At 48.4% G+C, this 69,275-nt stretch overlaps 7 protein-coding genes across 8 annotated transcripts; 4 read left to right on the top strand and 3 right to left on the bottom strand.

The window, feature by feature from the left end:
- Positions 1-706: 706 nt before the first annotated feature.
- On the top strand, positions 707-2,220 carry LOC101771620 (proline-rich protein 4). Its single transcript, XM_004984965.4, has 2 exons — positions 707-939; positions 1,411-2,220. Exons 1-2 carry the CDS (start codon positions 768-770, stop codon positions 2,004-2,006), a joined length of 768 nt encoding a protein of 255 aa, XP_004985022.1. The 5' UTR covers positions 707-767; the 3' UTR covers positions 2,007-2,220.
- Positions 2,221-4,403: 2,183 nt separating this feature from the next.
- On the top strand, positions 4,404-5,644 carry LOC101772024 (proline-rich protein 4). The gene is made up of 2 exons (XM_004984966.4): positions 4,404-4,640; positions 4,739-5,644. Exons 1-2 carry the CDS (start codon positions 4,475-4,477, stop codon positions 5,323-5,325), a joined length of 753 nt encoding a protein of 250 aa, XP_004985023.1. The 5' UTR covers positions 4,404-4,474; the 3' UTR covers positions 5,326-5,644.
- A 5,821-nt stretch (positions 5,645-11,465) lies between these two features.
- Positions 11,466-15,648, bottom strand: LOC101772428 (probable 4-hydroxy-tetrahydrodipicolinate reductase 2, chloroplastic). The gene is made up of 8 exons (XM_004984967.4): positions 15,367-15,648; positions 13,994-14,231; positions 13,515-13,648; positions 13,326-13,400; positions 12,991-13,092; positions 12,092-12,201; positions 11,859-11,946; positions 11,466-11,774 (listed from the first exon to the last, which is right to left on the bottom strand). Exons 1-8 carry the CDS (start codon positions 15,529-15,531, stop codon positions 11,706-11,708), a joined length of 981 nt encoding a protein of 326 aa, XP_004985024.1. The 5' UTR covers positions 15,532-15,648; the 3' UTR covers positions 11,466-11,705.
- Positions 15,649-18,021: 2,373 nt separating this feature from the next.
- On the top strand, positions 18,022-19,034 carry LOC101772832 (chaperone protein dnaJ 11, chloroplastic). The gene has a single exon (XM_004984968.3). The coding sequence runs from the start codon at positions 18,152-18,154 to the stop codon at positions 18,635-18,637; it is 486 nt and encodes a 161-aa protein (XP_004985025.1). The 5' UTR covers positions 18,022-18,151; the 3' UTR covers positions 18,638-19,034.
- Positions 19,035-26,941: 7,907 nt separating this feature from the next.
- LOC101773243 lies at positions 26,942-29,512 on the top strand. Its single transcript, XM_004984969.2, has one exon. It carries the CDS (start codon positions 27,320-27,322, stop codon positions 29,255-29,257), a length of 1,938 nt encoding a protein of 645 aa, XP_004985026.1. The 5' UTR covers positions 26,942-27,319; the 3' UTR covers positions 29,258-29,512.
- Positions 29,513-34,889: 5,377 nt separating this feature from the next.
- On the bottom strand, positions 34,890-39,588 carry LOC101773653 (auxin transporter-like protein 2). Of its 2 annotated transcripts, none has more exons than XM_004984970.2 (7): positions 39,309-39,587; positions 38,994-39,182; positions 38,761-38,873; positions 38,421-38,604; positions 38,205-38,302; positions 36,730-37,195; positions 34,890-35,662 (listed from the first exon to the last, which is right to left on the bottom strand). In XM_004984970.2, the coding sequence occupies exons 1-7, from the start codon at positions 39,486-39,488 to the stop codon at positions 35,333-35,335; spliced, it is 1,560 nt and encodes a 519-aa protein (XP_004985027.1). In that variant the 5' UTR covers positions 39,489-39,587; the 3' UTR covers positions 34,890-35,332. The 2 variants fall into 2 exon arrangements, with proteins under 2 accessions (XP_004985027.1, XP_022685610.1); XM_022829875.1 differs by lacking the exon at positions 34,890-35,662 and adding an exon at positions 35,810-36,601 and having other exon boundaries at positions 39,309-39,588.
- Positions 39,589-54,184: 14,596 nt separating this feature from the next.
- On the bottom strand, positions 54,185-57,264 carry LOC101774059 (thaumatin-like protein 1b). Its single transcript, XM_004984972.3, has 3 exons — positions 56,773-57,264; positions 55,913-56,660; positions 54,185-54,866 (listed from the first exon to the last, which is right to left on the bottom strand). The coding sequence occupies exons 1-3, from the start codon at positions 56,831-56,833 to the stop codon at positions 54,695-54,697; spliced, it is 981 nt and encodes a 326-aa protein (XP_004985029.1). The 5' UTR covers positions 56,834-57,264; the 3' UTR covers positions 54,185-54,694.
- Between the last annotated feature and the right edge of the window lie 12,011 nt (positions 57,265-69,275).

Consider the following 69,275-nt stretch of genomic DNA (forward strand, 5'->3'; position numbering starts at 1 on the left):
GGTGGTGGCACGCACATGGTCGCTGCAACCCACCCTCTCCTGTTCCTCTCCCATCACGCACAATCCATGCGCCGGCCGTGCGAGGTTTATGAGCCACCGTACCGTGACAGATGAAGCACACCACATTGCTGAGGAACTGTACCGTTGGCGATCGGCTTCGAATTTCAAACGCCCAACAAGGCCCAGGAGGCATGAAGATTAGTAATTTCGAAGCTTGGCGTTCTGTATTGGGAAAAGAAAGAACGGTTTCCTGGAGCATTTTTCGTAACATGGTACCGTGTGCAGAATGTAGCAGTCTCCCGGTTTTCTTCTAGTATCCGATGGCAACTTCTCAAAACGAAAGAACCTGCAGAATCTTATTTGACGGCGGCACAAATTTCTTTTGCGGGGTAGGCCGGTAGCTACAGCAATGCAAAGCTCGGTGTAATTGCAATACAGGTTGGTGGTTAGAAAAAGGTAGAAATCACGGATGGAATGATGAAATCAGTACCGCGGCTCCATTGGAAATCTGCAGAAGTCCATTGAATTATTGCTGAAACTTTTTTGCCCCCTCGACCTGGTCGCATGGACACCGGCCAGTACCTGTCCCTCCCAGGCTTCAATCGCTGAGCCGGCCGGCCACTGTGTCACAAGGTCACTCACTCTCCTCTCCTCTCCTCCCCGCCCCTATAAATATGCATGCACCCAAGCACCATCTCGCCATCCAAACTCACAACCATTTCTTCCTCAGATATCCTCTCCTCCTGAAGAAGCAGCAGGGCTTCATCATGGTGGCTAGTCTTCCTCAAGCCGCGGCTCTTTTCGCTGCGCTCTTGGCCGTCAGCTTCGGCGCGGCGGCTTGGAAGGCCGAGGCTGCAGCGCCGCCGCCGGTCGTGGTTGGCTCGATCAAGTGCCTGGACTGCTTCCCCAACGACATCAATGCCGAAGATGCCTTCAAAGGTACATGCAAATGGTCTGCTTGCACACTTTACACTTCTCGATTAGTCCTGTGTCATCCATGAAAAAAAAGGCCTGACTATTGGTAGCTACTTTCTTTCTAAGACAAACGAAAATTCTGCACTATATCAAGAAAAAAAATCAACTGGTAGTTCTTCCTAAGTAACTCAAATGTTCTATTCTAATCTTAATATAAGGTGCAGCAGAAAACAAATATCTTGTGATCTTAAACAAACTAGAGAAGTTTAAATCGAAAAAATATTAGACACACTTCATTATTTGTTGCAAATGGTTTTGTTGCGAATTACACATTCTGCAATGTTTTGTGGATTTCTGTCCCTCTAACCAATTATAGCACATATAGTGGATTGGGCCACAATTCTGTCTGAATCAGGCCCAAGTAGGCCTGACTACGCTTTGCGGCCCATGGCATGGCCGCGAACACTAAAATTTTCTTCCTTTGGCGCGTTGCAGGCCTTCAGGTAGCGATCAAGTGCAAATCCGCCGCCGACGAGAACTACGACTACGAGACGAAGGCGGTCGGCCCCCTCGACGACGTCGGCGTCTTCCGCATCCCTCTCGCCGCCGAGCTCCTGCGCGACGACGGGAACCTGGACCGTGACTGCTACGCCCAGCTCCACAGCGCGCCTGACACGCCGTGCGTCGGCCAGGCGCCGCCCAGGATCGCGCCCACCCAAGACGGCACCGCCGCCGCCACCAGCGCCATCTACCTCGCCGCGGCGGCCGACACCGTGTTCTCCCCCGTCGCGTGCGCCTGCGGCAAGAAGAAGAAGAAGCACTTCATGTTCGGCCCGCCGCCGCCGCCGCCCAGGCCAACGCCAACGCCGACCCCGAACCCGCCGACGCCGACGTACGGCCCCCCGACACCGACGCCCACGCCCGTACCGGAGCCCAGGCCCCCGGCGCCGGAGGAGCCCGAACCGTTCTTCAAGAAGAAGCCGAAGATGAAGTTCATGCACAAGAAGAAGCCGTGCCCGCCGCTCGTCGACGACGACACCACCCGACCTGCGGCAGCCGGGCAGGAGAAGCTACCCAAGAAATTGAACTAGGGCGCGCGTGCTGGCAGGACTGCAGCAAAGGGCTAAGATGATGGCGTGTTTCAGACTCTCATTGATGTTCGTTTTTGTTTCGGTGATGTTGTTGTGTTGTCAGTGACTTATTGTTTTCGTTCGGTTCGTGCCGTATGCTGTGGCGCTATTGGTGTTTCAGTGCCAGTTGTTTGTTTGTGATTTGAGAAATAAAGATAGTGATTTCTAAATCAAAGCTTCTCCTTGGGGATCAATGGCGATGGTTTGTTGGATTTGTATAGTGAAGATGAAATTCTACCATGCTATAGTCTCATGAGATTCATCATCTTAGTTCTCTGGTCACCCTACAACTTTGTACTGCCACAACAGCTACGGAACGAGCTCCAACTCTGACATTGTTCTTCCCATTACCTTCTTCTCCAAATCGACAGCGCACGGTTAGTTGAACACTATATGCACCGGATCCAGATCGCCGGATCGCGCAGAGGTCGAAATAAAATGGGCGCAATCTCCGCCACCCGTTACCGCGGTCCTGCCTGCCGAATTGTCGAGTGCCACCTGGTGTCTTGTACGACTGTACGGGTGCATTCGACGGCACGCTGCAGCTGGGGAGCAACATGACATGGTTGTTCTGGCGATCATCAAGCCTCCTGTTGATTTTGTTAGCACCATGTAAGTTTGTAACAGCCACATAGAATCAGCTATCCCAAACAGCCTATCACTAATAGTTTTAGGTAAACCGGCGATAAAAAGCACCATTACTACCGTTTTGTATTGCGAACCGACGGTGATAGTTATCACCGCCGGCTCATAATACCAACCGGCGGTGATACGTGATTCGGACCTGAAATTTTTATAGATTCCGATTTTAAGAGAGCTAGCGTCCGGCACCCTTCTCCCGTCCGCTCTCCATCCCTTTTCCTCTCCCGTCTTCTCTCTCCACCTTATCAGCTCCCTCTCTTCCTCCGCATACTCCTCAGTCCTCTCTCCGTCCTTCCCTCTCCCTCCCTCCCCGATGACGGCGTCAGCCAGGTCAAGCCTCTCCCTCCACTCCCCCCTCTGCTACCCCTCCCTTCCCCCCTTCGCTCGCTCCTCAGCCGCTCGCCGCGGCATAGGAGCGGTGGTGGGGTGAGGTGTGGAGGCAGCCCTTGGGGGCGGGCCTGCAGCGGCTAGCGGGCGAGGCCACGGTGGCGAGCGGTGCGACGGCGGGTGAGGCCACGACGACGAGCAGGGCAGCTGCCGTGGTGGGCTAGGTGTGACGGCGTGGCATGGGATCCAGGCGGGCAGCGATGGGCTAGCGGCGACGGGGCAGCAATGGAGCAGCGGCAGCGGGGAAGCAAGGTGGGAGCAGCGGCGCCTGGTGAGCTTCTCTCTCCCCTCTTAGATCTGACAAAATCTCTTTCTCCCTCCCCCTCATATCTCGGATCTCTCTCTTCTATCTCAGTGGGCAGTGCCGGGGCTACGACGGCGGGGCAGCGGGTACCTCCATCGCTGCCGCCTTACATATTACGGATCCAAAACCGACGGTGAAGGGCACTTTAGAGCTGGCAGTGATAAAGCATTGTAGAGTAGTGTAGGTGGAGTTTTTTTTTTAACAAACCATACAAGATAGTGCAAGTTTCTATTGATATAGTAAAAAAAATACAAGATTATAGCCCTGGGAGGCCCTAGACAAGAAAAAGAAAAGAGAGGGAAAAAATAGCTCGACTCGTCCGATTGGATTGGGACATCAATGTGGTCGTACCACTCCACTCAAACAGCAGAGTAGAGCACACTACATCACTCAACTCACAATAACGCAGAACCGAAGCCTTTATCGTGGCATCCCCGATATTCTCACGCTCATGTAGTCACCGAACCTTCAGGCATGATTGTGCATCGATAAGGAACCGAGAGAAACAAATCAAACCGTACCGAGATGGCCACGGCAGCAGCTAGGTGGAGTTGGAACCGGAACAGATCGAGGCCACGAATTTCTACGACTTGATGAAGCACAGTGTGTGGCGAAACGGCAGAGACCTCCACTGAGTATGATTGTTAGTTTGTTATTAGTACTCACGTGAATCTCACCGAGTTCAATGTAAAAAACCAAAATGAAATCTAGAATCTACATGTATCTCTGCCTTTCGAGAATTTCGCATGGTTTTTGAGGAACGCCACAAAATGGTGAGCAGTGACGAGAAACAGTCCATGTGCATATGTGCTACTGTGCTTGAGCAATTAACAGTGCGTACGAGAAAAGCTGGAGGAGTAGACTTGAAGGAAACTCCTGATCACATTGCGCGCGGCCATATTAACTGGCGATCTACAAAAGCGGCGCCCAATTTAGATGCGCCATGGTTGCCTTCAATCGTTTCACTCAACCGCGGTCGATCGAGCTGCGTCGTCAGTCCTCGGCGCCTATATAAACACCTGTCGCTGCCACTCCTTGCTCCCCACCCATCCACATCTTCTCCTTCCTCAACCACTCCGAACAACAAGTGGTAGACATGGAGATCCAAGCACGGCAGCGACTGTTGGGCGTTTGCGCCATTGTGATGGCGATGGGTTTCGCCAATGCCGTGCAAGGAGAGACAGAGCTGCCGGTCGTTGTCGGCTTGGCCAAGTGCTCGGATTGCGCGAGAAAGAACATGAACGCCGAGGCAGCTTTCAAAGGTAGTTAGTGGACACAAGCACAAACCCTGCCATCATCAATCCGATAACAATAAACAGTTTGGCCGGCTGATCAGTGATCTGTCGTTTACCTGTCCCAGGTCTTCAGGTGGCCGTGAAGTGCAGGAACAGCAACGGTGAGTACGAGAGCACGGCCGTGGGGCCGGTGGACAAGTCCGGCGCCTTCAGCGTCCCACTGGCCGCCGACCTCGTCGGCGATGACGGCGAGCTGAAGCGGGAATGCTTCGCGCAGCTCCACAGCGCGTCGAGCGAGCCATGCCCCGGCCAGGAGCCCTCCAAGATCGTCGCGGCGCCGGCCGTCCAAGGCGGCGGCGACAAGACTTTCGTCGCGCTCGGCGGCGAGGTGCACCGCTCGTCGTCCGAGTGCGCTTCGGCGATCCTTTGCTACCCTTTCCTCCACAAGCACCACCATGTAGGGATCCACACGCCCGTGGTTGTCCCTCACGTCCCAGATCACGGCCACTCCCTGCCGCCTGTCACCAAGCCTCCGGTGGTCGTGCCTGAGCACAAGCCGCCGGTGCCCGTGCCGGAGCACAGCGCGCCTCCTTCGACGCCGGTGTACACGCCACCGTCGACGCCGGTGCCCGTGCCGGAGCACAAACCTCCGTCGACGCGAACCCCCATCTACCACCCGCCGGCGCAGCGCAAAACTGTCGCTGACCCGTAGCTCTCGGAGCTGCTCCCGTTCTTCAAGAAGTTCCCTTTCTTTCCTCCTGCAGCGCACTAGAAAGCTTGGTCAGTGGTTTCTTGGCTTTTGCAGGTTATGCAGAGTCCTCGGAATAAAGGTTGTGAGGTTGATTAGTTCAGCATGAGGTTGCGTTAATTTAGATTGTGTGTGCTATGTATTGGAGATAATTATTAGGTCTCTTGTGTAATTTTCTCTTAACTGTTTTCATTTATGTAGCTCTGGTAAGAAATTGGAAATTCGAACCATCATTGGCATGAAAGCATGCTAAGTGCTTTCATAGTTTATCTTACTTCCCTCATTGAAGCCTCCATGTTAATTTACAACCGATACGCTACTAAAATAGAAAAAGAAACATAGAACTCTGGGGAAAAAAGACAAAGCATCTAACCATCAATTTGGAGCTGAATCACTGACAACCATTGGATCTAAGTTACTTCTAAATCACCCATATAAACCATTACAGGGGGAAAAAAAACTTAAGTAACACCTCTAACTCAGTGTCCAAGTACCTAATTTTTACCACTAACAAAAAAATTGAAAGGAAGCTCCCTAAATATACACCTAAATTATCCACCTATAATATTTTGGAAAATAACTAATGTAATCTCTAAATCTCAAGATAAACTACACACCTCTGCTATTACTAGAAATAAAATAAAGTAAGCCATAAATCTGCTACAAATTACCCACCACTGAAATTATTAAACTAAGATCCCCAAATACGCTATATAAATACTTCTAAATTACACACTTGTGCCATTTAATTTCTGAAAATTGTAACTCAAAATTTGTTGCAAGATGTATGTCATAAAAAACTAGTCTGATCTCTCTCCCTACTCCAATCCTAGAGCCACCCTCTAGTCCCGGTCCCTCTCTTTTTCAACGAGCTACCAAAAGTGGGAGCAGGCACCCATACCTCTAGTAGATCAATACTCCCTCTGTTCCAAATTATAGATCGTTTTAACTTTTCTAGATGCATAGATATTATTATGCATCTAGACATATGGTATATCTAAGTGCATAACAAAGTCTATGAATCTAAAAAAGCTAAAATGACCTATAATTTGGAACGGAGGGAGTAGTTTTTTTTAGACCTTCATCCAAATAAGATAATTATCTATCCTCGCATTCATCATGATGGTGGTGATGGTAGATCTTCATGTGTTTATTCTCTGATCGTCTCACTTGGTCGTTTCTTTCATAGATTTTTATTGGTTTTGTTTTTCTTAATACAAACCGGGTATGATCCCTAGCATGTTTTTGTCAAGGGGAGGAAAAATCTTGTTTGCCTCAGTTCTAAGGCCTCCTCCAATAGTTAGAGTCAAGTTACCAGCTCATACGTTTAAAAGATAGTGTAAAAGATATATCCTCCAACTATTTGAGTCAAACACTATCTCTTATCCTTGTATAGCCCTACACGTCAGTCCCACATGATTTAGGGATGTATCTATGAGACTATCTATTGAATAAGAGATAGTTCTTCTTTCTCTCTTTCGTATAAGTAAAAATATAATATGGTATATTAATAACCTAGCTGAGTTGGCATCATTGGAGGAGACCTAACAGAACTCGGCTTGGAAGCCGGCCGTGGGTACCCAAGAGTCGATTGCCTCGTACCCCAGGCTCGCTAACCCGTGGAGTCCTTGTTTGTCGTAGTCTTGTGTCCTCTCGAATAAAAAAGAAAGGAAAACCCTAGAGGCAGAGGAAATATTAGGCGGATCCGCGGAAATCACCGGAACGAATTATGGCGGGTTCGTCCAAGAAGCCAGCCGCAGCGATCGTGGATCCTTCCTCTACGGCGGCGCTGGCGACCGTGAATCCTTCCTCTCCGGCTGCCGTGGCCTCCACGGTGATGGCGCTGTCCAAAGAGAAGAAAAGGATGACGAAAGGAAAAGAGACTACCGGGGCGCCGATCACCGCGGCTGTGGCGGATGAGAAGGAAACGACAACCGGTAGGGGCTAATTTGGAAACTCCAATCCCATCGAGGATCCTGTCGTTTCCCATGGGCTAGAAGCCCATGGGGAACTGACCACGAGCCAAATCGTCAGGTCATTTGGGAGCCCATGAGATAGGGGTGCCTAACCCGATCCTCGAATTTTCCCTATGCCGAGCCCTCCCCACCTGCGGGGTCCGGCTGCCCTCCCTACACCTCGCCGTCGCCACTCCTCGTCGCCTCCCGTCCTCGCCGTCACCTCCCCGTCCTCCCCGTCGCCTCCCCATCACCTCCCCGTCGCCTCTCCATCCCCGCACCGGCTCGATCTTAAGATCCGGTGACTGCTCCATGACTGCCCCGCTTGCCTCATCCCAAGATCCGGTGAGCCCTTCCTCTTCCCTCCTTTTCCTCCCCGATCGAGCTCTTGGTACTTGGATGTGAATAATATGTGCTCATCTCCCTGTCTCCCCATCGCCTCCCTGCTGCTTGTGCTAATCTATTCTCTAGTTTTGCAGAGACGGACCCCAGAAGCTTCAACAACACGGTCGCTGAGAAGCAGGTCAACTCCTTTTCCTCCGAGAAGCAGGATGTTAGCCCCCTGCAGTGTGGATGTATGGCAAGGATTAACTGGAGCCGTGCTTTATTTGTTTGATCCCAGTACAGAATTATGGAACAATTAGGCTACCACATGTCCTGACTTGTTTCATACACAAAGCATTAGCACCGATGCTATCAGTCATTGATTTTCTTAATCCTTGGCAATAACTATCGACATGCACGATCAATTCATTCGATACTGGTTAGGATTTGAAACAGCTTGTTACTGATACTGATTAACAACACTATGATCACATAAAACCATCAGTCCTGGACTGATGTCAAGAACTAGGAAGTATCTAGCTAGTCCAGCAATCCAGATATAAAAGACGAGACCTAGTTAACTAATCTAGTTAGCTTCATGATAGTGGAGCGGTGCACATTGATCCACAAGTTCAAGCACTGGGATACTGGGTACCAGATGATATATCAGAAGGTTATTCTCATTATGTTGAAAGAGATAACTAAGGTTAAGAGTGTACGTTTGGAGTAATATCATACTAAATCATAGTGTAAATCTTTGACATGAAAATGTGAAGTGCATTGTATATTTATTACTACAGAAACTGCACATTCATTTCTTAATTTGGTCTTGGTATAACCTACATACATGGTTTCCATGTCATGGAAATGTTGACCTTGTATCAGATCGTGTGAAACATGAGATGGATCGATGTTTGGCCAGTCTGATATAACATAACAGTTTTATGACCACGATTTGTGCTAGTTTGATGAGTAAATTACTGTTTCATGCTTTTTCCTAGACTCATAACTACTGTGAGTTCATCTGTGCCTCATGTCTGTCCACAAATGTCTATGGAAGTACCCCTTTGTGCATGCTCACCCTTGCCATGCTGGATCCTTTAGCCTGTCCACAGAAAGTGCTAAATAATGAATTGTTGTAGGTTTTTATGTGCCTTTGCAACATCCTTTAGCCTGCATGCATCTTGATATAGGTTAATAGATGTGAATATGGCTCTGGGATCATATATTTTCTTCTCATTTTCTCAATGTGGCAATGGTCCTTTAATTCAGAAGTAAAAGACATTATCAGTACCTTGATACCTTCTATGATAGCTGTCTGATTTTTTTTTCCTATGATCTGATTGCCATCTTTTTTATTCTGAACCAAAATGCTAGCTTATATCATATATTCTTGCAAGTATTCCAGTTTTCATAACTTGTGAGCTTTTTCTTTTTTTTTTCTAGACCATATGCATTTGACTGACATAGTTTACTTGCCTTACCATATACATACATATAGATAATGGAATCTTGGGAGGATGAAGCTAGGAGATTCATGCTAGAGGAGGAAGAAGAGGATAACGAGCTATTCCTAGTTATGGTCCCCGTGCTTCAGCAGTGTCTATATGAGGAGAAAAGGTCGGAGCACACCTCAACTCTGCCTAGTGCTGAAAAGGTCATACAAATCTTGGAAGGCCACGAGAATTGGTGCAAAGTGGAGTTCAGGATGGAGCCTGAGATATTTAGAGTTATAACAAATTATCTTAGAGTGAAGAACTTATTACGTGACACCCGTGATGTTAGAGTTGAGGAGCAGCTGGGAATGTTTATGTCCATGCTCTCTCATAATGCAAGCACCGATAGGTTAAAAAAGGAATTCCAACACAGTGGTGAGACAATTCATAGGAAAATAATAGAGTTCTTCGATATAATTCCAGCACTGACTCATAGATTCTTGAGTGAACCATACACATGTGAAAATTGCATCAGACCCTCGCTTTATGCCTTTCTTCCAGAACTGCATTGGGGCCATTGATGGCACTCATGTTTCTATCACCATTGCACAAGAAAGAGCCGCCAAGGAACCTTGTCACAGAACGTGATGTGTGCATGTGACTTTGATTTAAATTTTACTTTCATCTCATGTGGTTGGGAATGATCTGCATCTGATGCAGGGGTCCTACGATCTGCACGTGTGAAGGGTTTTCATGTGCCTGTGGGGAAGTTCTACCTCGTAGATGGTGGATACCCAAATACTTCCTTATTCATTGCTCTATACCGAGGAGTTAGGTATCACCTTAGTAAGTTTAGAAGATAAGGAAATCAGTATGCAAATTATAAAGAATTGTTCAACCATCGGCATGCTCAGCTACGCAATCATATTGAAAGGGCCTTTGGCGTGCTAAAAAAGCGGTTTCCAATCCTGAAAGTTGGGACATTTCATCCAATAGAGAATCAAATTAAAATTCCAGCGGCATCTGCAATATTTCACAATCTCATTAGAGGGCTAAATGGGGATGAAGGGTGGCTGGATCACCAACCAAATAATATCAACCCATCTGATTATATTGAGTTGCCAGAGGGGATAACAACTGCCCAAATGAACTGCAATCAAATGAAGGAAGCACCCTACGAGACCAAATTGCCCTTCAGACGTGGGCTACCTATAATAATTAGGTGAAGCATAAATGTAAGCACTAGTATGCATGGATTGTTTGTTCATGTATTATTTTTTTGCTTCATTGCTTATTTCTATATTGTTTTCATGATAGCATTTATCTAATCTTATTTATTTCTTACAGCCATGTCAACAGAAAGGGCTACGTGGAGCTATACGTATGAGAAGTAACTCGTGGATATTATGAAAAAGCTTGTCAACATCCAATGTTTAAGGGACAGAATGGGTGGACAGCAAAAGGTTGGAGGAATATCACAAACAAATTCAATGATACGTTTCTAACAGCACATAAGCTAAAAGGAAAATAAAAGAAGCGAGAAAAGTGGTGTTGGCTGGAACGACAATTTGGGTATTATCATTGCAGAACCAAAGGGTTGGGAAAAGTTGATCTCTCAATGGGATTGCAGAGTGTGACATCCTAACAGAGAAGGTACCCGGGACAACAGTTTCATCCCAACAACGTGCATTCGCTGATGAAACTGCCAAGAGTACGAGTTCTAATGTGTCCTCATCTTCTAGGGGAAACTTGGAGAGCTTAGGCTATCCGCACCGCGGCTCGCCAAAGTCATCTGAACGTGAAATCTGCCGGTCGAACTATTGCACCACAGCACGGTAAACGCTCCCTATCCCATAGGTTGCTACAGGAGACCTCCAGACGTAGCGATGCACGCTGGAACGCTATCCTCCGGTGGGACCCACGGTTGATGGCGGGGAGGAGCCGTGGCCGCCGGCAGGAAGGAGGAGGCCGGGCCACCGTGCACTGATCTGGGTGGACGCTATCCAGCGGTGAAGTCAAGCTCGAGGCCACGTGGCGCGCAGAGGAGAAGCTCGCCGCCGGCTGTCGGGAAGAAGCTTGCCGCCGGCCGCTGGAAAGGAGGAGGGAGGGACAGGGAGCCACCGGCTGCCGGGAGGCCGCGCCCCCGCACCAGGAGAGGAGGAGACCACCGCCATGGTGTCGAAGAGGAGGAGGCGGAGACTGTGGCCGGCGGGGGAGGAGGGCGCCGGCAGGAGGAGGCCGAGGTGGGGGAGGAGGGAGCGGCGGGAGGAGGGCCGCAGGCCACCACAGCACCGACGGGGAGAAAGGGAGGGGAAGGAGGAGCGGCGGCAGAGAAGAGAGGGGAGGGAGGAGGCAGCGATGGACGGGAGCCGGAGGAAGGCGATGAAAATTGGGATAGCAGTTGTCTGCGCGGCAGCGTTTTTTTTGACCCACCTCTACAACCGGAGCTGACAGGTGGGCCATGCCCCTTTAGAGATCGGGATGGGGGTCCGGCGGTGCGGATAGCCTTAGTACAGACTGTGTTTACCTAATTCTGAATCTGAACCTCTACTGATATGTAATAGTTCCCTACAGACTAAAAAAACAGTGTGGTGTTGCATTATATTTATGAACAGCTAATCACTCAACTTCATCGCATGTAACCTTCTCTTAGGACATCATACATATCATATATCCTCTTAGAATCTTTTGATTGTACCTACATTGAAAATACGAGTAAGAAATAAGGAGTATCTGTATCTGGGTGCCATTAAAGAATAGCCCAATTAACACATCAACCAACCTTCCTATGTAGAAAGATGGCAGCATCAATAGTCCCTTCTGCGTAGATTGAACGACCACAAACATTGTGCTGGAACTCAAATGAAACACTGAAAGGAGAGTACAGTATAACCAACAAAGATATAAATAACATGCTTTGCTCTGATGAATCACATTTAACAGACCAAAAAAGATCAGCAATTATTCGTGTGCTTTATTGTCAGTATGATCGATTTCCAGGACAATGTTTGTCACCTGTCATCAGGAGATGTGAGATGGTATAAATGGAACGCATGCCCTTCAATGTGCTCTTCAGGGACACCCACCATCTCAAGCTGCTGCTCAGGATCCCTAATCTTAACCATCTGCCAGCCCAGGAGGTAAGAGAATAACAGCATGTAACTGAAGCTTAAACCATAGCTTTCAGAAATTGGACAAGTACTGTAACTCACAACAATTAGCAACATCCATGGTGTTGTAACAAAACAGGGGGAAAATATCAGTAAACAAAATTAAACACTGTAAAATGGTGGAACTATTTTTGAATGGAAATTGTCATGAGCAGCCGCCCATTAGGGCCCGTGAGATGGAGCAGCCAGCCCCAGGTCATGCTTGCCCCAGGATTAGATTTCTTATTTAGAGATAAGATCAAATTGAGTTGGTTCCTTGATTCTAGAGATTGGTTTCTTAGATGTCGAGTCAACCCATCTATATAAGGATGGGAGTATGGGACTGTATCTCTTTCCATTAGCAAGAAATAGATCAAAAGTTCCTATCTCCCTCTATCCCTACCCTTGTGGCATAACTGCCAGACATAAGCATGGCCGTGCTTCTTGGGTTCAGGACCATCTAAACTATGCCCATGACAGAAATCCACATAAGTGTTCAATCAATTATGCACATACAATCATGTCAACAGAATCCTACCACGGATGCACTTATTATTTATAGTTACTATTTGAATATCTGGACTTTTAACTTGAATAGCCCAGAGTTCATGAGAGCACTAACAAAAATTACAAGTAAAACGTCTTGATCCATGGAAGTAGTGTGGTAGTTTGACTGCCTTGATGTGTTTTTCAGGGTACAAACAGCTGTTATCTCAATAAGATGAATAATTTATGTAAATTTTAAACCATAAATATAAAGCATACCCGGTTCATGTCATATGATATGCCCATTTCCTCAAAACAAGCAATCACATCTTTAGCTGTACCAGATGTGTCCAGCTTGCCAGCTTGGTGGGATTCTAAAACCTGGAAAGGAAATGCATGGCAGTCACAATTACAGATCTGATTGATGGTGCGACCAAAGATCATAATTTAGCCACTAGAAATGTCTTTGGCCTAAAGATCTAAAACAAATCTCAGAACAGACAGCTAATTGAAGAACCTGCAAAGAAGCTTAAATGATTGGTTTAGTAGAAGACTCAATATTTAAATATAATCAACCTTTAACTCCTAAGGAAACATTCAAGGCAGAACTGTACCTCTAAATGATATCCTGAAAAAGACCCTGGAAACTGCTCAGCCATGAATTTCATTATAGCAACAAATGCAACAACCTGATCATGAAAGAAAGAAAGTTACACAAGTCGTCCATGTTTTCAACATAAGTACAGTAAGGTCAAACTATAAGTGTTAAACTCAATTGAATAGATAACCTTTTTCTAGTATACCTGTTTGCCCATCTGTGGAGATATTAGTGCATAGTTTTTTGAATCTTGTACTGACTTGTAAAGTAACTGCTTGTTCCCTCCAGTTGTGCCCATCACAAATGGCAAACCAAGTTTGCAATAGAGGTCAGCGTTAGCTGCATAATGCAAGAGTATTTTATGTTTCGAAAGAGGTGAAGGCTTTCAGGTAGAACCCACTTTACTAGTTTAGATATTCTACGAGAAGTTTGTCGAGCATAAAAATGTATTGTTCTTTACTTGCTGTTATTCTGCCATGTAAGCATTAACGAAAACCTAACAAAAAATTGGTAGAAAAATTTCTAGTTATACATTTTGATGTGAACATAGCAGCAAAGAGATATTATATGAACACCATGATGTTTAGCAAGAAGACTTGAAGGAATTTCTTAAACTACAATCTCATGATCGCACTAAGAACTTTGTATAGCATATTGGAAAAATAAGAAGGATAAACTGTTTACAGTTCACAGAATCAGGTGCTGTGTAGTCCACAACAATGACATCTGGGAATTCGTCAATGACAGATGAAAGAACGTCATCTCTTGCAGAAGGACCATATATCCGAATGTCTGTTTGTCCAACTTCTATTGTTGTATCAACCTTCTCCCTACTACTGAATGAAACAGGGACTAGGTGAAGGCCCCTAAGAGCAGCAGCCTCAGCAACAGATAATCCCATCTTGCCGGTGCAGCCATTCACCTATATAATGGAAGAGGAAGTTTGAACAGCTATCCTAGTACACAAATGCATCCAATTGCACGAATAAAACATTGACATTGAGCATCCACTTAAAATTGTATTAGTTAATGTGAGAACTGAGAAGCATTGAAATTTTTTATAATAAAACTGTTATAATATGAAGCTAAAATATAGTGTTTCCCTTGTAAAGTATAAAGTTCTTTCATCTTTCACTAAAGAAAAGTGGATACAGACTACTGATGTAAAATACTAAACAAGTTGACCACCTCTTAACATCTGAATAATTACATATGGGCAGGGTTGATTCGCTATAATTGTGCCTTTTATTTCCAACTTTTTTTTTCTTTATGACCACATCAAATTCTTACACAGCTCTGATATTTCTTATAACCAGACAAGTTGCTATCAGCATAAGATAATTGTTTAGCAGGGTTTTAGTTGAGAGAAAGAAAATTCATGGACATTTGTGACTTTGCACTTCTCTTGTGAATTAGAGAGGGAAGCGCGGTAGCCAAAGAAGCTTCCTCAGCAAGAAACTCAACTTCGTATTTGACCACATCTTTTACCTCGATATGTATCAGCTAACCTGAAACCTAGCTTGTGTAGAGGGCAGCACATGTGCGTGTGCTGTGTGAGCCAGGTTATGCATATGGTGGTGTGCTTCCTCAGTTATGCTCTCTCCCTCGGAAGAGTAACAGAACATGTGAAAGAGAAGTGACTGAATGACAACCCATGATGAAATATTTTTACATTAATAATGAGATATTGTTGCTCCATTATATGTGTGGCTGACATTATTATCCTAGAAAATGAAGACCTCGAGTCGTGAGCACATTTGGTCAAGCATTAGGTTTTGCACAGATTTATCTTCCGAAGATCCTAGAGCGCAAAAGCCGCATCTGAATCCAAACCTAAATGATTACAACCCTCTGATTCTCTCAGAAGGCAGTCTAACCTACTGGCGGGGCGTAAGACAATATCCCAACCTGGCAGTGGCATTACATCGAACACGTAGGAAGTAGGACACTAGGACGTAGGTGAGAACCATTATGCGAGATGGCAGAGGCAATGAGATCCGGCGCAGCATTTCATCGAACAGGCTAGCGGGACATCAGAGACGCCCCGAGATGCGTACCAGAATCGGGAAGGAGACGCTCCCTGGCGGCGCGGCTGTCTCTGGAGCGGACGCCGTCGACTCAGCGTTAGCACAGCGCGGCGCGGCGGCTACACCGAGGTGGTTCCGTCCCGGCCAGATCAAGGGCCGCGAGAGGGTGGGGTGGGGTGGACGTACCGAGAGCATTTCGAACTCCGGCGGGCGGCGGCGGATGGTTTCGAGCACGGCGTACCGGATAGGCCGGACGGAACAACTAACGGATGGTTTATCTCGCTCGAGTGCAGCCGGAACCCGTCTCGGTAAGATGGACTCGATCGGATTCTGGCTTGGGCTGGCTTGAGATTGGAGTAGACTATGGGCCTGTTTGGTTAGCCTTGCTTATAAATAAGCAACTTATATTTAAGCAAATAAGTTGCTTATGACCTAAACACCCTTGCTTATAGACTTGCTTATAAGTTGCTTTTGCATAAGCAAATAAGCAAGTTTGGAGCTGCTTATTTTGCTTATGGGGTACTCTTTACCCCCCTACCCTTCCCACTTTTCTCTCTCTCCTCCCACTTTTCTCCTTTCCCCAGATCCCCTTCTCTCTCTCTCCTTCTCTCCCCCGGCCGGCGCTCCCACCCTGCCCGCCGGTCCCTCCCCGCCGCCGCCCGCCGCCGCCGCTCGCGGCCGCCGCCGCTCCAGCCCGCCGCCGCCCCTCCCGCCCGCCGCCGCCGCTCCAGCCCGCCGCCGCCCCTCCCGCCCGCCGCCACCGCCCGCCGCCCGCCTCGCGGGCCTCACCGTCCTCGACGGCAAGGGCGGCCTCACGCTCCGCACCGTGGCCCTCGACAAGCTCGACGGCGAGGCCTACGTCAACATCCGCAAGGGCAAGGTCATCCCGGGGTACGAGCTCTCCCTCACCCTCTCCTGGGAGGCCGAGGCCGCCTCCGAGTCCGGTGCCGCCAAGGTCGCCGGCGCCGCCGAGGTCCCCTACCTCGCCGACGAGAACGCCGACGAGGACCCCTTCCTCGCCCGCGGAAGCCCCTCGTCCTCGAGAAGATCCGCGAGTTCGTCGCCGCCATGGCCAAGGGCGGCCCGGCCAAGGACGAGCTCGAGTCCAAGATCTTGATGGATGAGAACAGATGGAAGGGGTTCACACAGAGCAATGCAGTAGGCAAATGTGAGGGTAGAGGGAAATAGGATGGCAGGGGCAAATGTATCAATAGCACTCTCATTTATTGCAAATAAGCAACCCAAACCAAACACCTTGACTTATAAATAAGCAACTACAATAAGCAACTTAAGCAACTTATTTATAAGCAATGCTAACCAAACAGGCCCTATCCTGTGATGGGCCGATGGGCGTACGGTTCAGATCGACTCTTTCTGTGATGGGGCATGTTAGCACACTGTTGGAGATGTTATTTTTAAGCAAATGTTGGAGATGTTTTGTCAAAAGCGTCCTGGTTTTCCAGGTGTATGGGCATTTTATGCCAACTTGATGATTTTTGGTATAATATGACTACACTTTATAAATTTCAAATTTGACACATAACCCTATATGTGTAGAGAGCAAAAGTGTTTCCCCGTTCCCTTACCGTGCGGATGAGACATACAAATAACATTCCATTCCAAATTATAATTCAATTTATTTTGTTCTAAGTCAAACTCCGGCGTCTGTTCGTATCTATGCTTTTGTTTTGCCCCTAACGATTGTAGTTATCTTCTCCATTAATAGAAATAGGCACCGTGCGGGTTCGTTCGAAAAAATTATATTAATACCTAACTTTGGCCAAGCTTTAAGAAAAACATATTAATATCTAATACTAAGTAGATGCATTGTTATGACATAGTTTTGTGGTGGATTTAATTGATCTAATTGGTCGTTGTGAATATTGGTGTTTTTCCCTATAAACTTTATTAAAGTTAAATAAGTTTCACTTAGATAAAAATAAAATGAATTATAATTTATAAAGGCAGAGTAATTGTTACAGAATTGTTCATATAAGAGTCGCAATTTGTACTTCTATGATATTTGGAGAGAGTATACTACCGGATATAAGATTGGAACAAAGATACTAACTATTACATGATTTGATTAAAGGATTTGTACCTCCAGACTATTAGCTTGTAGATTGCAAATTGGCTATCATTCATACTACCATATAGTTTTGTGTATGTTAGATGTTCAAGTTATAATCTACCAGTTGGTGATGTAACCATAACGTCTCATACCGGTATGAATGCAGAGTCAACGCAGCTTTTCTATCCTTCTAGGGGCAAGCTGGCCGTTGTGTGGTACAGAGAGTACTATACTAATCAACCATCGCGTGACGACGCTCCGAAGAAGACTGCCGAATGAACGGCTGATGATGCTAGCTAAAAATATTAAAATGCCATTCCTGTGATCCTGTCCCTCCCCCTCCCATTATTCCAGCGCCGAGAGGGATGGACCATGGTGCACCCCTCCTGATTCACGAATCACGATCCCTACCCCATACGGCCATACCCATCCTGCCATCCATCGTCAGTGGAGTACACGGACGGTTGAGATTCCGGCCCGTCCCTCGATCTCGGCTTCCGACAAAGTCAACGGGCTGGCGCAGCAGCCAATACGGGCAGCCCACAGAGAACGTTGACCAGCGGCGCCCACAGGCCACGGCGGAAAGCGACGCGAGCCAAATAAAAGGGCGGGAGGGGCCAGCAGCGAGCCAACCCGCCTCTCAGAATCTTCTTCCCAGCGCGCATCCGGCATCCCACAAGGCTCGGCCAATCCCGATCCTTCCTCCCTTCCTCCCCGTCCCGCCACTCCACCACGAGCGCCAGCATGATCTCCCCGCGCCCCGCGCTGTCCCCGAGCTTCCTCGCCTTCCGCCCGGGCTCCCCGGCCGCGTCGCCGCCGCCCTCCCCGCGCCTCCACGCGCCGCCGCCCTCCTCCGCGTCCTTCTCCGCCTCCGCCTCCGCCGCCGTCACCGCGCCAGACCACGCGGCTGCCAGCTCCTCCTTCTACGACGTCCTCGGCCTCCGCCCGGGCGCCAGCCCGCGCGAGATCAAGGCCGCGTACCGCCGCCTGGCGCTCGCCGTCCACCCGGACGCCGCCCCGCACCCCGCCTCCTCCTCCGCCGCCGAGGACTTCATCCGCGTCCACGCCGCCTACTCCACGCTCTCCGACCCCGACAAGCGCGCCGACTACGACCTCCGCCTCCTCCTCTCCGCCGGGCGCCGCCGCGCGCAGTCGGTGACGCTCGGCCGCTCGCCCACGTTCCCGGCGCGCCGCTCCCGCCGCACCTGGGAGACTGACCAGTGCTGGTGAGTGGCGACAACGTAAAGATCTCTCCCGCGCATGCGGCCGGAGCGGCCTCTCGCTGTCTCCGTCGGGCCGCCGAACCTTCCAATTCAAGTTCCATTTGGACGGGAACGCAAAGATCCCCGCAGCCACTGGGCTAGCTTGTGGCCAGGCTCTACGCTTCTAGAAGAATAGTAGTATAACCTCGCACGCTTCACCGGCGACCTGTAAAAATGCTGGAATCGTATGGTGTGTGACGTTCCCTTGTTTTGGATCGTGGATGTGTGTGTATGACTTGGCTTGGCGATGTAATATTGTGATAGGATATATAGGTTAACTTATTAATCTACACTGGAGATAAGGCCTGATGGCCACAACAATAATGCAGTCCAGGTTTGAGAAGAAAGCGAGTGTTCTGTCCGCATTCAGTCGATTGCATACTCTTCTTCTTGGGTGATTGTGGACGTGCTGGGAAAATGAGCAACCTGTCAGTGTCTTTGCATACTCTTCTCGCGCGGTGAATGCAGACGTGTTGCGCAGTTTGTGGATTCTGAATGCTTCAAGTGACAGAATTGCTTGCTTTTCCTCGAGAGAAAGGGTCGGGATCCATCTTCCAAGGTCGCCCCGCGAGCGACACAATTGTATAAAACTTCATCAAATAATATTTGATCCCCTTGCTCGTTTGCGTCTCCACGTACTGAATTGAGCCGCTTGTCAGTGTTGCGTGCATGATGCGTGCTGTTGTTCGTAAAAAAAAAAAAAACTGACTCTGATCAGTAGACACTGACAGTAGTTGTTGATGCCTTTGTTTGCACTCTGGTTTCTTTATACGGGCAGTTGTCACTCGCACAGGCTAATCCGTCAGTACTGCCGCTGATGCTGCAGCACAACTGCAAGGTAGGGCAATCATAGTACAACTGCTAGATGAGTATCAGCTAGCAGTTCAGCTGTCACCATCTCACCTCACTTTCAGAAGCACAAGAGGGACGATAGATCTAATTTTGAGCGATAACTGGTGGGTCCCACGGAGCACCAGAGTCTGCATCATATCCATGACCCATCCGTTAAAAAAAATTATGGATCCAATCCAAAACCAGCAAATATCAGATGCGACCTTTTCAGGCAAATATGGCCCATAAATTGGCTGGTGACAATTAATCGAGCGGATACTTTTCTAATTTGTTAGGCTCTTCGGTGATCTAGTGGTTACACTGATATCCATCATCGGATTCATGGGCGGGTCGACCTAACACATGGTCAACTCCTCCGTTTCACGCCAAGGCCATGCTTATTGGAGCAAAGATGGATGTTTTCATGGAGCGTTCCTTTTTTTTTTTTGACAAATCAAGGAGCGTTCTTGGTGGCTATTGCCCACTGGCATTCTTTCTATGAATCAAACTCTAGGCCTTAACATGGAACCTTTCCTCTTTGAAAGGATTAGCTATAGATCTGGATCTCCGAACGTTTGAAAGGGTGCTATGATGAGACCTTGAGTAGCCAGGCAAGTGTTTTTTTTTTCCTTTTTCGCTGAACGTCAGACAGTGTTTTTTAGCGTTTCGGTGAATTCCCTTCCAAGGGGATTGAAGAGGATTTTGACTTACAGAAAATTTAATCTCTCCTAATCTCCTCCAATCCTCCCAAATCCAATTCAAACCCAACAAGGCCTTACCGATGATTATCACATCAACAAAAGGGCCCGACAAAAAACAAACCATAGCCTAGCCCATTTTGTTCTGACGAAGCATCATTTCATTCTAAATTGGGCCCAACTACAGGCCATTTTCGTAATTTAGTTGGTGGGCCAAACACAAGTCACCACCCAGAGGAGCGAGCGAGCTTAATGGGCCGTTGCCCTCCCGTCCTCTGTTCTGTTCCAAAACAGCTCCGTCTGTTGCTTCGCTTCATGCCTTCCTGCTGCTTGCTTGCTTCTTCCGGCTTCCCGCCCGCCGGGCCAGAAATATGACGCGGCGGGCGGCGGCGCCTAAACTTTCAGACGCCAAAATATCCCAAACTACGCCCGTGCCTGCATTGCCGGCCTGCGGCTCCCGCTCCGCTGATTCTGGCAGTGTGCCCGGAGGCCGCAAAACTTGTTGACACGGCGGCGCAGGACGGCAGGAGGCGTCGCGTCGTCACGGGACCCGATCGCGATCCACTCACTGATCCAGAACCAAAAGCGGCATCGTCATCTGGCACCCGTCCAACCGTGTGGGCTCTGTCCGTCAGCGTCACGTGCCTGTAAAGTAGTGGGCGAGGAAAATTCCCTGGGGCCTGGACGAGCGCCTCCCCCAGCTGGGAGGCGGCGGCCTTTCAGCCTGTCACAGCTCACGGAAATCGTAATCGCCCCCTGGATTGCGAGTTTGCCAACCATTGTTAACTCCCTCCTGTCAGGCGGCAACGTGGACTCAGCGAAAAAAGTTCAGTCCGTTGTCGTGCGATCTCCTCTGGGGTCGTGGCCCGCCGCGTGAATCCTCCTGTCGTCCTTGTTTATTGTTTTCAAGGAGCTACGGTAGGCAAGGAGCCTTAAGAGTACAAGGGAGTCAGCACTAGCTTAAGCAATTACGGAGATTTGCATCCTTGGCTAAAGAGCACTTGTCATATCGAACGTTTGATACTAATTGGAAGGACTAAATATGGATTAATTATAAAACTAATTGTAGAAGCTCTTGACTAATTCGCGAGACGAATCTATTAAGCCTAATTAATCCATCGTTAGCAACTAGTTACTATAGCACCACATTATCAAGGTGGCGTTTGGTTCCCTTTGCTTATTTTTAGCACGTGTCACATCGAATGTTTAGATACTAATTAGGGGTATTAAATGTAGACTATTTACAAAATCCATTACATAAGTGGAGGCTAAACGGCGAGATGAATGTATTAAGCCTAATTAATCCATCATTAAGAAATGGTTACTGTAGCTACTCATTGTCAAATCAAGGACTAATTAGGCTTGATAGACTCGTCTCGCCGTTTAGCCTCCACTTATATAATCGGTTTTGTAAATAGTCTACGTTTAATACTCCTAATTAGTATCTAAACATTCGATGTGACGGGTGCTTAAATTTAAGTCGGTGAACCAAACCAGACCTATCAAATCATGGATTAATTAGGCTTAATAGATTCATCTCGTGAATTAATCTCCATCTGTGCAATTAGTTTTGTAATTATCATATATTTAATACTCCTAATTAGTATCAAACATCCGATATGACAGGGGCTAAAGTTTAGCCCCCAGTAAACAAACACCCCCTAAGCTCCACAACAAAAGAGTGCTGGCCGGCTCAGGTTGGCGCAGGTGATGCTTCCAAAGCTCCAGGTCGGTTGCCGCGTTCAGGATGGTGATGCGCACTGGGACATAGGCATCATTGAAGACGAGGGTGTTGCTGCACATCTTCCATATATTCCAAAGAAGAGCGGTGATGACGGTGGATTGGACGCGCTCATCGGCAATGGACATGAGCTCTGGCAATGTCCAGAGGTCGCGGAAGGACGTGAGGTAGGGAGCACTTGGCCAGCCGATGGTCCGCCAAAGAAGACGAACGCGTAGGCACCGCAGGAGAAAGTGATCCTAATCTTCATGCTCTCCACGGTAGGCACAGAGTGGGGAGTCGATGATGTTGCGGTGATGCACCAGGGCGGTGGAGGGGAGGCAGCGACGATGTACCATTCAAAGGAAGTGTTTGCACCTGGGAATAATGGCCACTACTGGGGAATGCGCCATCAGTACCAGTTGGGAACCCCCTTTAGTACCGGTTTTGCAACTGGTAGTTCGGTCCTTTAGTACCGATTGAAATAACCGATATTAAAGGGTATTAAAAAATTAAAAAAAATCCCCCACCACCGGCCCTGGCCTCCCGCGGCCCCCGCCGCCTCGCCACCCTCCTCCCGCCTTCGCCCCGCCGCCTGCCCACCCCCTCCCACGGCCCGCCTCCGCCCGGCCCCGCCGTCCCCTCCGTCGGCTCCCACCCGCCCGCCTACCGCCGCCTTCCCGCTACCCCCGCCCGCCCGCCGCTGCTCCCACCGTCTCACCTCGCCCCACCGTTGCTCCTCACTGCCAGTGAGGCGACGAGCAGAGGGGAGAGGGGAGGGGAGGCAGAGGAGGAAGGGGTCCTGCTGCTCCTCACTGTGTGTGAGAGAGGAGAGATTGTCGTGCTGTGAGGAGGAGGGGGACGGGAGATAAGACCGCCGTGCGGGGGTAGCGGGAGGGGGGATAAGGTGGCCTTTAGTACCGGATGGAGCCTCCACCCATAGTATCGGGTGGAGCTCCCACCCGGTACTAAAGGGAGTCACGGGACCTTCCCGGGACTATCCATTAGGATCGGTACTAATGCTCATATTAGCACCGAGTCAAAATGCAACCGGTACTGAATCTCGAGATGAATGCTCAGTTTTCCAGTAGCGGACATTCGACGAACGGATCCGGCGTGGTGGATGCCATGTGCCAACTGTAGAGGGCCGATGAGGAGAACGGTTGCAGGCGAAGGCCGATGCCCCGACGGTTAGGCACACCAGGCGTGGGCAGCGCCTGGCCGAGCGCAGAGAGCAAGACCCCGAGCTCTGCAGATGCGGCAGCACTGAGGCGAAAGTAAAGGTGCAAATCCCAGTGGTCGCCGGCTCTAGCCGCCTGGACGGAGATGTTCGCTCGCCGGCAGAACGAGAACAGCGCAGGGAAGGTCGTCGCCAACGACTGCGGCCCGATCCAGTGATCGTGCCAGAAGCTGACGGTCAGGCCGTCACCCAAATGGACGGCAGTGGCGCGGCGGAAGTGCTTGTTTATTGTCAGCTACTGTTTGTGCCGTTCCGTTGCTGTAGCTTTGTGTTAATTTGCCGGGTGAGCAGTGAGCTGATCCGACAAACCGCACAAACCACTATACCAGGGAGAAGCCATTAGTTGCACGAGGACGCTGGACGCACAGCATGGTTGTTGAGCGAACAGATCGGGACACACCTGATTGCTGGAGCTCAGTCGGTAGCCTCTTGACTGAGAGAGAGGAGTTTGTTTCGAACAGACCATTATTCGGATTTTTTTTAGGGTCACAGGATGATCTCCCCGTCCATATGCTATTATTGCAACAGGACCAACCGGTTCCACATTGTCTTTTACAGCATTGCAAATTCATCAACCATGAGCATCCATGTCCAGAACATAATTTATCTGCTGCTAGAGACCACACAAATTTCTTCCTCACATCAAACTCAAGGAACACACGCACATTCTAAACATCTCACTATACTACAATCACCCCAAAATAGGAAGCTCTGTTGATTTTCACATCACCACCTGAGTCCGATCTGGTTGCAGCTAGGAGCACAAGCATCAGTAGCCCTTTGTTTCACCCTCATCAGTGTCTAACATCTCCAATCTTTTCAACCATTCATGGTATCTTTTCAGGTGTCGTGTGGGGCATGGCAACACCCAGTTCCTTAGCATTCCTAGCTAATTTTGCCACAGCTGGGTAGCCCCCACTCCACCTGCAATTCTGAAAACAAATAGAGTTTAATTTCTTAGCTTCCGAATGGCCCACGAGGCCGCATTATTCGGATTTGGACTTTGCATTATTCTTTCAAATGAGCTCGTCAAACAGATTAGCATGGGCCGCGATTAGCGTTTAGATGTTGGTTAGACGCCGCTGCTGTATTTTATTCGGGCAACCAAGATTTTGCTTCAGCGGTTGATGAGGAATGTTTCTCTAAAATAAGGCCGGGTTCGAGATGTAGGATTTTTCGCCGCATGGGGCTCGTGCCACGTACTGCAGGAGCAATCAGACAGCAAATGCTTTGGGAGAATATATGGTGCTGGTAATATAGATCGCCTGTAATGATAGCAGCATGCATGCGCGTTCATCATTGCATATCATTTATTTCCCCCATAAATGGTAATCTGTCGGTCTCTGTATAATGCATCGCTTAATCTAGAATTGGGTCGCCGTGGTCCCGTTTGTTTTCGCATCTCTCAAACCATGCTTGATGGTTGGGGATCGTCAAAAAATCAAACAACCTCGAGCGCCGTTTGTAGGCGAAAACTTCCTAATCTCGCAAGTTCGATCCCTCACAAGTTCGGGATCAGCAGATAAAACTCAGTTAACCTCGCAAGTTCTAGACCAATGAATAAAATTGGTTAACCTTGCAACTTCCTTGTTACTTTAGCTTCGAAGCTAACGGCTATTGGCTGATGGCTAAGTTACAAATTAACTTACCTCGAGTGTTCGAAGCTAGTGTTGAACACCAAGCCTTTCACTCTGCTTTTTACTCAGGATCGGAACTGGACTAGACGCTACGAGGTTGAAGGTACGAGGTTAAGAAGCTCTTTCAGCACGAGACTAAGGGCGCGAAGCTGAAGGCTCAATCTGGCACAGAAAAGAAGTCTCGAGGTTAAGGATACAAAGAAGTGAGAAACGTGGCTACATGAAGGCGTGAGAAACGTGACTACATGGAGGCGTGAGAAGCGTGACTACAAGAAGGTGTGAGAAGCGTGACTACGTAGGAGAATTCAATTTGTACGCGTTACCCAATTGGCCTTCATATACGGCATACCCTAGGAATTATCTTAAGAGTGTAGTAGGTGAAGAAGGACATTTTTAGGATGTAAAATGACCTACGAGTCACTATAAAAGGGGAGCCCTACCCGTTGTAAAGGGGGACGAATGTTTTTCAAGAGATTACAAGTGTATTTCCCGTTCCATCTGTTGTGCTCGAACTCCTTTGAGACCAACACTTGGATTATAATCTAAGCAAAGATTTTTTCGCTTCTTGCTTTTCGCTTCTTATAGTTCAAATATCTGAAGCGGCTTACCACATAAGCAAGATGTTTGGTGGAATTCTTGCTTATTTTCACCGATAAGTCGTTTATATGCGGAAATAAACAGGGCTAGATATTTGGTTTCCACTCCTATTGTTTCCAGTCCAATTGTTTCCCATGATGAGCTTGAATGCTTGATCTAGAATCGCTGTGCGAGTTGCCTAGCCATTTGGTTTCCACTCCCATTTTTTGTTGGTGTCGCCGTGCCGGCCAGCCTCGATGGGTGCTGACTTAGTTTAAACCGAATGCAGTTTGACTGGACTGCAAACTCGCAGTAGTTTATATGCTCTTTGTCTTTCCCACGAAGAGCCGTACCCCGTACGTACTCCCGTATTCTATCGATAGGAACAGCTCTGTAAGTCTGTAACTAAAGAGATAAAAACTATATATGCAGTGCATTTCTTGCTGGCTTGCTGCAACACGTAGGCTCCGTCCGTGTTTGAAACAACTATAAATTAATAGAATCTGGATTGGATTAAACAGAGGGCCGATTGTGAAGGCCACATGTTTACGATGCCCTTGTTTATGAAGGCAGAAATGTCATTGTTGGGACGGGGCAAAATGACCTTTTCTCGACCTAGAATTTCCTAGAAGCTAAGTGAGAGGGGGATAATCGACTATGGGTTAGGATTGTTGAAAACTATTCCTTAATCCCAACTATTTAGACTAGATTGTGATTATTTTTGCTGGATTGTAGAATTTTTAGTAGATCCTAATGGCATCACAGTTGGACCTCAATTTCTACAGCTCACGTCCACTTGTTTTGTCCGTTACCTCACTTCATGCCTTTGAAAGGGAAGGTCGGTTCGCTGGGGCGATTTGGTCAGTCTTCTGTGGCGTTACGCACGTAGCGCCAGAGTTGCAGGTGCCAGTCAGCACCATGTCCTCCTGTGATCACTTTCGTTGCTGTCCGCCGATGGGAACGTCGCAAGGGCGTGCGAAACTAACCGTTGGACCGGGTCAATCGCGTCTTAGTTGGACTGACAGAACACCTCGTGTCATGTTATGACCGGTAGCTGTGTGGTGAAGAAGACCCATCCAAGAGGGGTCATCATGGCATAGATCGGCACGGAGCTCGGACCCGTCGAGCAGAAACCAGGTTTGATCATCACAGCCTGACCCGAAAACCGCAGGGAGAAACCAGACTGGTAGCAGTCGTAGTGGAGCATCGCTGAAAGCTTGTATCTTCTGCGAGAAATTACGACTGCGGGGGAGCGAAACGAAGTGGAAGCAGGCTGCAACCGGAACTGGTGCCCGACGCCCGGCGGCCTACACGTACACGAGCCGAAGGTCGAAGCTGCGGAGCACACCGCCGCGCTGAACTGCTGAACGCAACGGCGGACCAACGGCAACGACCCTCAGCGCCGCGCGGCTCCGGTATCTCCCTCTCAGCAAAAGGCCAGTGAAGGCGCCGTGAGGGCCCCAGCGGCAGGCCGCCAGCCAGGCCGGGGAGGCCCACCGCGACCGGTCCACCAACCCGGTCTCACGACTGACTGGCTGGCTGGCTGGTTTGCTAAAACCCGCCTCCCCCGCTCGCTCCTGCTACTCAATCCTCCTCATCCCGTGCCCTCCAAGGGACGAAATCGAAGACGGCAACGCCACACGCCCACACCAGAGCCAAGCGACCAGCGTAGGAACCCACGCGCCGGCGCCTCCCAGCTCTTACCCTGCTGGGCGTGCGGTGGTTCGTTAGTGGCGGGATTTTCCTTCCATTTTCCGGCCGCCGTCTTGGCATCCCGATTCCCGGCCTCTCGCGGCGTGCCGCCGACACCACCGAGCAAAGGAAAGCAGCTCCTGATTTAAGCTCAATTCGTGGGGGATCGAGGCATCGTGGCCTTCCGATTGCTTCGCCGCCCGCTCCTCCGAAATCTCGCCGCCTTTTGATCTCTCTCACCGCGTGGTGCGGAAGGATGGGGGAGGGGGCGAAGGCGATGCTGGCGAAGCCGATCCAGCTCGCGGACCAGGTGGCGCAGCAGGCGGGGTACCAGTGCCTCCGGACGGACTGCACGGAGCTCCGGGCGCGCGCCAAGAAGCTCGCCGAGCTCCTGCGGCAGGCGGCGCGGGCAGACCTGTACGAGCGCCCCGCCGCGCGCGTCATGGCGGACACCGAGCGGGCGCTCGCCAAGGCCGCCGGCATGGCCGCCCGCTGCTTCCAGAGCCACTCCCGCCTCCGCCGCTTCTTCACGCTCAACCCGGTGTCGGGGCTCCCGCGCACCCTCGCCATGCTCGACACCGCGCTCGAGGACATCGACTGGCTCATCCGCATCTCGTCCCCGCAGGCCGACGACGACGGCGACCTCCGGGGCCTCCCCAACATCGCCCAGAACGAGCCCGTGCTCGGCATGATCTGGGACAACATCGCGCGCCTCCACACCGGCGGGCTCGCAGCGCGGGCCGACTCCGCCGCCACGCTCGCCTCCCTCGCCCGCGATAACCCCCACTACGCCAAGTACATCATCGAGGAGGACGGCGTCCCGCCCCTCGTCAAGCTGCTCAAGGAAGGCACCGACGACGGCCAGGAGGCTGCCGCCATGGCGCTCGGCCTTCTCTTCCGCGACGAGGAGAGCGTGGAGAAGCTCCTCCACACCGGGGTGTGCTCCGTCTTCGCCGCCGCGCTCAAGGAGCCGCCGATGCGCGTGCAGGCCGCGGTCGCGGACGCCATCGCGTCGCTCGCGAACCACAGCCAGAAATGCAAGGACCTCTTCGCCCAGAACTACGCCGTCCGGCACCTCGTCGGCCACCTCGCCTCCGGAACCATCCAGGAGCACAGCAGGTACTCTGTCAGTGGGAACGGCTCTAGGAACACCCCTACTCCGGCGGCGGCCATGTCCTCGCTCGACAAGCTTCACTCCGTTGTGCTTGCCAAGTCGCGCAGCGTGCACCAAGGCGGGTCTGGTTCCTCAACAAACGAGCCGCCGAACCAGCCAGAAGCCTCGAATGGCGGCCAGCAGCGAGAAAGATCGAACCAGATGCAATCGGTGGTGAAATCCGCGATAGCGGCCAAGACAAACGTAGCCGCGCCTCCACCCAGTAGGCCTCAGCTGAGTTCGAACGGTTCGAGCGGCCGCGGATCGCGCGAGGCCGAGGACCCGGCTACCAAGGCGCACATGAAGGCTATGGCGGCGAAGGCTCTGTGGAAGCTCGCGCGAGGCCATGTCGGAGTCTGCACCAGCATTACGGAGTCTCGCGCGCTCCTCTGCTTCGCCAGGATCCTCGAGAACGGCGACGGCGGCGCGGGCACGCACCTGCAGTTCTACTCCGCGATGGCGATCATGGAGATCACCCGTGTCGCCGAACACAACCTCGCGCTCCGGCAGTCCGCGTTCAAGCCCAGCTCGCCGGTGGCCAAGGCCGTCGTGGAGCAGCTCCTCCGCATCGTACGCAAGGGAGACGACGACGAACTGCTGTGCCCGTGCGTCACCGCCCTGGGCTGCTTGTCGCGCACATTCACCGCGAGCGAGACACGCGTGATCGGCCCGCTGGTGCAGCTGCTCGACGACAGGGAGATCCCGGTCATGAAGGAGGCCGTGGTGGCGCTCACCAAGTTCGCCTGCACCGAGAACCACCTGCACGTGAACCATTGCAAGGCCATCATGGACGCCGGCGGCGCGCGGCACCTCGTCCAGCTCGTGTACCTCGGAGACCATCTGCAGATCGAGGCGCTCATACTGCTCTGCTACATTGCGCTGCACGTCCCAGAGAGCGAAGAGCTCGCGCAGGCCGGGGTGCTCGCCGTGCTCATGTGGGCGTCCAAGCAGGCACACATGGTGCAGGACCTGCGCGTTGAGGCACTGCTGCCGAACGCCAAGGGTCGGCTGGACCTCTTCCAGTCCAGGGCATCCAGGTGATGATTGCAGGCTTGCAGCAATCACCCGGTGGAGATGAGTTTGTTCATCTTGCTTTACAGAATCAGATTAGATTTGTGTCTATTTTTCTTTGCAGTTTTAAGTTCCAGATATGCGATTGTTAGAGTGTACATATCCCGGTTCCGTTTGTCAAAGAAAGTGTTGATTGAATTGAATCGTCTCATTCTTAAGTCCTGAGGAATTCATGTTGATCATTCTGTACGTGTAAAGTCGAAATGAAAAGAAAGGTTCTGTTCATACGATTGCTTCAGTATGTTAGGTAGCAATACTTGGTTATGTGTAGCTTCAGACATAATGGCAGGTTGACTTGACTCCTAATGAAGCCTGAGTCACTTCTTCCTTTTGACTTGTATATAGATCAATTGGGACACATCATGCTACAGAATAGCAGGTTCATTGCTCTATCATGTTTATTATCTTTTTAGAAAAAAAAAGTTTTGTGGTCAAAAATTGAGTTAATTTCTGCTTGATCACTTTCCACAATTATCTGTCCTCCTTGAGGAAGCAGGATACTATTTTGCAAAAGTACTGTTGAAGTTTCAGTCAAAACTATTGTATCCATGTTTGGACTTCTGGAAACATTTGTTTTTGAGATTTAGTCCTCTTCAATCGACTCATTTCTTGCTTATCTATCAATCACCCAAAAGTGCACTAGAAATTTAATTGGCAATGGAGCTTTGTGGTTAGGGTTTGGGGACTACCTGTGGCCTGCAAGCCTAGAAGGAGCTTGGGGGCGGCTCGCCGGCCGGCGGTGGAGGTGGAAGAGACGGCAGCGGAGGCGGTGAGGGCACCGCTAGAGCCGAGTGGTGGGAGATCCCTGGTAGGCAGTGAAGGCGGCACCCCAACGGGTTAGCGTCGGCGGCGGCGGAGGCCGCCGGAGCATGAAGGAGGCGGGCGACGGCGGGGGCATCGCGTCGGGGCCTCGCGCGGCTTGGGCTATCGGAAGAAACCGAAGAAGACGAAGATGGGAGGAAGAGAAAGATAACAGAGAAGGGGGGGTGTGATTTCAATCGTTGGATCTATATCAAATGGATAGGAACGGTGATTGATAGAAAATGGATATTTCAATCGATTGAAGAGAAGACAGTCCCTTTATTTTTCACTAAGGATTCTTGAAACAATTTGACTTCTTTATTCATACGTTTGTAAACTTGTACTTCCTGAGAAAATTTAGTACAATAGTACTTATCGGCTGCCGATGAATCCCAAGGAAATTGAGGTCGATCAAAATCTTGCAATAGAAGCTCCTGCCCCAGTTAGCTCATCATTCATTTGAAATGTTTAGTTCTACTGACCGGGGCACACAAGTCAGACTTAGGCGCACATTTAAAGAATGGGCAACTGGTGGTACTTTGTTTTTCTACGAGCATCTCCATGAGACAATGACCCTTCACCAGGATAGTATTTGCCTACAAACAAGCCTCTCGGTCAATGAGGATCTTTGCGGCGTGTGCAAAATAATTTAAGGCTATTGTTTAACGTTGAATTCGAGAAAAATTTTAGAACGGTGCTACTAGTGAACTCCGAAGACAAGTCTCCTTTAGGTCAGTCTTCATAAAGAGTTCCATGAAGATTAAATTCTATGCCATCAACAATTTTGCTGATTTGGTAAGATCATTAGGAAGAGAGAATTCCATCAGATGTGAGGGAAGTTTCATCCTCATGATATTCAGTTAGAGTTACCCGTCCTAATTATGCAATAAAACTATGCACTTTGATTGACTTTATGCTTTACTTCTATTTAAGTAGGGTGCAGGCTGTGGTAACTTCTATTTAATTGTTTATCGGTTCTCGCTCTTGGAAAAAGTATTTTGGTGCATTGCTCGCTCCGAGAAGCCGGGCAATATTTTTCTGGATGCTTTCAACATGACTTTAAATAAGATCTGAGATAAAAATGTACTACTAATGACTATTTACATTTATACTGACATAAATATTGTTTAGCTGTTAGTCTAAGTTCTCAATTGAGACGAAAAAATGGCGCTGGAGGCGCGCCGCAGACTCCAGTCAGTTCTGAACTGGGACCAAAAAATGGCGTGTTGAGCCGCACTACAGTACAAAAACGGCCATGAAGGGCGGCTGACCAGGGCCGAACATTTTAACCTGGCATTTGGTTAAAGAATGCTACATAAGCTGACAGAGACCAGTACGTGCACATTGACACACCACTTCCATACGCCCCAGAGTTATCTTCCGGCAATGAAGTGTTCCGCACTGCTGACCAAGGGTTAACTCCATGGCCTGAATGGAGACGCGAAAGTGCCACCACCTAGGAATATCATTAGGTCAAATTATGCATTTGGAAACCACCCTGAATTGGGAAGAACACTGACCGCCCCCAAACAGTTTATATGAAAATTTGTTGTCATCAAAATCCCGTTATGAACCTAAGCAAGATATTTTACTCATACCAGTTATCCATGCCCAGATTAGCTTGAAACTTCATAATAACAGAGCTGAAAATCTACCACCTCCTGTATCCCATTGCCAAATAACACCTTCTGAAGGGAAAGGAAGTAAAACTAACAGAAAAATTTCACGGTTTAAAATATCCCGGAATAGCGTAAAAAAAGCAAAAAAGATCAAAGATCCCAACTTTATTTGGAAAATTAGTGAGTCAAATCAAAGAAGTGCCAGACGCGCAACAGACCTCAATTCAACCAGTAGTCTTAGAAGATATTAGCTGCGAATGCATCTAATGGTAGGAATGAAAGGGAGGCCTTTGATCGGCCAACTACTAAAACTGATTCAGAGCTCCCACTTGAACCTGTCTTCCATGAACATGTAACGGACAGACTTGTGACTGACAATCTGGAACCCTTCTAGTTTAGCATCACCACTGCTGCTATCAGTGACTAGTTCAACACCTGTAAGCACAGCAAACTCAGGGCGAACTGCCTCCAATTCCGAGAAGCCATCTGATTCGTCTTCCGTGTATCCCACAATTTCTTCGAAGACACCAGCAACACAAAACCTGCCTCCGCCTAGGTTGAGGAGCTTGAACCTTAATGCAGACCAGTTTTTGGGTGTGTCCAGATCTGATAGGGTATGTAAAGTCGGCGGTTTCTCCATGGCAATGAGGTCCTCCATGACAGAGAGGTTCCTGGTCGCACACAGGTGATAGGGATTGGTGGGGAAGAAGCCCAGCCAGAGCTTGAATTCAGGAACATACTCAGCTCCACCCACGAATGGAAGCACCCAACAACCACTTTGCCACCATTCTCGTTCAACAGTGTGGAAGCAGTAGGTGCCGAAGCCATCTGGGGAGGATGACACGCAGATGGTGCGGCCACCGTCAACCACCGAGTGGGAGCCGATGATGTTGTCGAAGGGTGGCCGTTGAAGAGACTCCCAATGCCAGGCCTTGCGGCCCATGGGGCGATAAACCAATCTGTCCTCGGGGCCAAACCTGAGGACGTCGAAGCCATCGTCGTGCAGGACGTAGAGGTCTTCTTCCAGGGCATCGGGTTGGCCCGTTGAAATGATTTTGGGCGTGATTCCAGTGAAACCCTGGCTACTGGGCATGGTTCCAATAGAGTCCGAATCAGCGTCGTAGAGGAGGGAGTGGCCTGCCAGGCTGCAGCGGAGGATCCTGCCCTCGCTGCTGCGGGGACTCACGAGCGCGAAGAACCCCATCGTGTGGGGTCGAGGGAAGCTCATACAAGGCGGAGGCAGCCGCTGCAATGTCGGTATCGGCGGTGCCTGCGGTGCCTTACCACCACCATTGTAGACCGCCGCCGCCGCTGCTTCGGCTGTTGACGGGTAGAACAGATGCTTCGAGACATCCAGGCGGTGCAGTGAACACATACCGCTCTTGTAGTTCTCCGCCACGATATTCACGAACCGCCGGCGAATCATCCTCTCTCCTCCGAATTGCGGATCTGATTTTTTTTTTAAACGAACGGCAACAGATTGCGCTATTTCTATTGATCAAGTAACCGGTCCCAGCGGACTGGTGACCAAAGAAAATTGGAGCTCCAAAACGAGAGAAAAAACCAGGCTGGAGGCTGCCCGAACTGTACACAACAAGAGACCTAAATATGATAACGGTGTCATCACTCCAAGTCGACCATTTCATCACTGGGGTAAATCATCAAGGCCTGACAGGAAGATTAACTTCCAAAGTAAACAATTAGAACAACAGCACAGCCCTCCACAAGGAAGTTCCTAGAGCAGCCAGCCACAGCAAGAAACTTCCAAACACACCGCTGGTAGCAAGATAGAATCGTGTTAACTAATCTGGTCTTGATAAAACATGAATCCTAAGAATTTCACTGAAGAAACGCATGAGATTGGAGATGTTGAACTCCCCACCGGTAAAATAAACGGCTTTATCAATACTTTGTCACTTTGCCTGCATTCAAATTCTAGACCTGCTGGCATGTGTTCTTCCCGAACTTAAATTTCTATTGCTGAGCCATATGATGACATTTGGAAACGTTGGACATTGAAAACTCTTGTCTGTTCTTTTCAAAACCACGATTTCATTTAGATGCTTTGATCGATCTTACCACTGGCATCTTGAATTCGACAATGTCATTCAGATGCTTTGAGCGATGTTACAACTGACCATCTTGAAATCGGCAACGCCTTTCAGATGATTTGGTCGATCTTACCACTGGTCATCTCGAATTCTCAATCCGTTCTAATTTGAGTCATGGCCGTGAGATCAGATATAATCAAACATCTTTCTGTTTATAGCGACTCATCCATTTGAATGCAACTCTTAATCGTGGACGATGAATTTGGTGATGCAACTTACCACGCCGAAACATAGCGCGTGACAAACAAAATACTTTTGACTTTAAGCGCTTAAATATGTAAAAATCTTACTAAGTTCCTGTGGCGATATTACAGGTAATTTCTAGATATTGATTTTGTGTACAGCATGTTCTAGAACAGGAGGGGAAAACAAAAGGCATATGGCTTGATATTCAGCAGTCACTTTCCAGGTAGTTCTCTGACAGAGGCTTTTCTTAGATTTTATCGGGATTTTCTGGGACAATAGAGCACACATTTCTGACTGGATACTGACTGATGCAAAGTTACGGGAAAAAATGTGCTTGCTACTAGATCCTGACATCCATGAGCAATGGTCAGTGTTTCTGACGCTAGAATATTTTACGAGACTTCTCGAAGGGGTAAAAAAGGCGTAGCCACTTAGAGAATGAAGCCCATTTAGCCCGTATAATTTGCAGCATTCCAGATCCGGCCAGCCTCGTGTGCGAATTTTGATGCCGGCCCACCGGAAGGAAAATTGGACGCAACGGCCCTGGTACACACACACACACACGGCGCACATGCAGCAATTACTGGGCCGTATCGGACATTGATCTACAGGGTGGGGCCGATAAACGAACGTGTCCTGCGCCGATTGTGAACAGGGATCGATCCTTGTGTCAAAAATCAGAGGGGCGAAATTGGCCATTCAGTATTTTTCAGAAAAAATGAAACTGGCCGTTCACCCAGCCATTTTCTTGCTCTTGCAGTTGCAGCGGCAGTCTCGCGATGACACAAACGACAGCATTTTCAGTCTCCATACCGAGTAGCTAGCTACGGCCTAAGTACGAGCACTTGGCATGGGGTGGCAGTAAAGCTTACGACAACCGAGGAATGGGGCAAAGAGATCCTGACTCCTGAGTCGTCAGAGCTACTGAGCTAGCCATACATGACTCGTGAGCGCACCAGCGCCGAAGTACTGCCAATGATACAGCACTGAGTGGTGGAATACCGCCAGACTGCTGCAAAGGTGACGAGCTATGCTATGCTCTTGCTGCATGAGGATGAGAGAAAGCGGCAGCTAGGCTTGGCATCTGCGGCCGTAGAAATATTCCTCTTTTTTGAGCTCCACGCCAGGACACAGCTCAGAACACAAGACACTCCATGCTACTGATACAGCGATACCCTCACCAGCCTTTTATGAAGTCCGAGCAGCAAAGCAAGCGACAACAAGCCAGAGAAGGTGCCGGTGCTAAATTAAGCTAGACTAACTACTGGATTAGCAGGAACTAAAGCAGGGTCATGCACTGTCAGCTGGGCTGATCATGTCTTCACTCTTCAGAGACCGTGGCTGTGATGCCTGTGGTGGTGGAGGAAATGCGCCGGCGAAGGAGCCGCGGCCGGTGGGAGCCCGCCGGCGAACGGCATGGTGATGTTGCCGAGGCCGCCGGGGAACGGCAGCGGCGCGGCCGGCGGGAGGGGCGGCGGCGGGCACTGGTAGCACTTGGTGAAGAGGCCGAAGGTGTCGATCTGGTGGACGAAGTTGGTCATGCTGGCCCAGCCGCCGAAGCCGAAGCCGACCACCAGCACCCACGCCACCACGAACGCGTTGATCATGTACGTGCCCGTCCACCGCCCCACCAGCCGCGGCGGAGGCTCCACCGCGTTCTGCACCTCCGCACAGGGTGAGCTTATTAGTTATTCAGAGCATGCACGTATGGTTTTCAACAAATTGAAGCATTGTATTCTCGTTCGAACATCGAGAAGTAGCCAGGAATCCCAGGATTGGGTTATCATTTGTGTGGAACTCAGTGCTACAAGCCTACAAGGTTTCTATTCTTTTCTTCTTTCTAGATAGTGGTACAAAAATTTCCTGCAGATAAAGCATCTTTAGGCCTTGTTTAGTTGCCCAAATTGGGACAACCAAAATACTGTAGCGACACTGTAGCATTTCGTTTGTATTTGTGAATTATTGTCCAAATATTGACTAATTAGGCTCAAAAGATTCGTCTCGCAAAGTACAACAAAACTGTGCAATTAGTTTTTGATTTCGTCTACATTTAGTACTCCATGCATGTACCACAAGTTTGATGTGATGGGGAATCTTCTTTTTGCATAGTGTCAAAGTTGGAATTTGGGGGTGAACTAAACATGGCCTTATTCTGGTTCTAACGTTCTTTCGCTTTGTCGCTTAGCTTTGCGCCATCCTTTCTCTTCTTTCTTGCTAGTACGGAACGGAACGGACTACCCACTTCGTAAAAAGACAGTTTGACACTGCTGTTGTTTTGTCTTATGTTTCAGACTTTCAGTAACAGTGGTACGAACTACCGACAACCTAGCAGAGAGGCAGCGTTCATTAGAACCCTAATGATTTCAGCACTAATCATTAGTACTACTAGAGCTTTATGTACTAGCAACATTTTGCCTTGTAGAAGGTGGGGCCCAATTGAATGACTACTGAGTCTCGTGAATATTTAGGCTGCTGTGCAAAGTGGCATCAACGCATGCAAGAGCCAGGGGCTAGCTGTGCAAAGTGAGCAAGCTATGAAATGCCCAAAGAACATAGGCGTGCGACGGTGCTGCGTGCGACGACAAGCTACCAAATTCCTATGCACGATAAAAGTAGAACCATCAGGTAAAACGTAAAAACATGCAAGGTAAAAGAAATCAATAATATTAGCTGCGTGCTAATAAGATGGTAAAAATAATGCAAGAAGAAGTACTGTAAAGTATACCTCACGGGCGCTCGCGGAGCGGAAGGTGATCATGTGCGCCAGCGCCGGGATGATGTAGACGGTGAAGCTGACGAGGAGGGAGCCGACGGCGGAGTTGATGGGCCCGAAGAAGGGGAAGACGATGGCGAGGAACCAGATGGGCACGACGACGGGGAGTCGCGCGGCGGCGCGCTTGCAGAGGCTGCGGCAGTCGTGGAGTCCGATGAGCTTCTCCCACACGAAGTAGAGCGGCGTGCATGCAAAGCCGAAGGTGATGAACTGGTGGACGAGCATGAGCACGACGGCGGCGTCGCGGAACGCCGTGCGCGGGAGCAGGGCGAACGCGTTGGAGTGGGTCAGCAGCTGGTCACCGAACGCCCAGTACACGCTCGCCGCCGACGGCAGCGTCAGCGTCAGCACGTACAGCGTCGCCAGCAGGTAGATCGCCTTGAACTTCTGGGGCCTCCACATCGCGTGCATGATCTCCCTGCATGGATGCCGAACATTGTTCAGTCACCTTTCAAACGATGGTCAGATGTGATCAGCTGTAGACAGGAGACTAGACCTCTAGACTCTAGACTGGACATGGCATTCACAGCCGTTTCTTTTGAAATTTTGCGTTTCTCTTTTCGTGCACGCAGAAACCTGGACACCCGTCCCATGGTTGTGCAAGTTTTTCGTGTTGTTGGCATCTGCGGAGGGGTATCGTATCGGCATCTATCAGGGCTCAGGGAGTCAGGGCTCTCCAAGTGCAAAAGCAGCAGGAGCCCTGCGCGCTGCTGGGGTAAAGCAGCAAGTGCACGCTCCTAGGGTGGAGTGGCTCCTTTGACTGTACAAGCAATGAATTGAGTCAGAGGAGATAGGCCTGCGCTGCCGTGCCCCCGTGCCCTGAGGTTCGTGAAGATGCACGGGGCAGAGATACTTGTGTCAGTGTGTAACCTGCTCGCACGGGTCTGGTGGTGCCAAGATGGTCGATGGAACAGTGCACAGTGTGCAGAGAGTCTCCCCCCTCTCCTGTGCATTTGCCAGCCGGTAGATGGCATGCCGCATGCATCTCTAAACTGTAGGCTCTATGTCTCCGTTTGCATGCCACGTTTTACAAGACTCCATGACTTGGTGTCTCCATTTGCAACAGTTCTACTTCTATTCTACCTTGCATTCTTCTCCAACAAGAAGAGAGAGAGAGGCAACGCTAGCTATCGTGTAAACTTGTGCATGGGTACATGCCTAGATGTCTGAAGCGTGTGGCGTGACCTGACGAAATGTATGGCACGGCTGGATCAGACCACCACAGCACATATAGTTTCATTGGCTCAGGTCATGCGGTCCCCTAGTGCGTGCTCAAATCCCTGCCCATGGCATGTGACCGGCGCGTGTATCTTTTAGGAAACCTACTCATTCTATTCTTTGTTTTCGGCAGGAACGTCCACATTGCTAGTAGCTGTAGCTTTGTTCACACAGTGACATGACATAAAAAAGGGTGCTTGTCTCCTTACACAGTAACAGCGTGCCCGCCGAAGGTGTAGAGGATGTTTGTGGCCCCGGTGAAGTAGAGCACCATCATGGTCGGCCCGGAGTGTTTCACGCCATCAACCTGCAAGTACGGCATCGCCCATTCAACGAAATGCTTCGACGACAACACTACTCGATGGCATCAAGAGCTAGCTAGCATGTGCTCTCAAGACGCACTTGAATATATACGCGTGCGTTACCTGGCCGTGGATGATGGAGGCGATGGCGAGGTACCACGCCGTGTAGGTGGTCATGACGAGGCCCAGGAAGGACCAGATCCGGTAGTTGTGGAACGACGGGATGAACACCGTGGTGGCGCAGCAGGCGCCGAAGATGTACGTCCACGTCCGCTTGTCCAGCTTGTCGTTGATGTAGTAGATGTTGCTGCAGCAGGCATGTCATCACTTACAGTAAGAACTAAACACCCTTTAGCCACAGGCTCCATTGGCTTGCATCTATACCAGAAACAAACAGCCAGAGCAAAGACGGACCAAGCATGCTGTGCGAAACAACAGTGTAGCCTGTAGGCATGCGTCGTACCTTGCGCAAGCGATGAGCTGGATGACTGAGCCGAAGAGCAGGAACGTGCAGTTGAAGGCCAGGCCGACGTTCCTCCAGTGCCTCCCGAGCAGCCCGTCCAGCACCTCGAACCACTGCAGATCGATGCATCCGTGGTTGGTCCAGAACAAAGTTCTTCAGATGGCCACATGCATACTGGACAAGACGAGCAAATGCAACAAATTTCATGAACGCCGGTGCGTGTTTCTTCTCACCTGGATGACGTGGTTCCTGAAGTCGGCCTTCTTCTCCCTCTCCTTCCGGGTCCGGTACTCCACGTACAGGATGCTGATGAGGTACGCCGTCCAGCTGCCCATCAGGCCGTAGAAGAGCTGGAACAGGATGCCGCTCAGCATCCCCAGTTGCGAGAAGGAGTAGGGCAGGGTCAGGAGCACCTGAGCTACCTGAACAATTACATAAACAAGTTTCATGCATATGAGCTCAGAGCTCTCACTGGCCTCTGCTACAGGACGAATGAACCAGCTAGCTGATCGACCAGAACAAGGAAATAACAACGGCAAGGTCGTCACCTGGTTGGAGGCGCAGCTGAACCAGGCATCGTAGGCCGAGCCGCCGTGCCAGAGGAGGCCGGAGAGGCGCGACTTGACGGTGTTGGAGTCGCCGTCCTGCTCCATCTCCACGTACCGGCCGACGCCGACCGTCTCCGGCGCCTTCTCGTTGGCGAGGCTCCCATTGGCCTCCGAGTCCATGACCTCTCTCAGCTAGATTCCTAACACTCGGTGTCCGTGTACTAGACCTCTCACCTTATTATGAGGCGTTGCCCGTGTTCAAGTCGAGAAGAGGTGGAGACCGGAGGGGGTGATATATATGCAGGGGGGAGTGAGGTGCCGGCCGCGCGAAGCAAGACTGCAGCACGTCCGACAGGTGAAGATAAAGAAACCCGTCTTTCTCGTAATCTCTCTGTTTGTTTCCAGGAGCTTTTTTGGATGCAAGTAATAGATAGAGCATGAAAAAAAAATTGGCAAAGGAAAGTGAGTCTTCCGGAGCTTCTCTTTCTGAACCATGTGTTTCTCGGCCAAAGTATCGGCGGCAAAATCGGGACGAGACGGGATAGCAAAATCGGGACGGCTAAATAAGGGGTTAATTGTGTTAAAGGATAGGTACATCGTTGTACAAGAGTTTTGTGTTAACCCGTCAAATGAACGTGATGATTTTAGATACATAGATGCGTTGGTTAAACCTTGAGTTGCAGATAGATATTGTATAGATAGAGGAGGTTTAAACTAACTATATCTTGTATCACACGTTGTAATCAAACTCTTGTAATCTGTTGGGAATTCTCCCTATATTAATACGAAATCGTGCGCATGCCAAGGTAGGCAGCCACGTTCACCTAATTACCATTACATCTTTCATGGTAATTAGAGCTACTTCCTCAAAATACATCTAAGATGCCATGGCCTCCCGTTCCTCATCATCGCCGTCAAGTGCTCTCGGGCCGCCCGTCTCCGAGAAGGTCACGCGAGAGAACTTCATTCGTTGGAAGGCCTAGGTGTTGCCACCGATCAGGGGTGCTCATCTCCTTGGTATCTTTGATAGCTTAATTCCGGCACCACCAGAAACAATCCAAGATGACAAGAAGAACGACGTCTCCAACCCGACATACGAGATTTGGCTGCCGTAGGACCAGCAGGTACTTGGCCACCTCGTCAACTCCCTGTCGTCCACAGTGCTTGTGCAGGTAGCTACGTTGACATCGTCGTCTGAAGTCTGGGCGGCATTGGAAGACATGTACTCGGCACAATCACATGCACGAGTCCCCAACCTACGGATGCAACTTGCAAGCCTCAAGAGGGAAGCATGAACATCGCGACATACTTCAACAAGATGAAGGCTATAGGAGATGAAATTGTTGCTGCGGGAAAACCTATCGACAACGATGAGATGATATCCTTTATTTTGAATGGTCTTGATTTTGAATATAATCCCGCCGTCTCCTCTGTCTTGGGTCGGTCGGATCCAATTTCTATCAATGATCTCTATGCCCAAGTCATGGCATATGAGATGTGCCTGGACATGTTTGATCAGCGTTCAGGAGGTCACTATCAATCCTCGGCAAATTCAGCTTCTAGAGGTTGAGGAGGCTTCAACCCTCATGGTCGCAGTGGAAGTCGTGGGTGAGGGACAGGCGGCCGCGGCTCTGGAGGGCGCGACAATTTTTCCAACAGCAGCAACTCCTCCAACAGCAGTTTCAAGTCTGGAGGACAGTCAAGTCGACCTCAGTGTCAGATTTGCGGCAGGACAAATCACACTTCCATTGAATGTTGGCATCAGTTTGAAGAAGATTTTCAGCCATCAAGCAACAACAAGTCAAGCTCAACCGCCTATGGTGTTGATACTAACTGGTATATGGATAGCGGTGCAACTGATCATATTACCGGTGAATTGGACAAGATGACGGTGCGTGACAAATATGCTGGTCATGATCAAGTTCATACGGCAAGTGGTTCAGGTATGAAAATCAGAAGTATTGGTCATTCAACTTCACATACCCCAGTTCGCAATCTTTTATGAAAAAATATATTGCATGTTCCTAATGCTCATAAAAGTCTTGCTTCTATTCATCGTCTTGCCTTTGACAATAATATATTCCTTGAATTTCACCCGAATTTTTTCCTCATCAAGGACCGAAAATGAAGTAAACTCTTCATCAAGGCAAATGTGAAGGAGGCCTTTATCCTTTAATTTCCAGCTCTTCTGAAGCAAGCACAAGTAAAGTACCGTTTGGAGTCAATAAACCATCCATGTACAGATGGCATAGTCGTCTGGGTCATCCATCTTTTCCTATTGTTAGGCATGTTTTGAAGAACAATAATTTATCGTTTCTAGATGATGCTAGTAGTAATTCAGTTTATGATCCTTGTTAAAGAGCCAAGAGCCATCAATTACCTTATGCAAATTCCAATAATGTGTCTACTTTTCCTCTCCAATTGATTCATTCTGATGTGTGGGGTCCAGCTTCAGAATCTGTTGGTAGACATACATACTATGTGAGCTTCATCAATGATTATAGTAAATACACATGGATCTATTTGCTTCGAAAGAAGTCTGAAGTTTTCCAAGTCTTTCATAATTTCCAAAATCTTGTTGAGCGCAAGTTTGATAGGAAAATTTTATCCATGCAAACAAATTGGGGAGAAAAGTATGAGGAATTGCATTCCTTTTTCTAGAAAATTGGCATCTCCCATCGAGTTTCATGTCCCCATGCTCATCAACAAAATGGTTCTGCAGAAAGAAAACATAGGCACATAGTAGGGGTTGGGCTTGCTCTTCTTGCAAATGCATCAATGCCCTTGAAATTTTGGGATGAAGCTTTTCTTACCGCTACTCATTTAACTAATCTTCTGCCTAGCAAAGTCATAAATTACCACACACCAGTAGAGCTCCTTCTTTAAGAAAAACCCAACTATGCTTCTTTTCGTGTTTTTGGGTGTGCATGTTAGTCGAACCTTAGGCCCTTTAATACAAGAAAACCTTCTTTCCGCTCCAAGAGATGTGCCATCCTTGGTTATAGTTCTATTCACAAAGGATTCAAGTGTCTTGATATTCCAACTGGTCGTGTGTATATCTCCTGTGATGTAATCTTTGATGAATCTGTTTTTCCTTTTGAAACACTGCATGAAAATGCTAGTGCTCATCTCCGTCAAGAAATCCTTCTTTTACCGGATCATATTTTGAATATAGTAAGTTGTAATGCTAATACTACTGATGATCATAATCCACTTTGTGGTTCTAGTGGTGTGTCACATATGCAGGAGCAACCAGGAGAAAAATTGGCACAAAATGATATCATGATCATTCAAAACGGGCAAGAAACACGAAGCTTTGCATACAATGAAGCAAATCCAGGGCACGCGAACCGAAGATGATGCGTTGGTGCTGACAGACGCTGAATCCCAGGGGGATCCTTCTGTTGCAATGTCCCCCGTGCGCGTCACCGCGCGCATCCGTCCCTCGCGAGCTGCGTGGCAGGCCACAACAGGCGGGCAAGCCAAGCTCGGCGGGCCGTGCTGCGCCTGGCGGGGAGCGCGCCCAGCCCCGAGCCGATGTGTGGAACGCACGGACAGGTGGGTTCTATATCCGTGCCCGAGAGCAGCATCTCGGAGTCAACAGAGATCTCCCCGCTGGGATCTTCTATGCCCACGACTTCGGATTTAACTACAGAACCTGAGTTTGTCTCCTTTCCAACACCAAATACTCCTCAACCAAGGACTATATCTCAAAGTGGTATTGTTAAACAAAATAATGGGACTATCAGATATGGTTTTTCTCTCTTCTACAGGAGAGCCACATACTCTACAGGAAGCACTTGGGGATCACAGATGAACCAAAGCATTGGAAGATGAGCTTAAGACGTTTCACAAAAATAAAACTTGTCACTTGGTTCCTCCTTCTAAAGGTAACAATCTTATTGATTGTAAGTGGGTGTATAAATTGAAAAGAAAAGCTGATATGGTATTGATTATGAAGATACTTTAAGTGGGTGTATAGATTGTTGTAAAGCAAGATTGGTCGCTAAAGGATTCAAACAAAGATATGGTATTGATTATGAAGATAATTTTAGTACTGTTTGGAAAATAGATACTGTTCGACTTGTGCTAACTATAAATGTCTCAAGAGATTGGTGTTTGAGGTAGCTAGATGTCCATGCGTTTTTTCATGGTGTTCTTGAGGAAGAGGTTTACATGAGACAACCTCCAGGCTTTGAGGATGCAAAATTTTCAAACTATGTTTGCAAGCTGGATAAAGCTATTTATGGGTTGAAGCAAGCTCCCAGGGCCTAGTATTCACAGTTGAGTTCGAAATTACTTGATCTTGGGTTTAGAGCATCCAAGTCTCATGCGTCACTATTTATTTATTCCAAATCAAACACAACCATATTTATGCTCATATATGTTGATGCTATTATAGTGACAGGGTCCTCCATGGATGCAATTTCAGCATTGCTTAAAGATCTTCGGGCAGATTTTGCTCTTAAATATTTGGGTAATCTAAATTATTTTCTTGGCATTGATGTCAAACCAACTCAGGGAGGCATTATATTATCACAAACAAAGTATGCTTAGGATGTGTTGAAAAGAGTTGGCATGACAAATTGTAAGTCTTCTCCTACTCCTTTGGCAGCCTTGGAAAAATTATCCTATCAAGATGGCACGTTATTATCATTAGAAGATGGTACGAAATACCGCAGTATTTAACTCTTACTCGTCCTGATTTGGCTTTTGCTGTTAACAAAGTGTGCTAATTTCTGCATTCTCCCACAACTATCCATTGGGCGACTGTCAAACGAATTCTGAGGTATGTAAAAGGAACACTGAATATTGGGCTTGAGATATGCAAGTAATCTTCTACTTTGATAAGTGCTTTCTCTGATGCAGATTGGGGTGGTAGCATTGATGATAGAAGGTCTACTGATGGCATTGCTATTTATTTTGGTCCAAACTTAATTTCATGGAGTGCCAGGAAACAGGCAACTGTCTCTAGATCAAGCACCGAAGCAAAGTATAAATCATTGGCCAATGCTACAGCCGAAACTATTTGGGTAGAAGCATTACTATCGGAATTGGGTGTGAAATTAAAAGAACCGCCTTGTTTATGGTGTGATAATCTTGGTGCAATTTATTTGTTAGCTAATCCTATCTTTCATGCACGGGCTAAACATATTGAGATTGACTTTCATTTTGTAATAGAAAGGGTAGCAAGGAAGCAGTTAGAAATTCGCTTCATTCCTTCTGAAGATCAGTTGGCCGATGCTTTCACCAAAGCACTTTCATCTAGGGAGTTCGAAAAGTTCAAAGGCAATCTAAACCTCAAAAGCAAGCGCAGTTAAGATTGAGGAAGGCTGTTAAAGAATAGGTATATCGTTGTACAAGAGTTTTGTGTTAACACGTCAAATGAACGTGATGGTTTTGGATATATAGATGCGTTGGTTAAACCTTGAGTTGCATATAGATATTGTATACATAGAGGAGGTTTAAACCAACTATATCTTGTATCACATGTTGTAATTAAACTCTTGTAATCTGTTAGGAATTCTCCCTATATTAACACAAAACCGTGCGCATGCCAAGGTAGGCAGCCACGTTCACCTAATTACCATTACATCTTTCAAATTGTACATGAAAAAAAGTGCATATAAATTTCCCGTGCGCTTTCATCTAACCTTCGGAGGCTGTGATGATGACTGGCTTCCTTCTTCATCCCTATTTCTCACAATTCTGAACCTTTAACTTTAATCTTGAGTCATATTCTAACTGGAGGACCATCCATCACAGGAGTATCGCTAAATACCTCCATGTCGATGGATTTAAAGCTCGACTAGTCTGTATCAGTAAACTCTAAAGGTAAAAATATATAGGATGTAGGGGTGCATATGCACCCACACCAAAATGTAAAACTAGTGTGATTTAGGATCGAATTTTTACAATGCACGCAACTGTCACATCTCATATTCATGCGGTATAAGCAGGTCCACCTCTCTTGAATTTACTTTAGATTCACTATTTATAAGGATGAGAGACAAATGCAGCTGCTTATAAATAGGAGGAATTTCCCACTTGAAGGTAGCTGATGCGAAGAGCACCCGGTGAGTGATGAGTGGTGACCCGATCATACACCGTAACAAAGACTAACTTGAGGGCTCGTGCGCTTAAAAAAAATTAAAAGGCACGATGGATGCGTATATATCTAAGATATATACAGCCGTGGTTGGACCCCCACCCCATGCAAGGCTCGAGCTAAATTTTTTAGAAAAAAAGTGTATTTTCACCCTTAGTATTTGGAAAGTGTGACATTCATCATGTTTTAATTGGTGCAAACTAATTATATGGGTTCATTAGCCATTCCCACCTCAATTTAACAATGGTTTAGTGTTATCTAATGGAAGTTTATGCCACGTAATAATCCGACTAACCAATTCTTAGCAATGTAATAAGTCAAAAATATAAAATTCACAAAAAAATTTAGTAAATACTCTAAAATTGCTACTCATAATGTTTTTGAAAATTAGCGGAACCAATTCACGTCGAGCTGCTATAGTGATTGACTCGACGGCTAAGCAGTGCTTAGCACGATGCGTGCATGGTCAGAACCGATGTTATATGATGTTAAACCATTGTAAAATTAAAGTGGGGATAATAAATGCACCATTTTAGTTAGTTAAAAGATTTATTTGCACCAAATTAAACATGAGGATGAACGTCACGCTTTTTACAATAATAATGAAAAGTACATTTTATTTTTTCTTCAATTTTTTATTACTAGTCCATCAACCCGTGCTCCCGCACGGGCTAATGTTTTTAGAAGCTATTATATTCGAAAATTCTTTAGAAATTAAAATCCTAGCTAATAATCAAAATTAATTACCTAATACTCTCTTATTTTTTTCAATACATCAACATAATACTTATATAGTACCTATCTTTGTCTAGTTGTGATTGATTTTAATTAATAATTACTCTATGCACTTTTTCATCCATATTCATACTTTTTCCATTTTGTATCGCACCTCCGATCCTCCATACATTATGTTTAGCATACAAATCAATATTTTTCATCGATTCCTCACATACATGTATAAATGGTCTAAATGGTGACACTCATCATATGTATATACTTTAACTTAGTATTTTTATATTAATAATAACACAAATAGGTAATTTAGAATTATATATTAGTTTATTTTTGACATTTCTGTATGATGCACATGAAGATAATTAGATTAAGATTTAGATGTTTGATTTAGGTTATTTTTAATAACAACTTACGTGGGTAATATAGATTAAATTTTAGAATGATATTTTAAGTTATGCTTTATAATGATATGTATTAGTAAATTAGATGAAGATTATGGGATTACTTTAGATTATTTTTTATAATAGCTGAGCTCGGTAATTTAGATATAGGTTTAGAGCTCATTTTTGAATATATTTTCACAATGATAGTGGTGAAAATATAATAGATCAATGGCTATGATTATTAGAGTTTACATGATTGGTGTTTGATATTTTTGATTTTTATGAGAATTTGTCTCTTTTTTTCTAGCTTGTCTCATGCGAACTAATGCGGAGTCTCCAATGGAAAAAAATGGGACTACATTGCTAAAAAATATTACCATAAGCTACCTCTCGTTTGTTAAATATTCAAACACAATAGATATATATTATTATCTTCATCCAATTGTGATAGATTTTAGTTAGTAATTACTCTATAATATTTTCATCCACATTTATAATCTTTAACTTTTCACTTTGCATCGCAGGTATGCGCTTGAATTTGTTTAATGAACCCTAAGTTTGTGATACAATTTTAACATAGAAATATATATTCTCATCACTTCCTCTATATCTTTATAAATGGTGACACATCATGTGTATAGACCTTAATTATTATACCATATACCAATAGTGCAAGATATTGACGATTTAGAATCATATATTGCTGTATATTTTTAATTAAGGTTATTTGATTCAAACGTAGAGTTATCATGTTATTTTTAATAATAGCATGTGTGGGTAATATAGATGCAAATTTAACAGTTTACTTTAAGTTTTTAAGTAATAGCGGTGGGCAATTTGGTTGCAAATTAGGGGGTTATTTTAAATATTATTTATAATGGCATAAGTGGGTAATTTTGATGAAGATTAAGGGGTTATTTTAGTTTATTTTATATAATAGCAGAGGTGGGTAATTTATATATAGATTTAGGAGGTTACTTTAGGCTATTTTCATAATGGTATAGGTGGGTAATTTTGTAGAAAACATAATAGATCTAATGGCTATGATGATTTGAATCTATCAATCGATGGTCGGATGTTTTGCTTTTTTGTGAGAATTTCTAGAGTTTCTCTCTTTTTCTAGAGTGTCCACCTAGGAATCCTAGGTGGCTTCACCTAAAAGCTTCAAAAGGAACCTCCAATTAGTAATAGTAAGATAAGATGCCGAGCGAGGAGTCCTTGCAGCTTCGCCGCTCGCTGGATCCTCGCGTACGGTGTGCCGAGAGTGCACGGTTCGCACCTGTGCTACACGAACGTTGCCATTAGACATGGGCATGGCGCTTGCCCGGCAGATCGCAGGGTTAGCTCAGTAGCTCACCGGAGAGTCCTGCTCATGCAGCGTATAATTTTGCCGTCCGGGGTTAGCTTTTGCCACCAGTAGAGCCCTTCCCCTTTTAGCTCCCTTTCCGTTCCCACGCCGCCTCGCGCCGTCGCTGCGCTGCTCCTGCAATCCTGCACCGAGCTAGAAAAGGCGCTTTGCTTGCCCACATGGATCGGAGGACATGCCCCGCCGGCCGCCGCTCGCCGCCTCCTCAGCGGCCGGAGCACCACCAGCGCCCTGCGTGCACCACAAACCCCGCGCGCGGGCACCGCCCCACTCCACAAAACACGCGTGGCACTGCCTCCACCCTCGCCGCCTCGGAGCACCGGAGCAAGCAAATGGCTTCCGCGATCACGGTGGCAAGGGGAGGCCCCCATGCGGCAGGGAGGCGGTGTGCCTTGGCCACCTGGTCCGGGGACATTCCGTCCTTTTAGCCCGGTGCGATGTCCCCCGCTTTGGCGACGCTCTTTGGAGCCTTTCTAGGCACCGGTTCTCGCGCGCGCCCCACGCCCACGAGGCGCCTAGTAAACAAAACAACTTCATCCTCCCATCACTCTCCGTGGCTACTCCGCCCGCCTCGCCCATTCTGTAGCCCTGCGCCTACTCCGTCCGCTCAACAGAGAGAGGCTGCAGCAGATTTCAGAATACAGATGGAGGATACTAACCACGGTCCCAGGCCCATCTCGTCCTTGAGAACTGAACGCGCAATTCGTGAACAGAGCATGGGCATGTGGGACGAGCAAAGATAATCCAGTCGTGCCGTCGTGGATGGACGAGTCCTCAGTCCTCTTTGGCCAAACGAACTCCCACGCAACGCATCCCCGAAATGTTGCCCGGGGAGCAAGAGCCCGTGTTCGGTGTAGTGTTACTCGGCGACTTCGCCGGCGGCGGCGTTCCACCTAGGCACCGATCGAGCACGATCTTAGATATGATCATTGATCAAGCACTCCGAGGAGTAAGATAAACGGGCCACTCGATGTGGTCAGTTCTCCGAGTACGGCGCACGTCCGCTCCGGGTATAAAATCTAAAATGAGTAGTAAAACCCTTCACTCTGGGCTGGCCGTTTCGATCTTCGTAAGCTCATGGATGTGCTAGCCCTAACTAAAAAAGGGTCTGATTTGGCGCTGTAATTAAGCGATCAGCTAGGCAAAAACAGCAAACGCCTGCTATCATGGCAGCTGTCAGAATATCTCTGCAAAGTTGGGGACGAAAAGCTACAGCAGCATGCATCCAAACTCCAAAGCGCTGTACAGTTTCGCTTGGATTGAGCTCTTGTTGTGAGGTTCAGAATCTGCTCCATTCGATGCAGTGTTGGCAGCTCCAAACTTTGGCGAGGCGAAAAAGCAAAGGCTGCTCAAGTGCACATTCAATTTCCTCTACTGTCTTTTCAGTATGGGAGGTATCATTGACAGCTCGGCTGCAAATTTTTTGGAAAAGTTGGGCTTCGATTTCTGGATATTCAAATCGAAATGTGCACGATGTGTACCTACCTAGCATCTCATTTGTACCTGCATCACTGTCACTGATGTGTGGACACTGAAGAACAGTTCTCATAGCCAGCTACAGTTAACTAAGCAGTATCCTTAAGCCTTGACTGACCGCTTGCGGCTTGCTTATGCAGTAGTATTTGGCTATTTGCAGAATCTTTCCTCTCTAATGACCAACTCAGGGCACCTGCCAAAATGCTACTCGATTGAAAAATTATTTGGTGGGGGAACGAATGGGTAACCAATGAGAAAAAGGCAGTGCAAAGGTTGTAGCCAGCAGGAAACGATGCCGCAGTAAACAGATAAGCCGCAACACGAGAAAAGTTGAACAACCAATCGTCTGCATCAGTGTATGATGACACGGCATCATAACCAGAGATCTGTCATTTCCTTTCTCCCAGCTCTCGTCTGAAGAGAAAGTCAGAAGGATCGGCATCATAAGACCAGGATCATGAGAGGCCATAAAACCACGGGACTCCATGATGTCTGATTAAGCCCCAAATCTTGGATCAGGTCAGGATCTCCCCAACTGTAAAGGTGTAAATTACGCACAAGGGATGTACATTCTTCAGGCGGAGTATATGCCAAGCTGGCAAGTTCTGACGAACACTCAAAAGCAAGTGGCGCCACTTATTCTCACTTGAGAAAGCCACTTTCTTTTAGCCCTCTTTTCCAAGGAGCATCGTCTCTTCGCGTCCAAAAAGAAAACTGAAAAAGCAAAGACGTGCATATTCTCCTCTACACCAAAAGGATGTCACGAGCTGCAATCGATTGAGAGCCCAATTTTGTTCCCATGTACGAGCTGGCTCTGCCATGAATAGATTCCCTCGCCGATGGAGCCTATAATTCGTTATAAGTACAGAGTGCACACGGTGCCTATATTTTTTTGAAAAGAACATACGGTGCCTCTATGCTGAAGCAAATAGCACAGAAATACTGGAGTGTTCAGCAGCCCATGAGACTTGCCTGGCATCATGTCCCTGATTCAGTGGGCTTCTCCCTGGCAAAGCTCGTATCATTAGATGGCCTGAAGCCACGTTCTCTGAAGAATGTCCTGGAATCAATGCCATGATAAGTCTGCAGAGCAGCAGTATTTAGCGTTGTTTTTAATCAGTGCACCTGCACATCTTTTATTACGGTTATGGCCCTGAATAAACCTGCCCCTTGGGATTATACAACAAAGCATATTCATGTGTCGGTAAACAAACAATGCCTGCCGTCGCCTGCCTGAATGCCTGAGTGTATTGGATGGCACAATAAAGCTGCCGATGGCCATTGATCACCCGCAGGTAGCTTAGCACCAAAGGCTTCGATGTGCATGCAGGTAGCAGCCGTAGCAGGCTAGCAGCAGCTCATACTTTAATCGGCCGAGCTACTGCCGCCAATGACTGGTCGGGAGTTTTTGCCCCCTATTTTTCTGTCTAGAGGAACTTAATGCGATTCTACTGTTCACTCAAGTGGTCACAGACTGCTAGCTGATATGCGCCTGTTAATTGGAAGCGTGAAAGGATGAAGCCCTGCTGCGTCTACATGTTGCCATGATTAGGAATTCAAGGGTGAGTACTCTACCACTCTACATAATCTTTTTAAGGTTGTTATTTCAATCAACAGAAGTAGGCGTGGCATGCCATACCCTCACACTGTCTTTTCTTGGTGCACTTATTAGGCATGCTGAAGCTTTCCCATCTTTGCGATCGTGTCTCGCGAGATTGTGCTTATTGCAGCCCGCAGACCTAGCAAATATGGGCGAATTATACCGTCCACCTTGCTAATTGCCTTTGACCGAGATTCTCATCTCCTACCTTGATCTTCATGGAAGCATCCCATCGTTCACAGCAACTTGAGATTTCGTGTTTGATTGGATTTGCGCCTCGGCATGATGGAATGATGGATTTGGCCCCTGAGCCGGCACACCACAGCAAAGCGCCTGCGCCTTTTGCTCGGCACGCACAACCGCCAGGCCGGCCGCGCCCGCGCGAGCCTGGAGGCAATGAATAGCCCGGAGGGCACGAGCCTGTGATGGCGGGCGGGCGCTCTCCTTTTGCTGCGATCCCGAACCGTAGCGGTAGCAGCTGTAGCCTGTAGAGCGCGCGCGCATTGGGCTCAATCATGGTCCCGAGCCCTCACAGGCCAGGAACGGTGCTGCCTCGGCGCAGGCATGTTGCCGAGCACAAGGGCCGCGCCCGGGCAGAGAGAGGTAGCAACGCGCGCAAAGCTTTGGCCCAGCGTCTACGTATGCCTGTCTGCTCGTGCCACCAAGGAGGATCGGGCGCGCTGGGCGCAACGCAACACCATGATTAGCGGCCTCCGTCATCGCTCCCCCAAGAGAAATCATTCTGTCCGCCTGATATCGACCCCATCCTCGCGTTGCCATCCGGCACGCGTGGAGATGGATGGCGCGAAACAACAACCGCAAGAAGGAGCCTGCTAATCTGCTCTGCTTGAGCCTGCAGTGATCGATCGGTGTCCGGTTGTCGCCTTGCCCCGGACCTGTAGCTAACGCTTGCGGGGTCTTTGTTTGACAGCGTATGGCGTCCAGCCGGTCACTGATGGCGCGACGGCAGGCATGTATCTGCCGGGTCGCACCGCTCTTACGCACTTGCGGGCCTTTAATCTTCACATTGAGCTAGGAGGGGACGCTGTCTGGGACCAAGATTTCGAGCACGCTTCGTTCAAAGGCTAGCCCCGCTCGGCACGACGACGCGATGAGGTCAAAGCAGCCTCGCTTTCCCCGCGGCCGCGTGGCCGTCGCAAAGCCCCCGGCCGCGGCTGAATCCGCAAAGCGCCCGCCCGTTCCGTGCTAAAAAGGTGCCGAAAAGACGGGCGGCGCTTTCAGATTTGCTTTCACCCGCAGCGGCGTGTGTGCTCATTTGGCCTGCGAGCTCGCCCTACTTACATCACCATGGGGACGCCGGCGAAAGGAGGCCGCTGCAAACCTGCACGCCGTGGGGCACTGGAGTGGCCGGAGTCGTCGGATGCGCGATCCGACGCGCGTAATCGTGCTGCAAAAGCTAGCCCCCGCCCGGTGCATCGCGTGGTACGCTGATCCCTGGAGATCGAGCGTGGCAGCGAGAGAGGTGGGGTGCAGTGGTGATGCAACGGCTGATGATGAGCTTTACCGCTCCGGACTACAGGAGGGAGGAATCTTAGCGGAACAAAGGCCAGCATCCATTGACGTCTTGGCAGGCTCTTCTTGCCCTCGTGCCTTTTAATCATGGCATTCCATGGAATCGGAGGGCAAGCATTATCAGCAGGGCATGTGACACGCTCGCCCCCATGCTAGTCGTTGGTTTCAGTTAAGCATGTCTGTCCTTGGCTCCTTGCGCACTGGTTTTCTCTTTTTCGCCGTGTATTTGTGCGCCCAGCTGAAGGTTGCAGCCGAAGTTGACCACAAGCGACAAAATGGTGTTTTCCATATTATTCACAAGGAAATTGAGAGCCGGATTTTCTCTAGTATCTTTCTCTGTCTCCTGCTTAGATGTAGTCTTCAGTGATGAGAAAAGGGGTAGGCTCTTTTTTAAAATAAATAAAAAAGAGGTAAATAAAAAAGAGGGTAGGATTCGCATCGGCATCCACCAAGGTTTGGCGGCTGCAAATACATTTAATTAAGAAACCTGTAAATTAAACCATACGAGTAGACATAAGAACTTTGGTAGCCCTTGTTACAACTTATACACGTCAAATTGTCCACCCAGTTGGAGGAGTGCAAATTGGTCTTTCAAAAAAAAACATTTGCAAATTTGGACTGAAAATTAGCATGGGCGTGCAATGGGTTTCGTTTTAACTCATGGGCCTAATCATTCTTGTGTACGGAGAGAACGATCTTGGGCCCTACTAAAGTAGATGGGCTTAGTAATGTCAGTTGCGAATCACTAGGCCTACCAGATAAAAAGCCCATTTAAAACAGCGAGGAATTTTTGCCCGAGTTCGATGGGCTATAATTGGGCTCGACTTGCATGTCTATGAGAGGCTGAGAGCGAAGCTTGAACATGCTCAATTATAGCCCAACTATGCACTGCTGCTGCTGTTTCGCACCTGACGCAAACCGGTGGTCACCGGACACGGACGAACCGTGCGGCTGATAGCGAAGCTTGAACATGCTCTGAACTTTTATACCTGTGGTAGGAGCATATCACTGTATTGATTGGTGATTGCTGTCGCTCTGTTGAAAGACGGTCACGGATCGGACTGCAGCCGAACCGCGTTTCCATCCATCACCGGAAGATTAGGACATGAAGCTGAAAGCGCAATCATAGCGATCTCGAAAGCTTTTCCGCTAGGGGCCTCTTCCCCCAAACTCCCAACTTTAACACTATGCAAAAACGAAGATTCCCCATCACATCAAACTTGCGGTACATGCGTGGAGTACTAAATGTAGACGAAATCAAAAACTAATTGCACAGTTTTATTGTACTTTGGGAGACGAATCTTTTAAGCCTAATTAGTTAATATTTGATCAATAATTTACAAATACAAACGAAACGTTACAGTGTATTATAGTGCTACAACAATAATTTTGCATCTCTAAAGTTGGGCAACAGCTTAGGTTTCGTCGTCTGGGTCATGAAGAGACTGAGCAGTAGCTTCGTCGACGTCAGTAGCAACAGACCAACCGCAGGATCTGGCTATCTGGAGTAGACCTGTAGGCTGTAGCACGCTACCACTCACCCAGCTAGCTCTAGCACATCGATGCACGAACGGCAAAGTGACAAAGTCATCGATTCACATGCCACGGTAAGTGTGAGTGAGCCCGTGAGGCCTTCGACTGCGACGACAGGATGACAAGCAAGTCAAGCTGGAGTAACTTTCAAGGAACATCGATAACATTTCAACCCTTTCGTCTTTTCCCCACAGTCCAACAGTTAAAAGGTAAACTAATCATCATCACGTAATGTATAGCGCGAGGGACAACGATCGGGTACATCGTCTCGGCCCAAGAAATCGAGGAAGCGTGGAGAAGAAATGAAGAATGCAGAGGTCATCACATGCTACCAGTTATCCTAAACCCTACGACATAAGCTAAGCTACCAGTAGAAATTAAAGCTGCGATAGATGCGATCCGGTGTGGAGAGATATCGTTGTTTTCTCGAGTTAGCCGTAGTAGCAGTGTCGTCAGCCTGCCATGGGCAGGGCGACGGCGACCCCGCATTTCCTTTCTCGAATCTTATCTCTGCCTCCGTCACGCCGGAAGCGGCGCACCCGGACAAGGACAAGACCACACCGGCGGCGGGTAGCGAGCGTGCTCTGCTCGCTGCTTTACAACGACGACTCTTGCCGCCTCCATTTCACACGCGCTGCCCGGCTGGGTAGCTCAGAGCAGGGCGACGGCGGCGAGGGTGGCGGCCGCGAAGATGAGCAGCGAGGAACGGGCGGCGCCGACGTGGGCGTCGCCGGTGGCGAGCTGCTCGCCGCCGAGGTATACCATGCTGCCGTTCGTGGGCTGCACGCCCGCGGCCTGCGGGTTCTCGCCGGAGTACTTGCCGCTGTAAAAGACAAGAGAGTCACGGTTAGCACGTGGTAGAAACGTAGTAGAAACAAAAATATACTTCTGCTACTGCCACAGTCAAGTTCTTAACAAGTTAAACATCGTGGCAGTACAAGAATTGAAGTTCGATACTGTTGTACGTGAGCATGCGAGATCTTTTGCCCAGGACCGTAGTGCGAGTACATGGATATTTTGGGCAACGCGTAAATGCGGTTGCACGCATCTGAGCGTGGGAACATGGGGTGCAGTTGGGGGCTGCTGGCTGCAGGCCAAATCAATGGCATGGGAGTATGGGACCGTACGGCGAAACGGCTAGAAGGCGGCCCAGGACAGGACAGTGCTGCGTGTCAGCGGCCGGTTGGCCTGTGCGCGCAAAAGGAGGTGACCCACTGACACCCGCCTCATACTGTGACACTGGGTCCACGGATCCAGAGCCTGAGAACCGTTGATGCTACGGTGCCTCTGCTATTAGCCGTTGAATTGTCCGTCACCGCCTCTAGTGGGAACCATTCAACGGCTTGACATGACAGGCTTTATTTTTTCTTTTGACAGGAACATGTAACAGCACCAGTTGGAAAAAGATGCTCATCAGTCACCAGGAGGTCGTGTGGACTCTGTGACCTGTGAACTGATAATTTTTCGGCGTGGTGTCTAGTGTGGCGTCTCAGCTCTCCAGCCCTGCCCTCCACCAAACCACTATGATTTCCCATCCGAATTAGGAATTCTGTCATGGGATGAGGATGATTTCCCACCCGTCCTATCGAAACCCCAACCAACGTCTTGCGGAATTCTACACGGAATCGTTTCCAAGAATTCGAAGTCAAGATTGCTAGGAGATTTGTCAAACTTAAAATTGAAGCCTTCGCGACTCGTGCATGCCAAGACAGAGACTTCCACGTACTAGATTGCTTTGGTCCCTATCACCATTAAGCCCTCTTGGTTAAAACTGCCCGACCGTGCATTTCGCGCCATTTACCGTTAGTGCTTAATTAAACGACGGTGAAGCTTCAAGCAGGAGACTTCAGTTTGGGGCAAAGGATTCACCTGGTGGTGCTCGGGCAGAAGGTGATGGCGTAGCTGGTGCCGGCGGCGCACGTGAAGGTGGAGGTGGAGTCGTCGTAGGCGTAGCTGTAGGCGCGCGGGCACGCCGTCTTGAAGAACTGCGAGTAGGTCGACGGCTTGCACGTGTTGGGGTTCCCGTAGGCGCCACTGCAGCAGTACTGCGGCGTCCCGAACGCCTCGCACGCGCTGCGGCACGCCACGGGCCCGCCGGCGCCCGTGGCCGCGGCGGTGGCCATGACCCTCAGATCGGCCGGGCACGCGCCGTTGAGGTCGACGAGGCACCCGGTGGCCATGCACTTGCCGCCGTCGGCGGACCCGTTGGTGCTGCCTCCGCCGGCGGCGGCGCCCGCGCCCTGCGGGACGATGAGCATCGGGACGTTGTAACCGTCGACGAGGCTGACGTCGAAGAAGTCGAGGCCGCCGGAGCCGTCGAGCGTGAACTCGGCCAGCGTGGCGGGCGGCGCCGCGCCGCCGCCGTTGCACTGGACGCTGCCGGACCCGCAGTCGCCCGTGGCGCAGGTGAACTTGCCCGTGGTGGCATCTGTGGCGCAGAGCGTGCGCGCCCACATGCGGCCCGACCAGCTCGCCGGGGCGTCCACCGTCGCCGACGCGCCGTGAGCCAGCGCGAACCCTGTCGTGGGCAGCGGGGCCGTGCCAGCGCCGGAGAGCAAGCCCGGCCACACCGTGTAGCCGCAGTTGTTGGTCATCGTGAACGTCGCCGACCACGCAGCTGCAAGCGCCGAGAAATTAGAGCTCGATTCGGCACAGATCACAAAAACAGCAAGGAAACACGAAATGCTCAACGCGAACGAACGGAAGAGGAGCAGAGAGCGAGCACTCACCTGGAAGCAGGAGGAGCAGAGCAAATGAGCAGAGAGCGACATGAGCTGATCTCCGCGCCATTTCGATCTTCACTTGCTGAATGTCTGGCGCGCACAAGTCTCAGCTCCAAGCTCTCCGGCGCTCGCTCCTTGCCGCCTCTGCTTTCGTGTAATGGGCCGGGAGAAGATGGGAGGGTGAGACGACCAGCCGGTCGCTCGATTTATAAAAGAACTCACAGGCAGGCAAGCGCTCAGGCTCTCAGCGCAGCCAGCCCAAGAAGACAGGGAGGGGAGCCGTATCCGCCCGTCCGACGCACATGGAGTGGCAAAAACTGGGCCCAGAGCGTCAGTCTCCCTTGCAAAGTCGGCAGCGGCCTCCTCTCGCCGACCTCCCCTGTTTTGTTCGCGCGTAGCGTAGCTACCGCCTACCAGTCCGGCAGCCCCACACGCCTTGCTCGGCGTCGCGGAGGTCGGCGAGAAGGCTCAAAAATATCTCGACGCCGGTGCGCAACCGACCTAAGCTTGGTATGATCTCCTTGTCTGGTCCTCCAATTTTATAGGGGTACGGGACGGGGATGGGCAAGACGGAGGTTTTTGACCCGGGAAGAAATGGGGAAGTCGAGCAGGAAAAGAAAGCTCTGCCGCGGGAAGAAGCTGTGCCCGTGCGGTTTCTGGTGACGTGCGCGCTGTACTCGTTTCGTTTCACCGATCTGATTTTCCCTCCGCCACGGAAATGCTCCTACCGGAATAGGAGTATCCAAAAAAATCGGCGCCGTTTCTCCTCCTCCGCAAGGCACGGCAGACGGCTGTTATCTCCGTGGAATAACAGGGATGGAATACGGCGTGCATCCGGTTATGGTATGCATGTGTTTGATATAAGATTCACGCATGGAACAAATCCAGGGCGACCTGGGTTAACAGATTCGACAACGACAGCGGCAAGCTCCAGACCTCCAGTGCTCGACGCAAACATTTGTGCGGATCCGTTGGTGGCAAGCGAGCACATCCCCGGAATCACCCATGGCCATGAACCATGAGGGGAGCAGAGCACAACACAACAGCTAGAGCCGATGACAGCCAACCACAAGCCACATGTGCGCGAGCGAGAGCGTAACATGCAGCGAGCCAGACAGGATCCCCGGCGTTCCCGAAAGCGGCGAACCGAGCAGCCGGCGATCGTGTGGCTGCTGGCCCACGGAATTCGGCGGATCGGCTGACGGGGACGGGCCCACGCACATGCTGTGTTGCATGCGTGCAGTGTGTCATCTTATCCGAAAAATTTTAAGCATGTTGCATGCATGCAGGGCGCGCTTTAACGCCGGGCAGAGGGCACTGCTGCCAAACCGTCAAAAAAGGCCGCGCGACTCTGAAGAACATCGACACGTATTGCAAAGGCTAACAGGCATGATAAAAATGCAGGAGCCCAATTCAGGTGTTGCACCGTATTTGGTGTCTTGGATAGATAGTTCTTACGGCTTTTGCTACTACTTTCAAAGCTCTCTTCCACGGTTTGGTACGCAGGTTCGGTAGTCACTACCTCACCAGAAAAAGGGTTGTCCGCGTGGCTCCAGCGGAGACTGGCATATCCGACATACAACGCGCACATGTTTTGTTTGCACCGAATGGAAAAAAGATTCAGAGGATCTTAGGCAAAGGGATGACTGATCTCCATCAGCACCCTTTAACGATGACGAAAAAGGAGGTCACAGCTTCGACTGTTTTTGACTCAACCATCTTCTAGGCTGGCTATCACGTCTTTTCCAGACGGTTTGGTGAGCCTGAATACCCGTGACAACTCTGGATGGCGTTCCAATTTCCAGCGGAAGTCCTCGCAACAGATCAGCAAGAGTGGATATACACTGCTTTTGGCAACTACAAGTCTGAATGTTCAGGGGATCAGCAGAGTATTTAGCTAGTACCGGTGACTCATATCCAAATCCAATGGGACTACTCCCTCCGTCCCAAAAAGAATACAACTCTCGCTTCTCGAGAAGTCAAATAGTTTTAAGTTTGATCAAATTTATAAAAAAATATTGCCCTTCACGTTTCTAAATAGATTTAGTATGAAAATATATTATATGATTAATTTATTGATATTTATTTTGTACTGTACGTAAATTTGATCAAATTTAAAATTTGTTGAATTCTTAGGAAGTGAGAGTTGCATTCTTTTTTTTATGAAGAGATTATGCATCGTGTCTCCTTCCAACTCCGCCGTCTGACTACTGCCTTTGCAAGAAAAGTGAGCACCGTACCAGATCGGCATGGCGAGAAAGCGCTGGGTGCAGGGGGCAGGGCATGAGCTCCACTCCGTTCTGACTTGCCAAGCCGAGTGGGTGGTGACACAAGCGGAGGAGCTTTTGTGACGGACAGAGAATGAAGTTTTATCCATCCATGGACATAGACGCAACTAGCAAGCACCCTTTTAACGACAAAAATGTAAAAGGCGGCTCGGCTGTTGAGCGGCTTCGGGTTTTTCTCCTAGGGATTGGGCCCATTTCATGCGGAAAGTGGCTAGCAGAACATGGTGACCATCTTCTCGCCAAAGCTTGCAGCATTGATCAGAAAAATCGATCGAGTTGCGTCAGGTTCTTTTTTTCCCAACGAAAGTGCATGATCAGTTAACTCCATTGATCACTCGAGCTGCGTCCGTGTGAGTTGTGACGGCACTGTCCATGGCTGTTCTTCTCAACCTGCGGCGGAAAAGGGTTCAGCACGCCATAAACCGATCGAATGGAAGTGCGAGACAGGCGATTCACGTCGCTGTTTACGTGCTTATCCACCATGTTGCAGTTGAAACAAGCTTCGTTTTATTTGTCATTTTGGCATCCTTACGCCTTGATTTAGCGTCGGTCGAGTTTTTATGCATCACACTGACACACTGTTCCATCTCTCCTTGCCCTAGTAGAAAGCTGCAGTAAGAAGGAGGGCCTCAACTTGGGATAAAAGTGTACAATTGTACACTTTATATTATTTTGCAAAATGTAGAGAATTAAAAATGTACTCCCTTCGTTTTAGGTCGTTTTGACTTTTCTAGATAGATAGATTTTCCCATGTATCTAAACATAATATATATGTAGATGCAGAGAAAAAATATATATTTAGAAAAGCTATAATGACCTACAATTTAGGATGACATATAAATAGTTCAGTTGATCAGCATTTTAATTGGCTCATATAATTATAAAACAACATACATATATTATTTCACTCCTATACAATCTCTTGCATTGGAATTGCCGGATTAGCAAATAGGGGATCGTTAATAGGATGAAAATGGACGACAATGAGCAGGAAAACCCGTCTCGTTTCCGTTCACACATTTTATCATCGAAAATGGGACCGGGCCCGGAATAGCAGGGAGCGGGATGAATGGGACTATAGAAATGGGACGGAATCGGGTACTTAAGCGGGAACTCATACTTTGGTATGCATGCACATGACATTTTTGGTTTTTGCTGCTTCTAGTTGCCAACCATGTTTTGATACCTCTAAGGACTCTTCAGCAAATATATGCTAGCATGGCCTCTTGGGCCATAAGTTGTTTATTGGGGTATTGAGCTAGAGCTATGTACGTACCAATGCATATTAAATCTATCCTGGATTTATCAAATACGGGATAAATACAAGTTTATCCCGGCTAAAAACGGGATCCCGCAAAAATAGACGGGTAGACCCTCTTCCGCTTCATGTCCCATTTCCAGATTTATCTATAAATACGAAAATAGGCGGGTCAAATGTGAAAAACGGGACGGGATGTCCCGTCCGTTTTCAATCTAGTCATTAGTCCATGCCTATTTCTTCATGCTTTCTCATCGTGACTATCTTTCACAAGAATCCATTTCTTTCCACTCGAGTTCGCACTTCTATTTAGGTATGGCAGGCAATCGTAGATATTTTTTTGGCCATTTGTCAACACCACAAAATATTTATATGAACACACATGAAGGAAGGAGACCATGCCACCATCAAAGAAGGATATGCCACCTGCGGCATAAAGGAGGCTATGCCGGATCAAAGTTGATGTGGCCATGACCTGAACCTGGCATTAAGGACAGGGGCGGATCTGCAGGGGGTACTGGGGTGCTGCAACACCCCCTGCAGGCCATGCATATCCATGTAGTGTTAGTCTTTTAATCTTCAATTTTTACAGAAAACGTGTGGTTAGCTTAATTTTATGAGTGTCAGCACCCCTTTGATTAGATCCAGGCTCCGCCCCTGATGAAGAGGATCCCATGCCGTGCTAGCTGGAGATCCAACTTTGGCCAAGACATCGAGGATCATCCACACTATTACATGCACAAATGGAGAATGTTTGTGTCTTTGTTACCTAGTCCCCATGACCACACAAACGTTAGCAGCTCCACACCAACCTTTGCAAGCAATAACATCAATAGTACATGAGCCAGTAGAATATGTTAGCATCTTAGTCTGTACAAGATTTTAAACTGACTACAAAAATTCCAAGAGGAACGATCACAAACAATAAAAATTATTATAAAATTACAATTCTACTATGTACGTAATATCAATTACGTTAGACGGATGTTTAAGCCTATAAACACATTTTTCTGCGACAATGATAAAATATCTTCGTATATTAATCCTCTACAACTGATAGAAAATGTCTGGAATATATTTTAATTTCTAAAGTATTACCTTATCATGGCGAGGTAATTGCCACCGTGCACATCTTTACCTCACAAAGAATTTTTTAGAATTATATTGAAATAAAATAGATATACCCCCCCCCAAAGATTTTCTAGATTGTTATTAAAATCCAAAAGAAGAAAAAATCTAGAATGTTATAGAGATCATATAAAGTTTGCTACTTTTGAAAGTGTTTTTAGATAAAAGAATTTAACATTGATACATAATAATAGTATATTATTTTAAATATTGTCATACGAGAGCACTAGTTAGAATTATATTTGAAGAACTATTAAATATCTACATAAGCTAACTGACGAGCGACTCTTTCATCACCAACATCTAAGTGCTAAGACGATATTTATTCAGTTATGCCATAACCAATGCGAAGAAAGAGTGAGGATTAAAAAAAAAAAGCCAAACTTGCACAACCTGCAAAAGTGCATAAAGCTTGTATTTTGCGTTGTGGAGACTAGGTGCTCCGATGTGCCAAGAATTATTTGTTTTCTCGTATGTTGTGTTGGTGTTTAGACCTAGCAACCTACTGAGGGGTACCCGAGATAGTGTTTTGTGCCTGGAGCTCGCCGAAAATCAGGAACTCGAAGGTGAACTCGAACACACGATTTAGACAGGTTCATGCCGCTTATATCGCGTAATACACTACATCCTGTGTGTTGGTTGTATTGATTGATGAGATGTTTGGAGGGGATCTCTGGGATTTCGAGTTCTGTTGGGGACAATTTCTTGAAGGCGGCGAAGATTTGTATCATGGAGTTTGGCACCTGAGTAGTTGCTACCAGCTCCACAGCATCTGTGTCGCAGTTGTACGATCTCTTCAAGTCTCCGTGCAGGGAGAGTACTTGGGTCCCGGCATCTTGAGTACTAGGTACACGTAACATGGGATGGCATTGAACTTGGCCAGTGCTGGTCTTTCGAGGATGGTGTGGTACGAAGTCTCGAAGTCAGCCACCTCAAACCGGATGTACTCGGTCCGATAATGATCCTTTGTCCTGAAAGTAACTAGCAAAACCACCTGACCAAGGGGTACAGCCACGTTACCCGAGACAATCCCGTAGAACGGAGAGTTCGTCGGGGTGAGCATATCTATCATGTCGAGGTCCATCTTTCTCAAAGTCTTGGCGAACATCACGTTGAGGCTACTGCCGCCATCGATGAGTACTTTTATGAGACGAGAGCCTGCGACGACTGGATCCAGGACGAGAGGGTAGCGTTCTGGGTCGAAGAAACTAGTCCACTCTTCTTTTCTTGAGAAGGCGATTGGCACCTCGGACCACTTAAGGAACATGGGTGTTGTTGGCTCAATGGACATGATTTCCCGGAGGGTTAACTTTTGGGACCGTTTGGTAGCAGTACTCGGAGTACCGCCGAATATGACATTGACGGTGTTGGATGGATTTTGGAATTTCCCATTATTTTCCTCGTCTTCGTCTTCTTTGACCTTTCCCTTGTCTTTAGCTCCAGAAGATTCTGGATATCTTTCATGACTCTACGAAGGCTTATGCAGTCGATCGCAGAGTGTTTACAGTTTGGGTGCCATAGGCACTGCTTTTTCAGGAGTTCCTTGAACGAAGTCCTTTCTTGATTTCTGCCATCCTTCTTGGAGGACTGGGACATTGCCGAGACAGTATTGTCTGGCTTCTTCTTGCGATTTTGACCACCCGAGTAGTTGCCTCGGTTGTTGTTGGGACGATCGTTACGATTCTTGCCGTTACTTTGGTCGTTGTTCTGCTTATTGTTGTTTTGACCTCTGTTACAGTTAGATTCAAACTACTCGATCTCCTTGTCTTCTCCATCTGCCCAGGCTTGTATCATGGTCTTTAGAGACTTGATATCTTCCGGGCAATTTCTGCCAAAATCTGTGAACATCCGGCGGTCGTAGAGACCGTTCTGGAAGCACTCTATGGCATCTTTCTCTATGATGTCCATGGCAGTGGCCTTCTTGTCGAAGATACGGTGTAGATAACTACGCAGAGTCTCACCTTGTTGTTGTTTGATTTGCGACAAGTCGATCCTGTTGCCGGAGCGCTGCATTGCCCCGGTGAAGTTGTTCGTGAACTTCAGATGACTCCATGTATCAATGGAGTTCTTCCTCTGAAACTCGAGCCAAGTGAGTGGCCCTGCCTCCATAAAGATTGGGAAGCAGATGACCTTGGTGTCATCATTTCCTCCCATCGCTTGGACCGCTAGCGAGTAGCACCGCAGCCATTGAACTGGGTCCTGCTTGCCGTCGTATTTGCTGATACCCGGAAGTTTGAACTTGTCGGGTAGATTTTTTATGCGTACTCGGCTTGAAAAGGTGAGGAACACGTCAGTGTATTCTCCCGAGTAGTCAACTTCTTGATCGCGTTCGCAGCAGCACCCTTCAATGATGTCACGCACGTCGCGATTCTGGTTGATCTGATGGCGGAGGTCGCGAGGTTGCTCAGGTTTTGAGTAGGGCCAACGGTGGCCGAGGCCTCCCGAGGGTCCCGCGAGACTACCTTCTGCCCTGTGCTGACTCACCCTGGGTTGCTCAATCCTGGGAACCTCGTTTCTGGGGACTTCGTGGTGGCTTGGATGCCTGCCACTGCTGCCATGATGGGAAGAGGTGCGTCAGACCGAGTGGATCGGGCTCTGTCGATCGAGTAGTTTGTACGCGTGCTCTGCCAGGAAAGATAGTTGCATCGCCCGTGTGAGCAGGTCAATGGAGGCGATGGCAGCGAGAGGAGTGTTATGTTGACGCGCTAAAACTGCTTCGAACGCTTGATCCAGTTTCATGATGGGTAGGTCGTTTGCAAGACGACGTCGACGTTCTGCTCGCTTTGCGTTTCTTGCTCGTCGGCGCATCCTTTGATCTTCCGTCTCTTCTCCTTGAACATTGGCAGAGACTTCATCCGTCGACACATCATCCGGATGGCGCTCGCATCGTGGAGTTCTTTCTGGTTACTCTCCACCATCATCATTGGCTCTTTGAGGAGTGATAATGGTGAGTAGTTCTCGATCTGGGGAGGAACTACTCGAGCTTGACGTGATGATCTCCGTAGGGCCATCTTCTTCGTAGATAGGAGACAGAAGTGTTCCATCCTAGTATGGGAGGTTGTCGAGGTACGCGACAAGGCGTGACTCGTCGTCCTGGTGAGTGCAGATGGTTTCATGCCAGGCCAGTAGGCGAATGTGCCTTGCGAAGTAGATGTGATTACCAAACCCTGTTGCGGACCTGATAAGAGAATCTCCTCGTTCGGATCCAAGTAGTAGTCGAAGTCCTCGATCGAATCCGAGTTGGATTGGGATCTAGACAAGAAAGCTTGGTAGATGGTGTCCGCGTTGCTGAGTCCGAATGGGAACTGACTTGTATTGTAGACCAATTCGCACGATGGCTCGAGTGCCAGCTTGTGGAAACCAGTCTGACTGGTGGGAGAAGTCAAGTTGTACTCGGACTCACCGCGGGACCTCGGAAGAGGTCGAAAATTTCGTTGAATTTTACAACGAAGTCCTCTAGAGCTTGGCGATGGAGGTTGATATCGTAGTGCTTTTCCTCCGGAGCTGATGTGATGTGGCGGTGGAAGTTCCCAGCATCATTCGCGATGCAGACCCAGGAGCCGAAGATGAACATCGCGCCTTCTTCAAACGCGACGGTGGGCTCTATGATGACTGGCGCCATCGAGTTCGCCAATGGATCTTTAGTGAGATCCCCTATCTGGCGTGGCAGCTGTCGATGTTTAGACTCGGCAACCTACCGAGGGGGTACTCGAGGTAGTGTTTTGTGTGTGGAGCTCGTCGAAGACCAGAAACTCGAACGTGAACTTGAACACACGATTTAGATAGATTCGGACCGCTTATGCGCGTAATACCCTACGTCCCGTGTGTTGGTATATTGATTGATGAGATGTTTGAAGGGGGTCCCTACCTCGCCTAATATTACTGAGGGCAGGGTTACAGGTCGGTTGTTGTACAAGAGTACTAGTCGGATTCGATCAGAGAGTCCTACTCTAATTGCTACGAGTAGTTTCCTAATCCTTGACTGGTCCTTGACCGCCATATAGACCACGCCATCCTGCACATAGTTCCCATGTCTGATATGTTTTGGTGTACAGTTCAGTATTGTAGGACTGTCCAAGTCTTCCAGTGGGCCCATAAATATATGGCTGATATGTTGTTAATAAAATTATTTTATTAAAAAAAGTCTTCGTGTGCTTAAAAATTCATGAATTAAAATTAAATATATTTAAGAATAAAATATGAATATTATGTACATCCATTTGTATAATTCCGCTCCCACCGCTAGAAGGCTTCTAACACCTTGGAATCCCGTAATATCAACACATTGGGAAAACACACGGAAGTCATTGGAGATGTACAATGTATGTCAAGGGGAAGGTGTCACTGACCAGACATTACGTATGGAAGTAGTCGACAACCCCTAATTATGCAGTGAATGAATATGCAGTGTCGTTGTGTGAAGCAAAAAAAGGTCGGATTTTGAAGGGACATATTGCTGGTGGCAGCGGCCAAGCACGTATGGGTAACGATCGATAAAATTACTACATGTATGAAATGAGGCATAATAGATATTAACATGTAAATAATGTTTTAATGTAAATAAGTTGTATTTACTATCTTGAAACAGTATAAGATGTACAACATGTATTTATGTATTTGTTGTCAGCAAGGGAATGCGCTCATTGGCACCAATAATTTTGTTACAAATATTATTTTACGATGTGCGATGGGTTGAAGCCAGCTCTCTCCCCCCTTCCCAAATGTTGCCAACTTACTAGCACCGTTTGCATCGATAATGTTGTGAGCAAAGGTGGTGGCTACGGCTTATCTAGGTACGGCATGCCCTAGAATATAAATAAGAAGACTAGTATTGAATCCTGACAAGTGATCCTCCCCGCAGCAGCGACAGGAGCTCTTGCATTACTGAGAAGATCCCAAAAGGATTCTTGGGTTGGCCCCAACAATGAGGAGGTCACGAAGAAATATACATATCATAAGGAAAAGGAGGGAAAATGAATGCGATAATGCTGTAGATTCTTTATTCGAAAGCTTTGTACTACCTCCAGCTACGCCGGTTAGTTAACCAACGTCAATAAAACGATACGGAGCTTTATATAGAGAGAGACATGTGCTATTCTACACCCAAAGTGTAGAATTAGGGCCTGTTTGGCAGAGCTCCAGCTCTGAAAAAACAGCTCCAAATCTATAGATCCAGCTAGCTCCACCATAGAGCTGCTCCACCATAGATCTAATATCTCAAAAAGTGTTTGGTACAGCTCCATTCTTATCTTTATCTCACTGGCAATTTGGGCCCATACATCAGAATAAAAAAAACATCTCCTTCCTAGCACTGTTGCACGCACGGTTGAGGTGCTGGCGGGCATGACCTCGCCGATGGCCAGGCGGCCTCGCGCGCACTAGCGAGCGCGGCCTCGCCGGCGGCCTGGCGACCTCACGCATGCTAGCGGGCGCGGCCTCGCCGGCGGCTAGGCGGCCGGGTGCGGGGCGGGGCTTCGGCGGGCGGGGCGGTGCTCCGACAGGCGGAGCGGGGCGGCTGGACCGCACCGGCGGCCGGGTGCGGGGCGGGGCTCCAGCGGGCGGGACGGCGCTCCGGCAGGCGGGCAGGGCGTGCTGGCCGGCGCGGCCCCGCCAGCGGCCAGGCGGGCGGGTGCGGGATGGGGCTCCGACGGGCGGGGCGCACTGGCCGCCGGCGGAGCGAGACGGCGCTCCGGCGGGCGGGGCGCGGCAGGGCTGCGGCGAGCGGGGCGCGGCCATGGTGGCGCGAGCAGAGAAAGAAGTTATGAAGAAATAGAACGAACCGGTCATTTTCCACTAATGAGTGGCAGTGGTGGGTAATTTCCTCCAACTCCACCAAATTTGATTTCGTGGAGCACCCCCTGAGGTGCTCCACCAAATCCATGGATCTGGGGGTAGATCCACCGTTTTCGTGGAGCAGATCTGTGGTGGAGTTGCTGGATCTAAAACCGTTTGGCTGAAAAAATCTAGAGCAGAGCTATTTTTGAGGATCTGGAGCCGCGTGGAGCTCTACCAAACAGGCCCTTACTAACCAACCAACCTAACGCACCATCCAACCAGCTTACACCGCGCCCGACCCAAACCCACCCGCATGCAGGCCCACTGACCCACTAGCGCCCATCACCCACCTCGCGCCTGATCCCCCTCCTTTCCGTTGACTCTCTCCAGATTCTATCCGAACAGTTTCCTCTTTCCCAATGAGTGCGACGGGCGGTGGCAGCGGCACAACGGATTGCGAGCGGCGGATTGCGAGCAGCGGTGGGGGCCGCTCCGGCGACGAGCGCACAGCAGCAGCCCCGGTGAAGTGGAGCGCGAACCCCCCAGCTTGTGAGCTCCTCGCTGCTTCTTCTGCCTGCAGCAGCGATGGTGGTCCGGCTTGAGCTACGGCGGGTCCCCTTGGCTGCAGCTCATTTGTGAAGACGGTGCAGTCATGGAGTTGCGATTAAACAGTGATAATCACCTATGGTGGCTAGCTACAGCAATGGATGGAATTCCCAGCGGCACGAAACTCTCTACAAGCTCTCTGCTTTTGTTTGTCCCCCATTGTGATTTGCTCCAGCAATCTCAATCTTTCGTCCCTCAAGCAGGCTTGCTCAAATATGTCAGAAGAGGTCTAAAAATCATGGAGGCTACCGTCATGAAGAAAGGGAGATGTCTGTATGTGTTTTTTCTGTAAAAATTAAATTGGTTTGTTGATGTCCGTCATGTTTTAGAAACCTGCATATTTGGGAAGTCTAAAAATTTCCTATAAGTTGGATTTTTAGTATCCCGCTTATATGCTTCAGTAGTCTTTTATGTTGTCAATGTTCTTTTTGTTCAGTAATTTTTAAGCAACTACAGAGAATGTCCACCGACATTTTTTAGTAATCTGTCCGATTTGTTTCAATATTTGATCCATTGCGTTCAGTAGCCATCCTGTTAATAGTTGGCCCATCTCGTTGTATTAGAAGTTGATCCGTTAATTAGTGGCAGTAGTTGATTAATGACCTTCAGCAGTAATCATGTTAAGTCACTCTTTCAGTAATGGACGTGTTGGTTCGTTGCCTTTCACTCTGCAATTACTAGGAACCATTCAGTAATCATCTTTCTCGTCATTAGTATTTGATGTTCAGTAATTACTAGGAACCATTCAGTATGTTCCTTTTTCTTCAGTAATGTTTAGCATTTCCCTAGATTCAGTAAGTGCGTATCGTTTTGTTTATTCAGTGGTAATCTAACATTTTTCATCAGTCAATGTGTTTTCATATTAATACATTCTTCTCTCCGTAACACTACATTATTAGCAAATCCATTGACAATCTAGAAGATACTAAATAATCATGTTACTAAACACAATAACACAATCAGTAATTTTTCCTCCTTTTTCTTTGGTATTTTCATTTGTACTTCTCTTCAGTAATTTTATTTTCATTAGTAATTAACGCCCTTTGTCTTCAGTACTTCCATTATTTGTCAGTAATTTGTCAGAACTTCCATCCTTCTGCCTTTACCAATCACAAGTGTTTTTTCTCGATTCAGTAAGTGCAAATTGTTTGTTTATTCGGTGGTCATACCAAGTAATCATATGGAACTACTAAACACAATACGTCCTACTACTTAGACAACTCGAGATATTCAGTAATTCAGTAATCATGTATCAATATCAAGAGGTAATTCAGTAATCTTGTATCAATATTAGGAATTCGATTAGTCTGAGAAAGAAAACCTATAGCATAGCAAGTCACAATTAGACGGAGATAATTAGGAATACGAAGATAATATTAGCCGATTTAACTGAGAAAGAAAATTAAAAGTAAGAAAAGGGAAAGACGTGTTCCCTTTTTCATGCGTATTTGTAG

The sequence above is a fragment of the Setaria italica genome, chromosome IX (assembly GCF_000263155.2).
Source record: "Setaria italica strain Yugu1 chromosome IX, Setaria_italica_v2.0, whole genome shotgun sequence".
NCBI classification, from domain to species: Eukaryota; Viridiplantae; Streptophyta; class Magnoliopsida; order Poales; family Poaceae; genus Setaria; species Setaria italica.

Excerpts from the sequence above, each read along its gene's own strand:
- LOC101771620 (XM_004984965.4), top strand. The coding sequence starts at position 768 with ATGGTGGCTAGTCTTCCTCAAGCCGCGGCTCTTTTCGCTGCGCTCTTG. Across the intron at positions 940-1,410 it reads TGCCGAAGATGCCTTCAAAG|GCCTTCAGGTAGCGATCAAG; the intron begins GTACATGCAAAT and ends GGCGCGTTGCAG.
- LOC101772024 (XM_004984966.4), top strand. The coding sequence starts at position 4,475 with ATGGAGATCCAAGCACGGCAGCGACTGTTGGGCGTTTGCGCCATTGTG. Across the intron at positions 4,641-4,738 it reads CGCCGAGGCAGCTTTCAAAG|GTCTTCAGGTGGCCGTGAAG; the intron begins GTAGTTAGTGGA and ends TACCTGTCCCAG.
- LOC101772428 (XM_004984967.4), bottom strand. The coding sequence starts at position 15,531 with ATGCTCTCGGTACGTCCACCCCACCCCACCCTCTCGCGGCCCTTGATC. Across the intron at positions 13,401-13,514 it reads CTCCACAGATGGGCAAACAG|GTTGTTGCATTTGTTGCTAT; the intron begins GTATACTAGAAA and ends TTTCATGATCAG. Across the intron at positions 13,093-13,325 it reads TTTCAGGATATCATTTAGAG|GTTTTAGAATCCCACCAAGC; the intron begins GTACAGTTCTGC and ends TTTCCTTTCCAG.
- LOC101772832 (XM_004984968.3), top strand. The coding sequence starts at position 18,152 with ATGATCTCCCCGCGCCCCGCGCTGTCCCCGAGCTTCCTCGCCTTCCGC.
- LOC101773243 (XM_004984969.2), top strand. The coding sequence starts at position 27,320 with ATGGGGGAGGGGGCGAAGGCGATGCTGGCGAAGCCGATCCAGCTCGCG.
- LOC101773653 (XM_004984970.2), bottom strand. The coding sequence starts at position 39,488 with ATGGACTCGGAGGCCAATGGGAGCCTCGCCAACGAGAAGGCGCCGGAG. Across the intron at positions 38,874-38,993 it reads TCAGGAACCACGTCATCCAG|TGGTTCGAGGTGCTGGACGG; the intron begins GTGAGAAGAAAC and ends ATCGATCTGCAG. Across the intron at positions 38,303-38,420 it reads CCTCCATCATCCACGGCCAG|GTTGATGGCGTGAAACACTC; the intron begins GTAACGCACGCG and ends CCGTACTTGCAG.
- LOC101774059 (XM_004984972.3), bottom strand. The coding sequence starts at position 56,833 with ATGGCGCGGAGATCAGCTCATGTCGCTCTCTGCTCATTTGCTCTGCTC. Across the intron at positions 56,661-56,772 it reads TCTGCTCCTCCTGCTTCCAG|CTGCGTGGTCGGCGACGTTC; the intron begins GTGAGTGCTCGC and ends CGGCGCTTGCAG. Across the intron at positions 54,867-55,912 it reads TTCTGCCCGAGCACCACCAG|CGGCAAGTACTCCGGCGAGA; the intron begins GTGAATCCTTTG and ends TGTCTTTTACAG.